This window comes from Psammomys obesus, unplaced genomic scaffold (assembly GCF_907164565.1).
Source record: "Psammomys obesus unplaced genomic scaffold, mPsaObe1.curated_primary_1811, whole genome shotgun sequence".
In the NCBI taxonomy this organism is placed as follows: Eukaryota; Metazoa; Chordata; class Mammalia; order Rodentia; family Muridae; genus Psammomys; species Psammomys obesus.
In genome coordinates this window covers 34,965,705-35,018,236 of record NW_026596051.1, presented here as the reverse complement: position 1 = coordinate 35,018,236, position 52,532 = coordinate 34,965,705, and the positions used below count along the sequence as shown (strand labels likewise).

The following is a 52,532-nucleotide window of genomic DNA, read 5'->3' as shown; positions in this document are numbered from 1 at the left end:
TTACACCTATCAGAATGGCTAAGATCAAAAACTCAAGTGACAGCACATACTGGCTAGGATTTAGTTAAAAGGGAACCCTCCTCCATTGCTGGTGGGAGTATAAACTTGTACAACCACTTCTGAAATCAATCTGGCACTTCCTCAGAAAATTGGGAGTAGCATAGCACTACCTCAAGACCCAGCTATACTACTCCTGAGGATATATACAAAAGATGCTCCACCATACAAGGACATTTGCTCAACTATGTTCATAGCAGCTTTATTTGTAATAGCCAGAATCTGAAAACAACCTACATGTCCCTACACTGAAGAATGGATACAGAAATTGTGGCACATTTACAAAATGGAATTAGTACTCAGCTATTAAAAACAAGGAAATCATGAAATTTGCAGACAAGTGGATGGAACTAGAAAAGATCATCCTGAGTGAGGTAACCCAGAACCAGAATGACATGCATGACATATACTTATGATATTCACTTATAAGGGAATATTAGCCATATAATACATTTACATACTCTTGTAGGTCTGGATATGAGGTAAAGGGCACCTGGGTGTTGATATGTCATACGCACGCACACAAATGGTTTGTTATCTGGTTTATTGCATGTATCCTTTGTTGAAAAAGGCTCTTTCTCTGCTGAATTACCTTGGGATCTTTAAAATCAGTTTGCCACACGGGTAGGATGTCTTCCTGAATTCTCTACTGAGAAATCAGAATTCTCTTTCTATGGGTACCACACTGCCTAGCAACAGCTTTTGAAGCTTGAGACCCAGTAAAGAACCTCCCAACCACCATTCTTTTCCGGTTATTTTACCCATAACATTTTCATACGAGCTTCAGAACTACCTTTTCGATGTTAACCAAAGATTCACAGTAGTTTGTGTTCAAATGATGTATCTGAGAAGTAGTTGTTAAGCCCTCTGTTCATGTGAGAATATCTTATTTTGTGTGATACTGAGAATTGAATGTGAAGAGACTTGAGAATAGAGGGCAGAGCTCTAGCACTGGGCTGTACCCAACCCCTAAGTCATTATTTTCAGTGCTCTTTCATAGTCTGGTGTGGAAACCCACTGTCTCTTCAGTTGGACTTATTCCTAAGATTTCATATGTTTTGATACTATTGACAAATAGTGGTTTTTAAATTTTTATTTTTCTAATTTTGCTACTATATAAACCTTTTAAAATTAATTTAAAAAATTAGTTTTCAATCCTAATAGATGAGATGTCTGTGTAGATTTTTGACTTTTCTAAATGCGTAACTAAATCATTTGCAAATCGTCGTATTTCTTCTCTGATCGTTACTTTTCCAAAGGACATGGATTTGATAGCCAGTACTAACATGGTAGTTCAACATGTAACTCCAGTTCCAAAGGATCCAATGCCGAACTCTCTACCCCAGGATCTCCAACACAAGTGGGGCACATCGACTCACATAGCACACATCCGTAAAAATGGAAGAGAAATAAAATTTTAAATAGGAAAGGAACTAAGGTTGTAGCTCGGTGGCAAGGGTGCGTTAGCACGTGTAAGGACCTGGGTTCAATCAGCACTACAAAATGGCGTGGGGCTGAGACAGTGGCTCAGTAAGGTGCCTGCATGTGAAACGCTGGCCATGGTGGTATATGCTTACAATCCTAGCACACAAAGGCAGAGACAGGAGAACACCGGGAGTTAGCCAGTCAACTAGTTTTGGCCAATTGGCTGGCTCCAGTTTCAGTGAGAGGTTCTGCCTCAAAAACAAAGGCACGGAGCAACTGAGGAAGACATCTGGTGCCAGCTTCTGGCCTCCGCGTGCATACAGGCGCACCTGCACACACACACGAACACACACAAGAACACCCATATCTAGGCAGGCCCCATGCAATCACGGGGTATTTGCAAGTGAATATCCTGTGCCGTCTGTAAGGCACACTCTTGCACTCCCAGCTACTCAGACTAAAACAAAAAAGATAATACATTTGAGGCGCACCTGGACAATGACAACATGGACAATTTAGAGAGATCCCGTCAATGAAATAAAACAAAAAGGGTACTGCAGACACAGCTCATGGAAAAGAACTTGCACAGTATGTATGAGGCCCTGGGTTCAAGTCCAAATGCCACAACAACAGTAATGGACAGTAACAGACTGCTGCTAAGACATGACTGGCCTAAAGGAAAAGAAAGCGGATTCTTTCAGCCTCTACAAAGGAACATGCGGGGCCACGGTTATCTCACTGACACCTGACAAGACTAACAGACTGGAGATGCACAGCTAATAATCTAGGTATTTCAACACTCTGCTTTTTGCTCTGATCTTTTGTGTTGTCTATTTGTTCATGTTCTATTTTACTTCAAAACAGGTTTTTATTGCTGTTCATGTTCTAGTTTATTTCTGACACTATTTTTATCTTTTGGCTTTTGTTTTGAGTTCTGTCAGCTTTCGTGTATTGAGAGCTTGCTTGCCTCTGTGGCTTACTCGCTTCCTTTAGATCCGATTTTAACGTGATGTTCTTTGCTTTGGATATTCCTCAGGCATGTTTTGAAACGTTAGGTTGAACTACATATGGTGGTATGCACACCTGTGGACCCAGCTACCGGGGAGGCTGAAGGGCTCACTGAGCGCACAAGGGTGAGCAAGACCGACCTGGGCAGCATGGTAACACTCCTAAAGGCCAGATTCCTGTTTGCTCTGCTTCACTGGTCCATCTCTGCGATGTTCTCATTCTGGGTATGTTAGCAGATTATTACATTGTACTTTTGAGACCATGTTACAAGCTGTAGTCACATTTAACTGATGTAAAGTTTCCCATTGTTCTGTTTTCCAAGCTCCTGTATACAGGGTGAGCGTGGGTGGGCCAAGACCACTTGTTAGCTTCGTGTTTTGGACTCTCTGTTACTTAGAGCAATGCTTCCTTTCTTGCCTCACTTGGGTGCCTCACTTTCTTGCTCCATGCCAACCCCACAGTAGTGATGGACTATATCCCCTTGAACAGTAAGTCAAAAACAAGCCCTATCACCATTAGTGACTTCTTGTTTATAAATGTAACTAGAAACATTCTAAACATTTAAGACACAGGAGCACAGTGACCTCAAGACAATGATTTTTATTCCTTTTGCTTATCATATTTGACAATATAAATATGCTCATTAAAAAGTCCCACAATATTTAAATAAGAATTAGGTTCATGAATGCTTACAAACACAGCCTAAGTACTGTCATTTGTAATCTTTAAATACCTCAACTATTCTAACATGGTCAGACATTTAAAAATAGTCTTCAACTATTTTAATTTTAGAGTATAAAACGTAGCAATATACTAGGTTCTTTGTTATAAAAATTAATATAGAAATTCTCAAAATACTGAAAAAAAAATTGTTTGTGAAAGCCATATCCACAGCAGAGGCAATTATGCCTGTTCCTGAAGAAGACATCTTTGAAAGGCACATTTCAATGACTAGTATTTAGCAACAGTGGAGGTTTAATTTGATATTCCAGTCAGGTTTCCATTATCTCAGGCCGAGCTAATGAAAGGTCAGAAGAGGTAGGAGGACACGGATTTCCAACTGACTCCTCAGGGTAGCAGTGTGCTTGTTCGTTACATCCACCAAGACAAAGGTAAAGGTATGAGAAACAGGCTGTGTCTGCCCACACCCTAATTTAACCACCTATATACTTTTCATTAAAAAAAAAAAAAAAAAAAAAAGCTCATTAAAAAATCCTAAGACAGCAAACTTAAACCCAAACAGCAAGGCCAACCACCAACTGTCCAGTGTGCCCGAGCATGGGCAATACTGGTTACTGGTTTTGAGCCTGAAGCAAGACATCAATGCTTTCTTCTCTAGAGTTACATTTTTCTCTTGGGGCTTATTTCCATTTCCATCAGCTGGTGACTAAACACTGCTACAAATTCCAAAGAATACACAGATGCTCAAGATGCACAAAAAACAAAAGTTTAAAATCAGTGTTGGATGGTTTCAGTGACATTTCCCTTCCGATTCAAAGTGGGTCTTCTGTTTCCAAGGCTCTATAACTCAGGACCCCAAACTGAAATTCAGGATACACTTCAGGGGATGGTTTACTCTGCAGTGCTGTCTAACACTAACTGCAGTACTAAATTGATTAGAATTAGTATTTGGAAGTACTACTTTTCAATTATTTGATCCCATATGAGAAACAAATGGTAAATTTTAGGGCAATGTGGTAATTTAAAAATACTGGATAGCTACCTTAATTAAATACTATTCTATTCAAATCTCAATTATTTCCTTAAAAAAAAAAAGCTGAGCAGTGGTGACACATGCCTTTAATTCTAGCACTTCGGAGGCACAGGCAGGTAGATCTCTGTGAGTGCAAGGCCAGCCTGGTCTACAGAGTGAGTTCCAGGACAGTCAAGGCTACACAGGAAAATCCTGCCTCAAAGAGGGGGGGGGGGCTTCTCCCTCACTAAAACAGAATAATCCATCAGCAAATACACCAAAGTAGAAAAATTAATATCGTCATCTGTCACTTAGGCAAAATTTAACTTTCAGGTTCCTGGTAATGACTACCATTGGGCACCTGATTCCAGTTTTAAAACAGCAGCTTTTAAAATGAAGGTAAAGTTGCTTTATCCTCCCTGTCTGCTCTATCTACTAACTACAACCAGATTCTACAAGAGCAGTTTCTCTCTTGGTCACCCTTGAAGGTTTTTTTTTTCTTTTTTTGGAATGAATGCAAGAAGATTCTTCTCATGTTTAAACAGTATAAAAAATGTTACTACTGTATTCAAAGTCAATCTTTGTCTTCTAGTTGGAATGCTATAGAATTATAGTCATGCTAGCATGTGTAAACCATGAAATTACTTTTTAAGGTAATAACAACATAAAATACATTTTTTCTATAAAAATACAATATAGGAGATATATCACCTATTCCCTGAAATAGAAATTTAATATTTGGACAAAAAATCGTAAACTTTTGATTACATTCAAAATATAGCATTATTTTCTATATATTTAAAGTCTTAAATTATTTTGAGGTTTTGGCAACTGGTGCTCTCAGCAGCAGATTTACATCATTGTAATATTTTATGGACACGGTAACAACCACACAGCTGTTCCCCTTACATCTGCTACCAGGAGGAAAAGAACGGCTTCCTGCAGTGGACTTTTTGGGTGAAGGAGCAGCTGAGGTTGACAACCCGGCCATGGCCGCCACTGCATTCCACGATCACACACGGCATCTGCACCAGCTGCACGGGACTCTTCCCATCTCTCAGTGCCTGAGTGAGGTTTAAGATCTGTGGAAACACAGAGACTCTCATCAATTTGGGGTAAATACTACAAATATATACCATATGCATATACACTTAAATACACATAGATACACAAGATTAGAATTAGATGGTTTTTACCAACTGGAATTTTAAACTACTCCAGACTGTGCCAATGTCCAGCAACAGTGAAGTCAGAGAGTAAAGCAATCAAAAGGTTGTATACATTCCATTAATAGGGAACTTAAACACTGTTTCCAATGTTTGTCTTACTACTCACTTATTCGTCAAATAAAGTTAAGACCGTTCTACCACTTCCAAGGCCTTTCTTCTGTGTGCTGGGACATGATGACTAAAATAAAGACAAAATTTCTGCCTTCATTTTAGCAGGGGCCAAGGGTCAGTAGTAACAGGTAAGCTGTGCATTAGAAGGGGAAAACATGAAGCAGGCCCAGAGTAGATGAGAGAAGTCAGGAAGTCATCCATTTAAAGTTTTTAAAACCCTACTTTCAAATAGGGAAAACAAAACGAGTAAAAGTAACATATAAATATATAGTATATCATTATATGTATATGTGTATATAACAGTTGTATGTATATAATATATATTACTTTTACTGATTTTGTTTACTGTGCTTGGGATTAAAGATATGTACCACCTTGTCCAGCATTACAGTCTATTTTCTTTTTTCCTGAATAGTAGAAAAATGTTCTTTATTCTGTACTTTAGGCATTTCATTACCTCCCCTTCAGGTATCTGAAAACATCTGATATACATGCTATGCATTTCTCTGGTTCTTATGAAAGAAGTGATAAACAGTAACTTTCAACAGAAAGACACATAGGTGAGCAAACTTCATAGTATTTTGAATAGTATAAATCAGATGTGTTTCTAGATCCAACCATGTTGCTATTTCATCAGGGAAATAAATCATTACTGGCAGTTGTAGTTATATTTTACAATGCCCATAAATGTTTCTAGGCTATTATGTAACAACAATTTACAAATCTCTGTTTCTAAGCACTGTCTGTACCCTGACCCTAAAAATGTGGACCACCATGACTACAGGATGGAGAGTTCTGACTAGTTTCTTCTAATTAACTTGGGTTTTAAAAACATTCTATTTCAAAGCCAATTGGTGTGCACTGCTACCTTAACCCCGGCCTTTAATCCCAGCACTCAGGAGGCATGGGCATCTGTGTCGAGTTCGAGGCCAGCCTGGTCTAGAGTAAGTTCCAGGACAGCCAAGGCTACAGAGAAAGCCTATCTTGAAAAATAACACAATAACAAAAATCTATTCCAAGCATGTTAATCCAAATATACCATTTTAAGTAACATAATATTGCTGGACTCTAAACAATACATGATTGTTTACAGAGCACCTGAAAGACAGAAGGGTACAAGAAAATGAAAATTACATGATACTAATTTTCAGATCATTATACAGCAGCAGAAAGAATTCAATCCTCATCTATTTTGTCTACTCGTCTTCCTTGGGAATTCAGAAGACACATGACAGTCCTTCATTATTACTAGAGAAGCCTTCACATAGCACCCCTGCCCCCATCTGGGGAGAGGAACCGAACAGAAGGAAAAACCATGTGCACCCTAGAAGAACTCAACCCAGAAACAAATGATGCGAGCAAATGACTGCAAAGCAGAACGGCATGCACAGCTCCTGGGGAACATCGCCCTCCCTACTTTCCACCCAATCTCACCTGACACACCACCTGCTCTTTTCTCTGCTCAAATGGTATGCAAATTTTTATTATATGGATAAGCCCAAGAGAACTGCTTAAAAAACATTCATTTATTTTCTGTGTGTGCGCATGTATGCTTGTGTGTATGGGTGGACATATGTGCTACGGCACACATGTGGAAACCAGAAGACAATTTGAGGGAGTTGGTTCTCTCCCATCACACAGAAACTAGAACTTGAACTCAGGTCATCAAGCTCGGAAGAAAGCATCTCTACTCACTGAGCCATCCGACTAGCCCAAGAGTTGTTGTTGTTATTATTTTAATAAATCAGTGCCACAGGCAAGAGGGAAAAAAACTAGACCTCTCCCCTGGCACCATACCTGAGTCTGGGAGATGGCTCACTGGCTAAAGCACTTGCCATGCAAGCATGAGGACTGGAGAGAATCTGGATTCCCAGAATCCACATAAAGCAGGGTAGGCTTGTTGCCCACCTGTATGTGTAAAAAAAAGTAGAAAGAGGAGATCCTCAAAGCAAGCTGGTCAGCCACACTAGGCAAAACAGCAGTCTCTGGGTTCAAGGAGAAACCCTGTCTCAATATGTAAACAGAAAAGCAACCAAGAAAGATGCCTGCCGTCTATCTCAGGGTCCGACATGCCTGCACACATCCATGTGTGCACAACACCAACATACATACATACATGCTAACCATGCATATGCAAAAAGGGAAACGGAATCAGACTATCAAATCAAATTACATCATCGAGATACACCATTTGTCCTTTTCTCTCTTCAGAGCTTGACCTGTCATGCACTTTTTCTCTTTTGGAGACAAGATCCTGCTACGCAGTCCAGGCTGATCTTGAACTGAGTGTCCGTCTGCCTCAGCCTCCAGAGTACTGGGACTGTGAATGTGCATTATCATGCCCAGCTCTACTGCACCTATTTGTGTAATACATAACTCCTTTGTGAATGCGAGGCTATGAATAATGAACTCAGAACAGCACAAACCAATGGCTTGTCCTACCTAACTTCAGAGCTCATCACCTTTCTCAGGCAGGTAGTGTGTTTTTTGGTTTTGTTTTTTTAATTTTTCATGTGTGAACTTCAATCCATAAATGAAGCTTACAAAATCGTTTATAACACTTTTTAAATTTAAAATGACATTCCTAAGATAAACACAAGAGTTCCTTCTTATCTATTGGTTTTAGGTACTCATCACAGCAAACATCAGTTGGAAAATTTTGAAGGAAAAAAAATAAGCAACTTATAAGTTTCAGTATATTGTTATAATTATTTCATTTTTAATTTTCATTGCTAATCAAATACTGTCATAGGTTAATTATCTACAGTGCTTGGTTTCAGGTGTCTGCTTGAGAACTTGGGATGGATCTCCAAAGGATAAAAGCAGATTGTTGTACACCCTCAGGGACAAAAATCTAGAAGACATCCATACTCATATGCCAAGTTAATTTGTTTCGAGCAAAAAGTCAAAGCAGGCCTTAACTCTTTCTACCTGAATATGCAGTTCAAGTCCGTTAGGAGACGGCAACACTCTGCTACATAAGTATAACCACTAAGCCCCACTCCTTGCTCCTGACATGGCAGCCTCCTAGCTGGGATCCCTGCCTGGGATCATCTGGGAAGCAGGCTGGCAAGAGTGTCCTGCTTGACCTCTTCACAACCTCTGTATCATTAGGAATCCTGTTGCTGAGACCAGGTCCTACCTGTCCCTCACTGAACTCACACACAGTTTCACAGCGCACACTAAAGCAGCCCCGGATAAGAGTGCCTCTTCAATAACTTCCATAATCCCTTCCATGTGGAATTCATACTGTAGCCCTTAGGGAGTTTTGCACTCTATCTCTACCTTACTAGTTACATCTGTAAATACTTGATGAATTAATGAGTATCTAATTTCATTATATTCACCATTATCCCACTGTGTATAATACAACAGTCAGTGCAAAAACTAGACTTATCTTTGACACAATACAGTATAAGATAGCTATATTATATTAAATATATGCTTTTAGGATGAGGACATTAGTTTGGAGTCACTAAAAACCAGTTTTCATATCAAATCTTCCTTCTGGAACATAGTGAAGCAAATAATATTGCTTGTGAGTGAGCATGACCTTCAGGCTCATGCAACCAGACCCAGGGCCTTTATCTCAGGTCCAGGTGCTAAAGGGGAAGGAGTAAAGAGACTGCACTGAAATGTCGTTTTTTCAGTCAGCACTCAACCTTGCTGATATAACTGCTCTAGAAAAGCCAAGTGTGTTCCAGATGGAAAATTACCTACTGGCAAAAGAATTTAGTATGGAAATGTTTGTGCAAGTGTATCAGACAAAGTAAAAGGTAGGAACACACAGAAAATCATCATCAGAATGGGGACAAATGGGACTGAGGATATAGTTTAGTGGGAGAATGTTTGCCTTCATGCAATGTGCAACCCGGATTCCACGCAGAATAGTTAAAGGGGCAGAGGCAAGCAATTACGCTGAGTAAACAACTGGCTAAACAAACAACATTAAAGGGAAAAAGGGATAATTTATAGGGCAAGAGAGGCAAAAGAGTACTTAAATCAACTTCACATATCATCACCTGAGGTGTCTAGGTTCCGCATCACACATTACAGGTAGTATTAGGAGTCACAGTGCTGGTAACTGTCTCAAGGAGACATTCTTCACAAATAGTATCAAACAGTGACCTACCTGGCCTCTCATCACAGACATCTGACTTTCAAAGGTTGCTCTGTCAAATCCTTTGTCAATCTGTTACAGAAAGGGGGAGGAGGTTAATACAGCTCCCAACATCAACAACTTTAAAACAAGTATCAAATTTTAATACAAACAAACCCTTCTAGGCAGCAAGAAAGACCATTAAGAAAACTTTCCAACTGAAAACATAACCAGAAAAAACTATTTTAATCTGATACATTTTGGGAAGGACCCAGAATAACAAGAGTTTTATTTGCTTATACCTTCAACTTGTTCCAGAAAAGATTTAATATGAGCCAATGGGTTTGGACTTTTTAATAAGAATTAAATCCTTTCAGGTCACAAAACATACATTATAATTCAAAGAGTAATTTTGCAAAAACATACAACTTGAAAAAAGTCTTGAATTAATACTCAGTAAATGTAACTTTACAAATGTATGTATTATAAAAACAAAACTGCTAATTCCTCTCTGCCCTTCCAGGCTGTGCTATAAGCATAAGTAGTATCTACAAATGAGGCTTAATGTAGCCTATTTTTAAAGAATACATTTTCTTTGACAATCAAAAGTAAATATTTAAAAAATTAGCATATGGACAAATGTTTGCTTAGTCTATCCTCCCCAAGAACCATGCATACATCTGTCCATCGGCAGCCAAGAGCAAGCTATTGGTACTAAATGAAAATCACCCTAGGCTGGAGAGGTGACTTGGCAGTTAAGAGCACTGGCTGTGCTTCCTACACCAACACGGTTGTTCACAATCATCTATTAACCCCAGTCCCAGGGGATCCCAGGGGATCTTCTGGTCTGCATGAGCAACACACACATACCCCACAGATTTACATGCAGACCAAACACCCATACGTTGAAAGGATAAAGAATATTTTTTAAAATACTGACGTTAGACAGATCTATGCTCACATTCCAAATTTGGGCAATGAACTTGACTTTTCTCAACATTAATTTCACCAATAGTTAAATGATAAAAATAGTGCTACATGGATAAATTTAAAGTTATATATAAATAAGAAATCATGGTGTTTATTATGGAAAAAAGGCTCATGTGTCCTTAGTGTGATGAACTCTCATCTCAGATCTTACAGCATTTGGACATAAGGCCTCTGAGTGGTAACCAAGTCAGGAAGGTGGACCTCCCCAAAACAGAACTATTCCCTTAGGAACAGTGGCCCCAGAGCTACCCTGCTCTCTTACAGCATGTGAGGATGTCATGAATGAGAACGAATGTTAACGAATGCAAGCTGGAAGAAAGCTACCCTGAAACTGACCGTGCCCCCACCCTAATCTCACACTTCTAAGCCCCCAAATTGTGAGGAAGACATGGGCATTGCATGAGTGGGCCAGCTTGTGGCCCCTTCTTACAGCAGCCTGACTTGCAAAACAGCCATTCAAAACAATGTAGCTCAGTGGTCAAATCCTTGCACAGCAAGCTGAAGGCCCTCAGTTCAATCCTTAGCACCAGAGAAATAAAAATGAAAGGTAAAATCTAACATGGAAAACAATAAATGTATACCATCTAAATTAAACATCCATTTACCTTAAAAAGTTCATAAAGATCTTCACACAAATCTTGTACAAAGTTCATGTCAGAAATATAGGGTAGAATCAAGTTTCGGGTCTCTTCAGAAAAAGGAACTTTTGCTTGAGGAAGCCAAGCCCAGTGAAATGGATCTAGTGGGAAAACAGATGTTAATGATCAGTGAGTAATGGCTTATCTAGACTCACATTTATCCAGTTCTTTCCTATAACTCTCAGCTTCTCCCAAATAAAGAAAAAAAGAAAAAGAAAAAGAAAATTTCTCAGAACAAATCATCCTTTACAATACAAGCTATTCAGACTCCAGGCTCAGATGGCTAGTCAGGATGCCAATAAATGGGAAGGTCTTGTCTAAGTTGTTCTGTTTCTTAGTTTTACACAGTAGAGAGGCGGGATGTGATAATGAATCTAATTCAAACAACTCTGTCTCAAAAAAAAAAAAATCAGAACACATACATTTGGGGTTAAGAAATTGGTGGGAACTTGTAATCTTTCACATATACAGATTCAGTCTCAAGGATTAGAGCTCCTATCTTCCACAGTTACACATGATCAGTAATTGCAGAATCTGTAGAGTAAGCTCTACAACTTTAAATAATTAGGAAGTGAATAAATGGCTTTAAAGGATTAAAAAAAAATCATTCATGAGCCTAAAACAGGAAGCAGCTTAGCAACAGACTAGGAAGATTAGTAAACCAGTGAAATCTTCTAGAAAGGGATGAGACATAGGTAGATTCCAGGATTACCAACCAGATAACTCTACTCGTTATAGTTTGAATATGAAATGACCTTCACAAAGTCATGAGTTTGAACACCTGGTATGTGGTGATATTTGGGAAGCTGTGGAACCTTCTAAACATAGGGCTTGAACAGCAAATGTAGGACTACAGGAGTGGAGCTAGGAAATTAGTATAGTCTCAGTTAAATGTTTAAAATATGAAGCATCTGCTTCATGCTTCTGCTCCCCTCCCCCGACAACAGTTTCTTCCTATAGTCCTACCCAGCCTAGAACGTTAGATAGACGGGCTGGTCTTGACCTCGGAGACCTGCTTGCTTCTGCTCTAGAACGCTAGATTACGGGAGCACCACTGTGTAGACATAGTAGACCTGCCTCATGCTCTTCATGTTCCGCTCTCCATCCCTATTACGGATGGACTGTATCTCCTTGACCATGAGACAGAATAAACAACTCCTTCCCTAACAGGCTTCCAGCAGGCATCTGGTCACAGCAATGAGCAAAGTCAACTGCCCTTATTTGATCCATCTCTTTGCACAGTGTGAGACTTACACTTGGGTTTTACATGTACGGCCCACATTCCTCTAACATGTTTTTGCTCTCCATTCTCTTAACAATTTCATTTAAAACACTCTTATTCTTTGCTATTTTGGTTTCTAATCCCTGTCCTTCCACTTTTACTCTCACTATTCACCAGCTCCCACACCCTGCGCCTGCCCGAGTACTTCTCACAGCCCAAGTGCAGCTACTTAACCTCAGGGCTGTGCCATGTCTCACCCTTTAGGAAGCTCTTCCACTGTGGCTTGGTGGATACCAGCTCTCAAAGTTCTCTCTGCCCTGTCTGCTGGCTTTCTCTCCTCTCTTTTAATTTTACTGTTCCCCAAGACTCCATTAGTCCTTTTCCCCTTCATTCACTGGGCACATATCAAACTTTTATTGAGTATTTATGCTCCTGGCACTGTATTAGGCAATGGTGTTTGTTCTCCATGATTTCCCTGGATGACAGTAAATAAAGCCACGGCTTTCACTATGTGGACGACAGCTAAAGCATCCCTACACTCTTAATACCAACTGTTTTGTAAGCTCCAAACCCTTGATCACCACATGTTTAGCAAAATTTACCAGATGTTTTATAGGAAGTTGACAAAACTACCACTTTAAAAAAGCAATCTGCATATAAGTTTCAAATGATTAGTGAGAAAAATAAAATGCAACCACAAGACATTTCAAATCAGTTCCACAAAACACAGGAAAAGAAAACAAATAAGAATTTATGGTAAATAAAAAAAAAAAAAAAGATAAGCCCCAATCTACTGACACTTTAAGATACATATTAAAAGACTCAGTCTGGGTTAAAAGAAATCAGTTGGTGAGTTAGAAGCCAGCCTCATCTACAAAGTAAGTTTAAGACAGCCAAGACTACACAGAGAAACCCTGTCTCAAAGAAGCAGAAGTATAGAGTAACACTAACAACTAACAAAACGCTAACAAAATGAAAAGCAATGTAGCAATGTAGAAAAAAATACACGCAAAGACCACCGAGACAATAAAGTATATTACATTTCACACAAATGAACCCGGGAGTATTGACACTGGCGTTTTTGCATGTGAAACACAAAGCTAAAAGTCAGAAGAAATTCATTTAAAAAGTCAGTTATGGCTCTCAAAAGTTAACAGATTAAGTTAAAGACAAGTTGAGGGCATTCTAGTACTAAAAACTAACAAGTTTTAATGAACAAAGAGGAAACTTTGTCCCCAAATCTATTCTTTCAAATAGTCCTTTATATTGATCATATTTACAATCAAAAAGAAGTTACTAACAACATGAAAAATATCCACATAGCTCATATTCAAACATGATAGCACAGTACACTGGAAAACAGTACTAACAGATGCTTTCAAAGTGCCAAGAATGGCTGGCATGTAAGCACACTCCTTTAATCCCAGCACTCTGGAGGCAGAGGCTGGTGGATCTCTGAGTGAGGCTAGCCTGATCTATAGAATGAGTTCTAGAGCAGTCGGGGCTACACAGAGAAATTCTGTCTCAAAAAAACAAGCAATCAATCAAACAAATGAACAAAAAGAAAATGCCAAGAATGGGCACATTTTAAAAATCAAGACTACACAGCCAGCCTTATGTTTGGCCAAATGAAAACACGTAGCTTAACAAATACTTAAGAGTTCTTCAGCTTGGATCCTAAACCTCGCTTCCCAAAGGACCACGCGTTAAAGGAGCAGACCTACGGTGCAACTGGAGCTGGTGGAACTTTCAGAAGATGGGTCATACATGGAAGGAAACTAGGCTACTAGAGCACATCTCTGGGAACATGAAGACCCTGCTGCCTTCCTGTGTTTCACTCCCCAGAACCATTTTCTTTAACATGCAACCTGCCATGTGCTATGCTGCCTAAGACCCAAAGCAAGAGTGCCAAGTAACCATTCACTGACGTCTCTGGAACTGTGAGCCAAAAGAAACCTCTTACTGACTTTTTCCAAGTTTTTGCCACAGTGATATAAAACTAGCCAACACGGGGCTGGAGAGATGGCTCAGAGGTTAAGAGCACTGGCTGTTTTTCCAAAGGTCCTGAGTTCAATTCCCAGCAACCACATGGTGGCTGATGACCATCTACAGTGAGATTTGATACCCTCTTCTGGCATGCAGGCAGAATACTGTGTAAATAATAAATCTTAAAAAACAAAACAAATAAACAAAAAAACCTAGCCAACACACACAGAAAAAATACAGAGCTACATAAAGAGAAAATAATGGTGAAAAACATAGAGGAAAAAACAAGCAAACTGAAAATCTGATCAATAATATATCAATATTATATATTATTGATATGTTATATCAATAATAATATAATCTAAGCAAGCAAGATAAAAGAGTGAAAATATAAACATGCCAGTGTTTAACAAGAAAAAAATTTGGCAAGCTTAAATAGAAAACAAGCACATCAATAAGCTAAAGAGGTACAATCACAAATGCTGAGATTTTTAAAATTTGTTAAAAATATTTCAAAGTCTGAAAATACAAGCTCTCATATTCCAAATAATCTATCATATATATAAAGACTGCACATAAATGACATATTATGCTTTGTAGACCCTCTCTGATCTCCACCTCTACCAGCATTTTAAGGCAAACCCTAAATATCACTTCATTTACCTTCTAAAATAGATTATGATTATGTAACAAAGAAAATTTTAATTATAGGAGAATCTACATCAAATATTAAAATCATAAATTACAAATTCAAGACATGAGCTGGGCAATGGTGGTACACACCTTTAATTCCAGCACTTAGGAGACAGAGGAAGGTGGAGGATCTCTTTGAGTTTGAGGCTAGCCTGGTCTACAGAGTTCTAGGCTAGCCAGGGTTACACAGAGAAACCTTGTCTCAGAAAGAGAGAGGGGCAGGGAGGGAGGGAGGAAGAGGAAAAGGAGAAGAAATACTTCAAGACATAGAAAATTTTAAATACAACAAAAATGTCCCATAGCTGGGCAGTGGTTACCCACACCTTTAATCCCAGCACTCAGGAGGCAGAGGAAGGTGGATCTCTGACTTTGAGGCCAGCCTGGTCCACAGAGCAAGTTCTGGGACAGCTGGGGCTACAAAAAAGAAATCCTCTTTTAAAAAACAAAGCAAGCAAACAAAAAAGTCCCCAAACTGGCTCCAAATGCATCATAAACAATCATCTGAAGCAGGAGAGACAGGAAGAGTAACTAAAGCATCATGAAGAGGCATGGGAGGTCTGAATCCTGCTAAAGGAATAAAGCCCAAAATATCAGCATTCATCTCTACCAAGACATTCTGATCTATCATTCCTATGTTAATACCTTAGAAACTCGTTACCAAACCTACTTCCAAGACTAAAACCAAACAAGGTCATCCAAAAGTATACAAACAACACATAGCAAGACCCAAGTCACTTGTACCTGCAAAGCCTCAGGGGACAGACCTGAGCTCTAGTGAGTGATCACACTTTATCCAGTTTCCTTTCCTACTTCAAGCTCTGTCAATTTTGTACCCTGCCCATCTGAGAGAACTCTAAATACTTACATGCTCTCCATTCATCAGGATGTTTAAAGGGAAACGCTAGCCCATTATCAATTGCAGCTATTTTAATAAGCATTTCTTTACCATCAATCCAGTTTGATTCCTAAAAGGGAGAAAAATGATCTACTGATAAAAGTCTATAAAAATATTGCAAACGGATCAATTACAATAATTATTGAGGCTTACGTGCATGCTCTCTTGGAAATCTATAAAATTAAAATTAGATTTCCAGAAAAAAACCCACAAAGTCATATAAGAGACAATCTTTATAAACAATAAACATTTCATAGATGTTATTTTAAAAATTGGAATATATATTTAGTTAATAAATTATTTAACATTTTTCATCTCTAGAGAAGAAAGTTTGAAAATACTAACTTTAGACAAAGAGTCTAGATAATCCATTGCTTAAATGTGTGCTATTTGCCTACTGTTACTTTTCTTAAAAAAAAAATTATCTGATTTCATGTATATGGGTGTTTTGCCTCCATGTTCGCATAGCACATGTAAGGGCTGGAAGAGGGTGACATATTTCCTAGAACTGGAGTTACAGAGAGGGCTGTGAGGCACCATGTGGGTGCTGGGAGTTGAACCCAGGTTATTTGAAAAAGCAGCTGGTGATCTTAACCATTGAGCCATCTCTCCAGCACTTATCGGTTTCTTTTGTTGAGCATACTTTTAAGTTACTTAGTGACTAAAGTTTGTTTTTTGATATGGCTAAGTACTATGCATACCAATTTTCAAATTTCCTGGATAACTACTTAAAAATACAAACATCTCAAAGTGAGGCAACAGCTTAAGCAGTAACTTGGGAACACAAAGATTAAATACGGAAGAAATTATTTTAAATATTCTACAAAGCATATATTGTTCTAAACTTAAGAAAAAAAAAATAAAAAGAAACGATCCTAAAAGGGTATCTTATCTAACTATATAAATTTGAATTTGTGAATAAGAATGGCCCAGTAGGCTCATATGTTTGAATACTTGGTACCCAGTTGGTGGAACTATTTGGAAAATATTAGATGAGGCCTTGTTGGAGGAGCTGTGCCACTGGGGTTGGCTTTGACATTTCAAAAGTCCATGCCATTCGCAGGTGGTGCTCTCAGCCTTGTGCCTGTGGACCAAGATGTGAGCTCTCGGCTACTGCTCCGACCTTGCGCCTGCTGCTGTGCTCCTTGCCATGACAGCCATGGACTCTAATCCTCTGCAAGCTCCCAATAACTCCTTTTTCTCTAGAAGTTGTTTTGGTCATGGTGTCTCTTCACAGCAACAGAAACAGGTACCCAAAGTTGATAGTACCAAAATTGATAGCAATTAATCTGAAATCTGTAATTCTGCTAATGTGAACCATCCATACAGTCTGTTATGTAAGTTTAAGCCAGTTTATTATAAGTAGAAGTACTTTTTTTTAAAAGTTCAGGGAATATGATTCACAAGTAAAACAGTATTTAATTTTATTATGTAATGTTATTATTACCTAACACTAAATCAAAACACTCAGAAGAAATTTAATTAGCAAATACAAACATGTCCCTAGATATCAGAAGCCTTTATTGCATAAAAATTGTATTGTATTTCTAAAAATGTCAAAAGCTTTTACTTGGTCTCCAATATACATAAGAAAAAGATAGGAAAGGAAAGGGGAAGAGGTGCATTGTTCTAGAAGTATAGTACAGACCTAGGGATATGGCTGTTGGTAAAACACTTGCAGCACAAGCTTGAGACCCTAAGTTTTTATACCCAGGACCTATGTAAAAAGCCAGGTATGGCAGTGCACCTCTGTAATGCTACTGCCAAGGAGGCAGAGACAGACAGATGCCAGCCAGCCTAGCTTACTTGGCAAGCTCTCAAAAACAAGGCAGATGGCTTCTGAGGAATCACACTGAAAATTGACCCTTAGCCTTCACATATATTTACACACAAGCATCCAACTCCAAACACACATATGAAATGCAATGTGAACAAAGTGATAGAAGATGAAAACAGACAAAAGGGATTAGAAACCAAAAATGTAGTTGGGCGGGCAGCGTACACATGTACTGTAGCACATGGGAAGTAGAGTTCAGGGTCAACTATAGCTACAGAGCAAGTCTGAGGCCAGCCTGGGCTTTCGTTTTTACCTCGGTTAAAAACAAAACCAACCAACCAACAACAGAAATAATCCCCTCACCAGCAGAAACAAGGTAAAGAACTTGAAGAAATCTGTTTATGAACTGAATACATAATTTTATTCATTAAATTTTCCTTACCTCATTTTCAATTTTCTTTGCATATTTCTCCTTTTCATATTTGACTAACCAATTATCATTGCCCCTGTCTTTCAAAAGGAATAAAAATCTGTTAGTCGATATTCACAAATACTGTGGCTTCACACTAAGAGGCAAAATCTCATCTCCCAGTTTTTGAGATTTTCATTGGTTCTCTATAGCACTGACTCACCATATATATGTGACTAGTCTTATGTCAACTTGACACACAAAGTAGAGTTATTTGAAAGAAGGGAACCTCAATTGAGAAAAAAAAAAATGCCTCCATAAGATCCGGCTGTACAGCATTTTATAACCTAGTGGTTGTTGGGGAGGGCCAGTCCACTGTGGGTGGTTCATCACTGGGCTGTGGTCCTGGGTTCTATAAGAGCGCAGGCTGAACAAGCCAGGACTCCGCCATGGCCTCTGCATCAGCTCCTGCCTCCAAGTTCCTGCCGTTTGAGTTCCTGTCTTGACCTCATTAGATGACAAAACAGCAATATGAAGGAAGTATAAGACAAATAAACCTTTTCCACCTCTACATGCTTTTTGGTCATGGTGTTTCACCCCAGCAATAAAAACTCTAAGACAACAGAAAAGTTATGATTTAACACAGGTTTAAAAACATGGTCAGCGTTAAGTTGACTCTTACTGAACTTTTCTCTATGCTAGATTACTCTCCTAAGTGCTTCACCTGTATTAACTGATTTGGCCTTCAGAACCATCCTGTAAGGTAAGAGCAATGGCTAGAAGGAGGTTAGTTAAAATCAAAGACAACGTCTTCTCACTTAACAAGAAGGCACATTCACCCTGGCTGGTGGCACATTCAAAGCAGCCTCACCCAGTGTCAACAACTGAGCAGTCTGCACCAGTTAATATTGACTTATGATCATTTAATTAAAAAAGTCAAATTGAGAAAATTATATGATGCTTTTCAGAAGCTAATATTAAGTGATGAAAACAAACTTGAAAGCAGTAGTTTCCAAGTAGAATATCTAAGAATCACCAGGAGGCCCTGTGAAGCACAGCCCTGGCCCCAACTAGTAATTTCTGAAGAGGGTGGTATTTGAGAAGATATACATTGAGTAAGTTCTCATGAGTCTGGGAATCAAAGCTTTGACCGCTCTACATCACTGTTCCCTCACAGTACAGCACAAACAAAAAGCTTAATGTTTCAAAAATGAAAGTAATAGTTACACAATATCAAAATAAGAATTTTTTCATATATGCAGATAGCATTTCTAGTCTCTGGCTTTGTCCTGCTTTTAGGCAACTGAGGGGACAGGAAATGTTCTCTGTGGCCCAATATGAAACAGGACCTCAGCACAGGACTACCTGCCCAAGAGGGTCAGTGCTTCCTGTTTTCCAAGATGGAAGAGGACTGGATTCTCTTGAACCAACATTTATGGCTTTGATTTCAGTAATGAGAACCTGATTTACAACTTAAGAAATTGAACAAATGAGAGAAGTCAATACCTGTGTTTCTGATGATGTAATCCAAAACCACTAATCTTTCAAACTGTGTCTGAAACTGTTTTCTAATATTTTCAGGCAGAGGCTCAGCTTCAAACTTCCTAAGCCAATACTCAGCCTCCTTGTAATCTTTCATAAACAGCTGAAAGGAACCAACCTATAATTACAAGAACTATAGTTAGGAAGGAAAATACAAACACAAAGGCATTACTCTTCAAATTTCTCACCAGTACTAGCACAAAATGTTACATACATAAGCACAGTGAGAAAAATGGCACTTAACACTACTCCAGATAAGCCACATTTATTAAGATCACTTAACATATTAGTTTAAATAATCACAAGAATACAGAGCAACTAAAAGAGGTTCAACCCAAGACTTTTAGAAAGCTCTTTTAGGAAATTAAAAAAAAAAAAATACACATATGTCCGGAAGGTGATATTCTTAAGAATGTTACTTCCTAAAAATAGGCATCAAAGTGATTTTAATTGAGAGGCCAAACTGAACAATGTCTTGGTTATTTCATGGCAACAAAATTTTCCAATGGAAGCAGCATTTCTGTATTCTTTTCATAACATCAAGGTTGTAAAAGTTTTGGTTTATGATATGTAAACATGTTTTTGTTTTAACCCCAGGTGTGGAATATGGGACTGATTCAGATTGTCCATAGCAGCAAACTATTTGCCTCCTGCAGGCTCTGAGAGGGGCTCTTTGTCAGCTGTAGTCAGTATAAATCAGAGGACCCTGAAGAGGGAATAAATGCCAGAGCTCAGAGAGTGTTGGGGGAGGGGAGGCTCCAAGGAAAAAGAAGGCTGCTGGTGCCTGCCTCTGCTGCTCCTGGTTGCTGTTGATGTAGTGTAAAGAGAAGTAGGAGATATCCTAAAATGAGGATTGGACTTGCCCCATGGAACTTGACAACATTAACCAGGAAGTAGCTGAGGAAAACCACAACTCCTCTCTCCACTAACCTCCTTTCTCTCCTACCTGGTACTGGGGTGTTGGAGAGGATGGGGATAGAGAAGAGAAGAAAAGGTATTAGAAACATAAGTAAAATCAATTTAAAAAGTAATACCTACAATCAAGTAATAGAATAAAAAAAATTTAAAAAATGGATTCTTTAGGCAGATCAACAATCATGTCATAAATTTTAAAGATTTAATCAACTGATTGTAGTTTTTTTTTAGTGTAGCCTTTCTAATGGATTTTAATTCTTTTCCTTGAAGATATGCTCATTTGAAAATGCACTTTTATTATTAAAACTGCGAGTTAAAAAAGTTGCTGCCGGGATACAAATTTCATTAGCAGATGATGTATGGTAACACGTGACCTATTCTGCTTCACAAATGCAAGCCAACAAATCGCCATGAAGAAGCTTGCTTCACAGCTTAACATTTTATAAGTGAGTGAGACATTTTAGCATCCTAAAGGTTTTCTTTTAGTCACAGTTATTTTAGCACATCCAAGAAAATAGTAAAAATGTTCAAATCTGACTGCCTGGAATATAATTAAATAAAAAAATAAATTGTGAGTTTTTACTCAAATTCTTTAGACACTTGTACAACAACAATAAAATTACAAGTAAAATATAGAAGTTGCTTTAAGATGGCCTTTCCATTAGTTCTCTGCATCCTTGCTTAGCGAGGTGCCAAAGGCCCTTGGGTTTACTTAAAAATGGTAAATAATAAATCTGACTCGTAGTGAATGCACACAGAACTTCCACTAAGTCTCTGCTATCTGCCAACTACTTGAGATGATATCTTCAGTTATCCTAGCAACTTAAAAAGTAGTCGTGGTTTTCATCTCATTTTATAAAAACTGGGACTGTTTTCAGAAAGGCTGAGACTGGAACCTAGCTCTAAGTCTAGACCTGTGCTTTTCACAGTAACTTTACAAAGCCTTTCAAATCACATCTTCTTGACTCCTAATTCAGTAAGCTCCTCTCCAGAAAACGACTGGACATAGAACCTTGCAGATACACACCAGGCAAGCACTCTATCACTGAACTGGAACTCTAGTCCAGGCATCCTTTTTTTTTTTTTTTTTTTTTATCCGCTCAGAGCTCCTTCTAAGCAGCTTTCTCAAACTGCATTGAAACTCCTTGTTATCATGAACTCAAGAGGAGGAAGTGTTTTCTTTTTTTTATTATCTCCACAGCCTACAGCAGGATGCCCAATATCTAGCTACATTCCTCGTCCCAGGACCCTAGAAAGGGCATGTCCAACTGCCCTGAAAGCAAAGCTTACAGTAACTTACCTTAGGAGGAAGTCCTATCCGATGGAACTTTCTACCTACTTTTGGCACTTTCTCTAAGGCATACTTTTTGCCTCTTGATTTTGCACGGTCAATAGCACTATAGTTAAACGTCTCACTGACAAACCAAACCACCTAGAAAAATGAATAAAGTTCATATCAAGGTAATTCTGTTCACACATACCATCAAATTCACTCTAATGCTGTAAATGAGCAAGGTCTAATCCTGTAACAAGACTCCTAGAGAACCTAAAATATAAAGGTCAGAGAATTTTAAATGACATACATTTCTTTCAAAAAAGGTATAAAAAGCAGTCTAAAGTTTCCAGTGGAAAAAATATGAGCCTTGAAATATAGAACTAGGAACAAACATTTTAAAGAAGGCATCAAATAAAATTACATAAAGGCCCCAAAGAATACAAGGACAGTATTGTGGCCATATTAGCATGTTATCTTCAGCAGGATCAAAAGAGATCTCAAGATCTACCCCTCTCTTCCGCTTTCTAGATACTAGCCCTTTCCCCTTTTTGTTAGCATCCTGTGTCTTCAAAGGAATAAGGGACAAGTCCCTTGGCTACTTTATGGGTCTATACCAGCGTGCATGCAACCAGCTGCTCCAGACTCCTGAATTAACACAAAAGCCATTTCAGTTTAGGCTCTATCACTGAGAATTTTCACTCGTGTCCACAAATAAGTGAGCTCTAAGAACAGGTACAGCCGGAAAGCAAACTCTCCTTTACCTTCGTTTTAGGTACAATGCCCAGTTGAAGCTTGGCATCCACCAGGTAGGCACCAGCTTCAGAAAGGTACCCCTGGTTAGGAAGCAGGCAGCCTCGGCCAAAGCAGCAGGGACAGCAAACCTTATGAACATACTTGGTCCACTTTGGGTTCAGCTGGCTATAAGGCTCTTCTGATTTGGGTTTAAACACACCAATAATATTCTATGGGGGAAAAAAGCAGAAATCCTATTAGACTTTTAGGAACAGGTGAATAACAATCTACAAAATGCATGGCAAAAAATAAGATTTAGGCTTTATCCCAAAGTACTAAGATGACTGATTCCAAAGCACTGTAAGAATGAACTGCGATTTAAAAGCAATAATCCCCTGTATCGGTGTTTTTCAAACTTTGATCTGACAAACCTTAGAGGCTTCACGCCATTTAACTAGGTTAACTGCATGTGTTTTGTATTGCTGCAGTTACAAAGTAACACTGGGTTATGACCCCCTTTCTTCAGTCCCCCAACACCCCTTTATGGCTAGGTTGTCCAGGCTGGTTTCAGACTCACAAGCTTAAGAGTTTCTCCTGCCTCAGACTGCTTCATGTAAGCAAACAGAACTGTGTTACTTATAATCTACCAAATACCCAAGTATACACTCAGTCACTATCTCCTTTCCCTGCTGTGCTAAACATTCTAAAAACACGAGGAGTTCATTACAGTTCATCTCCAGTACTCAGAACAGTGCCTGACAAACAGCAGGTACTCAAGTAACTCTTTCAAACACTAACAAACTGAACATCTATGTTGTCAGCAGCTCTCACCTAAGATTTTCCCCATTACGTTTTGCATGAACCTATCTTAACTCTCCCATCAAGAAAAAATTTTGGCCACAGGTATTGGCACATACCCAGAATCTCAGCACTTAGTGGGTTAGCTAAGGCAGGAGGATCTGGAATGGCCTGAGATATGTAACAAAATTAAAATAATATGTAAAATTAAAATAATAAATAAATAAAGAAAAATGTTTATGTCTAAAAGTTTATAATTTTTAGCACTAATCTAACAAAATATATTTATTAAATTCAATTATCTCAGACAAAAATAATAAAATTTTAAACATAATTTCTTTGTAATGCAATAAATTCTAAAAATTAACTTAAAAAAACACCACAAATTAAGAACTCAAACCTGAAAATCAGGCTTGTGGCTCTATACCTATGATCCCTAGCACCTGAGAGGCTGAGACAGGAGGCCTGCTGCTAACAATGAGCCATCATGAGCAAAGAGGAGACTGTCTCAAAACTAAAAATCATCAACAAAAACAGCAAACCTGAAACAAAGACAGTGTCTACAAATAGCAAATTTTATATGTATATATGTATATATATATATATATATATATATATATATATATATATTTTTTTTTTTTTTAAAGAAATGGTATAATTGTTTCTTAAAATGGTTTGGGTATAACCCAGCTGGTAGAGGGCTTGCCTAGCATGCATGAAGCCTTGAGTTCTATCCCCAGAACCACATAAAACAAGGCAATACACACCTGTAAGCCCAGCACTCATAAAGAAGGCAAAGCAGGTGCTCACCAGTCCAGGGCATACAAGATCCTGTCCCCAAAATTCCTAATCCCCTACAAAAGAAATGTGGGTCTGACTACGGCATACACACCCATGTATTTTTGTTGTTCTTGTTAACAAATAGGATTATGCTTTAAAAATCATTTTAAAAATATACCTTCAAGCCTTGCATGATGACACACACCTTTAATCCCAGCGCTCAGGGAGGCAGAGGCAGGAGATCTCTGTGCGTTCAAGACCAGCCAGGTCTACAAAGTGAGTCCAGGAGAGCCAGGACTACACAGAGAAACCCTGTCTCGAAACAAACACAGACACACACATGAATTATTGGAAGTGGGACTGAAATGATAAACTTTCTCCCTCATGAAGAAAGGGCAGTGAGTTATATACCATACAGAAATCTTTTAGAAAAGACAGAACCATTTCTGAATAACTCTGGACTCAGTGGGATAAAGTTCTATTGATGTCTCTTTTCCACTCCGGAATCAGAGTTCACTTCAAGTTGCTGCACTCCAAAGCCTTCAAGCTTTGCCAAGCCTCTTTTATGTGGCATAATGCCAGGAAAATATTCCTGGGGCATTAAACTGTACCTAAAGAAATGAATCAAGCATTGGGATATGGCATTATACAGGATTTGAAGGTTCCAAGTACCACTGTACTTGGTTAATATGGTAACAGGGCTTAAAGGGGGGCTATGAATATGCATTTAACAAATCCATAGATAAATATGGGTATAAAATAAATGCTTGAAACCAAACAGAAAATTTCAGAACAGCAAGCAACAACTGCAAATTATCAGCTCCATTTCTATATTATTGAGTGCTTAGCAAACCAACAGAAACCACTGACCTTTATTTTGGAAAAGAGCAAACAAACAGATGTAATAGAAAAATCATTTCAGAAACTCAGACATTTCACATTTAAAGCAGTGACATCCAAAATTTGTTTAATACGTGTGAGGTTCTCACCCTTTTACAATCCTTCACAAAGTAACTTCCACTTGACCCCTGAGTGATTCTTTCCGGGAGAACTCCAATTTCCATTGCTTGCTCAGCTCTTAATACAAGATTAGCAAATTCTGGATCTTCCAAGAACGAGTTTAGTTCTGAAATAACAGCAATCACTGCATTAGACCAGCGCTGTGCTTGCACATCCTATGGACTTGTGTGAGTGGCTCCAGGACAGTAAGGTACAGAAAAAGGAAATCAAACATCAAACAGTCAGCTTTGATCCTCACAGCTGACCTCACTCTTCTGTGTGTGTGTGTGTGTGTTCCTGTAGGGGTGCATGTGTGTACATTCGGGTGTACACACATGGACGTCAAAGGTCAACCTTGGATGTTTCTCAGGACAGGTGTACTTGCCCTCCTTTTAAAAATATTTAGATGTTCTCTTTCTCTCTCTCTCTCTCTCATATGTATATGGGTATTTTGCCTGCACCTATGTCCGTGCCTGGTATCCTGGGAGGCTAGAAGAGCACATCAGACCACCTGCAGCAAGAGTTACACAACTCAGGTTTCCTGGAAGGTCAGTCAGTGCTCCTAACTGCCAAGCCATCTCTCTGGCTCCCTCCCCTTAAACATTCATTCATTCATTCACTCACTCACTGGTACATCTGCATGTTCTCATGCATGGAACCCAGAGGACAACCTTGGGAATCTTCTACTTCCATCATATGGGTCCTGGGGATCGGACTCTGGTGGTCAGGTTGGCAGCAAAGCATCCTTACCTCGCAGAATCACCTCTCGGAGCCCAGCTGTTTTTGGGAGAATGGACAGGGTCTCTCATTGGGAACTGGGGCCTGCCAATTAGCCTCAGCTGGCTAGCTAGTGAGCCCAGGGGTCTGCTGCATCTGCCTCTCCACAGCACAGGGATTACAAGTGCATGTCTATCAAGCTGCCCCCTAATGGTCTACAGCCTTTCTCCCATGCTCCTTGAGCAGAGCTTGCTCCTTCCCATCTACTGACTTAACAATGTATCATCCAGGTCTAGTTCATGCTCCCCTGTTCTCCTTTCTCAACACTCCCCACTCCCAGGCTCCACCCGGAAGTCCCACTACTGCACCCAACATCTTTTCTTGGCTGCTAAAAGACAGCTCAAGACTTACTACCCTCAAAACTCAATTCCTTATCGCTAACATCTCTCTCAATCTCGATGGCCTATTCCAGGTGTTGCCAATTCTGTATCTTCCAGTTTCTTGGGCCAAAAACCTTGGATTCAACAATGACCTAATACTCTCAAAAATCTCCTCATCTGACCAACCAATGAGCCGTAAGTATCCAAAACACAAACTCTTATAACTTTTACTCCTATAATGAAATCAGCCTTATCAACTCCTTCCTGAATTATATCACGCCAATTCACAATCAATCATTCCTTTGTATTAACCAGCCTAAGGGCTTCTCATTTCACTCTAAGCAAAAGGTCAAGTCCTTATGGTCTCTACTTTCCCTTACCCAACTACTGCTAATCTCCACTTTATTTGCGCATATCTCCTGATTGTTTTGTGAGCTCTGAGCAGACAAGGATTTCTTTTACAGTTGTGTCCCTAGAACTAACAGTTTTCAGAACATAATAAGCAGTCAATAATCACCTGCTGATGGATTAATAATGAATCATTTAGAATGCACAGACAAGCCAAAAAAGCCACTTCCATTTTAATTTGGAAGGTACTTCAATTCTCTATGTACATTATTATGAAAATCCAAAAATCAACCTTCTTTAATTCAAGCTGAAATAAAAATGTTATTTACTATTTTTTTAAGTCTTTACTGACAAAAATATTACAAAAAGGACTATTTGGACATATTTTATCTACTTAAAAGAATGGCAAAGCATTCTACACCACCAAGATGCCCATTCCAAACAATCCTTGTTTGTCCCTTGAAAATCCTTAAGAATAAAGGGAGGAACTTTGACCTTGGTGACACTGGATAGGGATCAATATGGAGCGGTCATTTATATTTGTTTGAATAAAGATTTACAGGTTTCTTAAAAAATAATTTATGTGCATAAGTGTATGACTGTGTGTATGTATGCCTGGCACCCGAGGGGGCAGAAGACAGTGCTGGATCCCCCTGACTTGGAACTGGAATTATAGATGGTTGTGAACAGCCAAGTGGGTGCTAGGAACTGAACTCAGTTCTTCTTGTAAGAGCAGAGCCATCTCTCCAGCCCCAATATATGAGTTCTTAACAAAAGAACGATCTTGAAAAGTTTTTTACTTCAACCTTATTCCTAGTGCTGGGTACCTTCCAAAATACATCACCAGCAAGTGATCTTTGGAGGGAATGTACACAAAATGATCTCAAAGAGATATCATTTCTTTTCCTTACTGATTTTTGTATGCATGAAAACAAACACAAACCTCTTTTTGCAGAAATGAAGTCTCCTACAGTTTTACTCTCTATCCCAGATGCCATGTGGAGCAAATCCAAAGTCAATTTAACCCTTTCTGTGACAGCTCTTCACACTTCATGGTGCCCCAAGTCTCTCACTCTCCACTTCCTTCCACATCAAAGTGTTCAGGCTTTCCATACCCTAGTTTCCTGCCTATTTAATGCCTCCATTTTTACTTGAGATTTTAAAAATGTTGTATTTTACATGTATTGCTTGCATGTATATATGTACACCAAGTACCTTGTGCCTGCAGAGGCCAAAACAGGGCTTGGAGTCCCTGGAACAGAAGCTACAGATGGCCGCGAGTTTGACAAGTATGTACTGGCAACCAAACCCAAGTTCTTCAGAAGAGCAGAAAATGTTCTTAAACATCCCCATGCTTCAGCTATCCAGTTTCTCCATAAAACAGGGCTTCCAGAATCAAGAAGCCCATTGCAGAATAGAGATGCTCTAGTTTGATACCAACTCAAAAGAAGAGGCCTTATAATGCTGCATTAGTTACTTAGGATCCTGCCATATACTCCTCATTTATCTTAGAATGACTCAACTCTGAGACTACTGCGGCCTCTCCCACTTCAACAGTTCCTTTGGATACTACATGCATGCTATTACTATTAAATGTTACTGAACTGACATGTGGGTTACACTTTGGAGCTTAGCACACATATTTTCCTCCTTTCTGTCATGGAACCCAAAACCACTCTCTAAATATTTAGTAATCTGGCTTCAACCAAAATAAGATCAATTAAGAGGTATTTCTGTACAATACAGAATGTTCTCAGCCTCTTAATAAAACACTATCCTCCCCACTGGAAACAGCCATTCTCTTATTTGAAGATGCCCTGGATTTACCAACACAATCTACAAAGATACTTACATGTAAAATAAAATAAAGATAAAAATAACTGGTTTTAATTATGAGAGAAAAGGCTACTTCAACTATTTTCAAATGAAAGCAATTCATTTTCAGTAGCTAAATTTTCACTAACTGTGTCCCTGGCAATTGCATTCTACAATTCCCCAAGTTCTGGGGATTTAAATACACACTGGTAATGGGTTTAACTTGAAGAACACCCACAGACATTACACTGCTTTGTGCCTAATGTGCTTCGGATAATCTGGTTTGAGTTTCAGTAGCTAGAAGATAGAGTCAATTGTATTTTCTTTTGGAAAGGGGAACGTAAGGGACGGAACTTGGTGCTGGAGGGACTCTACACTCCTGGCCCTAGTTGACCTTTTTAAATTTTTAATTGAAGTTATATCCATGGTTTTAAGGAATAAACTGTTACTTTGATTTCTGTCCATGTCATAAAATTCTCAATTTTTCTTTCTTTTAAAAAAGATTTTTCATTAAGTGTGTATGTGCGTGATGGGGGTTATGTGCATGTGTGAGTGGAGGAGCCTCTGGAGTCCACAGAGGGCACCAGACCCTAGTGCTGTGAACTGCCCTATCGGAGTAACAGGAACTGAACTTGGGTCCACTATAAGACCAGCCTTCCTAACCTCTTAGTCACCGCATCAGCCCTCAAAAATATGTTCTAAGGAGACTCTCAATTTTATCTTTGCCACGCCAGTGGCCTTTAGTTAAGCTCCAACCTTACTGAGGTCTCTGATTTTCAAAGATGTCCATCCAGCTCCCCCTCTGCATTGTCTTTACTGTCCCCACAGAAAACCAAGCTTCTTCCCCACAGCTCCACTCACTGTCCACATGTACAACCTTAATAAAATGACCTAAATTCTGGGAATGCACAGAACTTTGTTTGGCTCTCTGATGTATCACATGGACTGGCCTCCACAAATCTGTCTAAAAAGGTAATAAAGTATCCATCTGACCATACCAAAGGCTATTACGGATGCTCTGGAAAGCACAGACTCTAAAAAGCTATTTTACCTTTTACAGTTAGATGGCTATAAGCAGGCATGCTAACAGCATGGTTTCATTTAAATAAACCAACAAGAACTCATCCTCCCTTGAAGATTAGAACTAATCTGACTCATCTTTCCTATACCTTACTCACTAACTAGAATTCCTTCTAATAAAAGTGCTAATTAGTTTGGTGAGTAAACATGCCTCAAGGGTTCCAGCTGATCTCACTGGCCCTCTCATCTATTTACTTTTTAGATTCATCTTATTATATGGTGAGAATGTGTTTGCCTGCATGTATGTATGTGTATCATGTGCATGCCTGGTAGTGTGGAGGTCAGAAGAATGCATCGGATGCCCAGGAACTGGAGTTACAAAAAGCTGTGAACCACTGTGTGGATGCTGGGTCCTCTGCTAACTGCTGGGTCATCTCTCTAACCCTGCTTCTTTCTAAAACCCCTTATTTTGACTTTTTTTTTTTTTTTTTTTTTAAGCGAGAGAGTCTTGCTATGCAACCCTGGCCACTATGGTCTTTACAGCAGACAGCCCAGGCTAGCCTTGAACTCATGAGTCCTGCTTTACCCACCTAAATGCTGAGATTACAGGTATGTATCACAAAGCCACACTCGCTTTCTTATGTGGGAATCCAAAGCAGTACTCATTTCATGCGGCTAGCTATGATCTACTACATGTGAAGTGCAGAGAACTATGCCCAGCGTGTACAATTATTTGTTTTATAACACAGACTTCTATAGAAAAATGGGCAAAGTTCAGAACCTGATTAAAAAAAAAAATAGGTAGTCTCCGTTTTAGCTTTACCACTTCCTGGCTATTTGACTTTGTGCAAACTTACTCACTCCTAAATTTCTAGGAGCTACCCAGTCATTACGGTTTTATTAATTTTCAGCTCTCACCACAAAGAAGAGGGTTAGTGACAATTAACTTACTGTGCTGCTGTGAGAACTAATGAGATGACAAAAACCATCTTAAACTGTAAACTGGCATATAAATATCACCACTGAGAAGGTAGGGATTCTGATTATCCATTTGCATTCTAATGACCATTCTTATTCTCTTTTGACTTTTTTCTAGCCTTACTAGTGTTTACACCAAACAGGAGTAAAAAACAAACCAATCCAACCCTGTCAAACCATAAAGGCTTTACTTCTCCAACACACAAGGCAACTCTGCGGCAAGAAAAGGCAAGCAGCAGCCATGTGGGTTTCAGCTACCTCACAGACTGGATTCTACATCATAGGTGGTCAAGTGTCCACTGCAGCTGGTTGAACAGAGGTTCATTTGTGAACGTGGAAAACTTCATACCCCTTTGCTCTATTCGTGTGGTATTTGCAAACCCTCAGCTAATGTCATGGTAATGGCAGACATGGACCCAGTGCATTTCAGAGACCACTGCCTTTAGGGCTCTTATTTAGAGTATTTGTATTTGAATAAAAGTTCAGTTAGAACTCCTGACTTGCTCTGTCCAAAATCCTTTCAAGTCACATTAGCACATTAGCAGGTCAAGTAAAACAGCTAATATCTGAGAAAATGAGCAATATTAATAACAGCTACTTTTCCTGTTACATGGAATGATAATCCTCAACAGCGCATATACCACTTCTTTGGATGCATCCTAGCATCAAAAAGTAGGATTTTTTTTGGGTTTGCTTTTTTGTTTTGCTTTTTAAACAAGCCTGTCTAGAGGCCAGGCTTTGTTTAATCCCAGCACTTGGGAGGCAGAGGCTGGCGGATCCCTACAAGTTTGAGACCAGCCTGGTCCATTGTTGGTTGCAGGACAGCTAGGGCTACACAGAAAAACCTTGTCTCAAAATAAAACAAAACAAAAACCAAAACAACAACAACAAAAAAAACCCAAACCAATGGAAACAAAAACCAAACCAACCAACCAAACAAAAACCCTGTCTAGACTCCAGATGGATCTCGTACAAATCTACTCCATTTCAGTCGAACTAGCCAAACTCCTCTCCACGGGCCAAAACTCATCACACAGCTATCCAGACTTGCAATAGCAAGCCTTAATTTTAGTTTAAATACTGTCTGTTAGCCTCTCTTTCAAAGGCGACCAGCTTAAATCGGCCCACATGATAATGAAAAGGTGTTTTCCTTCTGCAGAGAGCTGGCTGCAGGATTTCACCCGCCTCTGCCCCCTCTGGCTAACGTCATAATGGCAACATTTAATAGAAAGTTTTGAAACTTGTCCTGGAGGCAAATAAATGGGCTTTCTTTCCTTACATCTCTCGGCTGCAATCGACCCCGTAAACTCACGACTCCGAGGCGAACTTTCCGGAGCCTTCGGAGTTCTTAATTCAGAACTTAAGTCCAAGCTTAGACAAACAACTTACGTCACGGTCCTGGGTGAAGTTTCCCCTCAGTGTTTGGTTCCCAGCTTGGACCGACTCTTTGGGGGAGCCTAAAGAGCGAGTGAGACTTCAGCAGTCCCTGTCCGCCTGCCACAGAGCTTTGGAAAGGGGAGAGGAAACTGAGGCAGGGAGGGGCGGGCTGGACGCGGGCTGCGCGCGCGCGGGTCGCACCTGAGCACAAGCCGCGGGTCCGGTCCAGCTCGGTGGAGGAGCTCGCGGAGATCGTCGCGTCTCCGGACGCCAGCGGCAGCTCGACCGGGGTGGGCTTGCGGGGGACGGCCGCGCCCTCGTCCGCCCGCAGCCTCACCGCCGTCCCGGGCGCGCCCCTCCGCGGCTGGGCCCAGGCGACGCGGGGCAGCAGCGGTTCCCGCTCCTCGTCGTCGTCTTCCGAGGGGCGGGTGGGCTCGCGGGCCTCCGCCATGGTCTCTGCAGGCGGCTCGGGCGCTCAGAGCTGCGGGAGTCCGGGCCGGGGCCTCCGCATCGCGCCAAACCGCGGCGCACCGCCCGAACCGACGCCACCTCACCAGTCCACCAGCCCGCGCCCGCCACGCCCAGCCGCCGGCCACGCCCAGCCGCCGGCCACGCCCAGCCGCCGGCCACGCCCCGCCCCTCGAGCCCCAGGACGCTGGCCTCACGCCTGCGCAGAAGTACCAGGGGCGGGGCGAGCGAGGGCGAGGCGGCCACCTGAGGGTGTGCTCCGGAGGTGGCCGGGCAGCTGCTGCCGGCCCGGCAGACGGCAAGGGTCGGCGCGGTGTCGCGGAGGTCATCCCCCTCCAACCTAAATAGCCCTCCCTTACTACTCTGTGTACATTATATACATTTATCTCACTTTTCGCTAAACGTCCATGAAGGCTGGGAGCTTCCGTTACTCTAGTCCATATGTTGTGTCTATTTATTTGACTAATAGCTTGCAATGGAAGTCCAAGAGAACAGGGAGCATCTCTCAACACATAACCTAAGTCTTGTTATAATCTGTACATTAAATACATTTATTTGGTACGAGTACAGGGAGTTTCTGTTTAGACATTCTTATAGTGTTAATATATAGTTTCTTTTTTGCTCTGACTAAACTGCTATGTATCGACACCTAGAAATTTTTTTCAAGGGCCGTATTTGGCTGTTAATTATTTCTTTTCTACTTCACTGTTTTGGTTTCTCCTTTTCTTTCTTTCTTTCTGCTTCTTAATTGTTTCGCTTTTCCTTTTCTAGCTCTTTAGTAAATATTAAAACATTATACTTTTTAAATATAATGTCTTTAGTGCTATGAGTTGCCCTCAGAGCTTTGCTTTAGCTGCATTTGGTGCTTTCATTTTTGGCTCAGCTGAAAGTAGTTTCTAATTACTCCTAGAAGTTTCTTTTTTGACCTACTTCTTTGAATATTTCAAATATTTAAGGGTTTTCCAGAAATTGTTATTTCTAGTTTAAGTATTGGGCTGGTTAATTTTTGTCAGCTTATCATAAAATATAGTCTCCTGGGAAGAGGGGCCCTCAGTTGAAGAATTGGCTCCATCGGGGTAGCCTGTGAGCATATCTTTGGAGCATTTCTTGACTAATGATTGATACACTCACTGTGTGTGATGTCATCCACTGGGCAGGTGCTCATGAGCAAGCAGTAGAGACTAAGCCCGTAAGCATGTTCCTCCAGGGTCTGGAGTTCCTGCCTTCAGATTTCTGTCTGAGCTCCTACCCTGACTTCTCTCAATGGTATGTTGAGATGTAGAAATGTAAGCTGGATAAACCCAGCTTTCTTTGGGTCATAGTATTTAACACTGCAACAGAGAGCAAACCAGGACAAGTCTGCTTGAGCAACAAAGATGCTAAAATATGACATTTATAGCCCAACGTGTTATATGACTTGGCAAACATTCTGTTTGCATTTTTATAAAAAGCATATATTCTATAGTAGAGTGGTTTTGTTTTGTCCATTCTTTTTCTTTCGTCTTTCCTTCCTTCCTTGCTTGCTTTCTTTTTCTTTTTCAAGGTAGGGTTTCTCTGAGTAGCCCTAACTGCCCTGGAATTCACTCTGTAGACCAGGCTGGCCTCGAACTCAGAGACCCACCTGCCTCTGCCTCTGCCATTGTCTCTCAGTGCTGAGATTAATGTGCCACCACAAGGCAGTTGGGTGGCTTTTATCTCCCAGTTGGTCCTATAAGTGAATAAGTGTTGACATTGTTGTTCAGGTAACCCATTTGGACATCGGCTTTCTCATCTATTACCGAGAGGACGTTATTACAATATTTATTACTATAGATTAGTTTTTGGTTTTTTTTTGGCTTGGTTGGCTTTTCTGACTTCCTAATAATTTTACTTTTTTTTAAATAAAAAATTACATGTATGTGTGCGAAGGTCAAAGAGCAATTTGCAAAAGTTAGTGCCCTCTTTCCAGCCTGTAGATCCTGGAGAATAAAATACAAGATCAGTGCCAAGCCCTGGCCAGTTCTGATTTGGCCTTCTTAATAATTATTATGAACTATTTTTTTCTCTAGTTTTACTCCTGCCTTGAAGTTCATCTTGTCTAATATTAATATAACCTCTCTACCTTTCTTAGGCTTACTGTTTATCTCAGATAAATATTTTTCCACTCTTCATGCTATTAATGTCTTTATATTAATTTTTTATATCTCTTACATATAGTTTACAAGTTAGCTCACAGTTTTTAAATTTAGTCTGATAGGTTCTCTACTTTTATTGGAGTTTTTAGTCCATTTACATATAATGTAATGATGACGTGGATGGATTTAAATCCACCATTTTGAGATTTTTATTTTGTTCGTTTCATCCTTTTCTGTTGAATGAATCCAGGACACCTAAGGCTACACAGAGAAACCCTGTCTCAAAAAAAAAAAAATTCTGGTATTTTATATTTATTATTGCTCGTGGTCTTCATTCCTTCTTATGGGTCTGGGTCTGATTTTCTCTCTAGTACCATTTTTCCTTCCCAGTGAAAAACTTAAACAAAATTGGTTTTAAAGCAGGTGGGATAATGTCTAAGGTTTTATTTATTTGGGGTGACTTCGCCATCATGTTCAAATGTTATTTCCTATAGACAGTGGATTGAAAGTTGATTTATTGCTCACCTTTTGCACCACTGTGACTCAAACACCTGACGGGAACAACATAAGAGAGGACATGATCATGTTGGATTATGGCTTCAGAACTTTCAAGCCGTCGTAGCAGGAAACGGCCTGGCCTACACGAGTCAGAGACTCCTCATAGGGAGACACAGGGAGCAAAAACCAGCAGCACCATCCCCTCAGAGACTCTCACTTCTGCCGGCCAGGCCCAGTCTCCTAAAGGCTCCATCGCCTCCCAAATCATTCCCACCAGCCTAGGAACAGAACGCGAGCCTGCAGAAAGTGTTCCGGATGCCAGGCACAACAGCTGATCCCGCTGTCCTTACCCAAGTTCAGTTCTAAAAATGGCACGGCACGACTCTGTCTCTGAGCCTGTCTACCTGTCTAGTTTGTACTATGTCACCATTTTTCTGGCTGATTTTAAGATTTTGTCTTTGTCTTTGGATTTAAATGACTATGTCGTGGTGTTGTTTCTCTTTAGCCATATCCTGCTTGGGTTTTGCTAAGGTCTTTCGGGAGCCAGAGTATGGATGTTGCAAATCAACCCCAGGTCCTTGGGAAGAGTAGCCAGTGCTCTTAACCACTGAGCCATCTCTCCAGCCTTGGCTGAAATTTGTTTTTAAGCTGTAGATTCTTGTTTTTAAAAAGGGGAGGGAGTGGCCAGTCTTGGTTGATTTTCAAACTTTTTTCTGTCTCGTTTTCTCCTTTCTTTCTGTTGCATATATGTCAGAATTCTCCATATTTTCCCAAGGTTCTGGCTACCTGTTGCCTTTTAAGATAGTTTTCATCACTTTTCTTTATGTTGGAAACTTCTCTTAATCTGTTTCACATTCACTGACCTTTTAGTTATACAATAAAATAACTCGCTCAGTAAATAAAAAGAATTCCAAACCTTATTCTTAGTTCTAGAATGTCCACATATTTTTCTTCTGAGATTTCCACATGTTATTGATTCATCACAACCATGTCTTTTTTTTTTTTAAGTCCTTGAAAACATAATGACCATTTAAATGAAGCCTAGGATAGAGTGGAGTCAGTTTCTTCTACTCCTGGACTACAAACCAAAATTGTATATTTCATTTCTTTTTTTATGTCTGTTAAATATATATATATATATATAGAAGCTACTGAGCTTCAAAATTTTGTCATCTTTCTTAATGGGTGTTGTTCCAGCAAATAATTGACTTGTCTGGAGTCAAACTCCTGGTAATGTGTTTCAACAATCCAACTGTTGTTTTCTTGGAATCCTTGCATCATCTCTCCTGTGCAGCAAGGATTTGGGTAGAGTATATGTGCAGATTTGGGAGCTCTGTACCTCAGCAGGCCTTTTCAGAACTCCCCTCTTGTACTTCCAGCTGCTTTGAGAATGTTAGCTGCATCTTGTAAGTCCTTAACCCAGTAAGACAGTAGCTTTTTGACTGAATGCCAGCTGTCTTGCACAGTACATAGTAGGAAGTGCCCTCAAGCAAAATGTTTGAACATAAATCTCACTCATTATGTTAACATCCTTTGAAGAGTAGCCATCTCTTCAATTTCTGCCTGCCTGCTTTTGGCTGGCTGCCAGCATCTTCAAATAATTGCTTTTAGATTTTTGTCCAAAGTTTATAATTTTGATCCATAAGAGGGTTAGTCTGATATAATCTTCTATGACATATTTTATTACAAATACATCTTTTAGTGAAATGAATAGTGTAATACTTTTCTCAGTTCCTGGGTTAGTAAAGAAATATTACTTCTTATATGAGACAAGATTCAGTATCAATTTTGCTCATTTTATTTTTTAGAGAGTTATATACTGAGGGAAAAGTCTTTCCAAGTAAATAGATGAGTTATAGAAAATATTTTTACTAGCAAAATCACAGCACTCAGCTGAGCAGTAGTGGTGCATGCCTTTAATCCCATCACTTGAGAGGCAGGCAGATCTCTGAGTTTGAGGCCAGCCTTGTCTATAGAGTGAGTTTCAGGACAGCTAGGACTACACAGAGAAACCCTGTTTCAAAAAAAAAAAAAAAAAAAACAAACCAAAAACCCGAAACCAGATAGAGAGATAGAGAGATAGATAGACTAATAAATAAAGTAATAATCCTGCAATCCTTGTAAAAACCCCAAAATAAATGCTAAAAATTGCAGTGATTTTTTTTCTATCAAAAAAAAATTTATGATCTATTATGAGGCCCTTCATCTATATCCTCTTTGTTTCATTTATTTACTCGCTCAGTTTCTGGGATGTATACCAAGAGGCTTTAAAACTACTTACCAAGCAACAAAACTTAACAAATTATTAATAATTATGTGATAACTTTTCTCAAGGTACCTTAACTTTAATTCAGTTGAGAAAATGGAAATTTTAATATTTCTATGGGATTCATATTCATTATTTTAAAAAAGATTTATTTATTTAATTTACATATATCTGCATATACATCTGCACACCAGCAGAGGGCATCAGATCACACTCTATATGGTTGTGAGCCATCATGTGTTTGCTGGGAATTGAACTCAGGACCTCTAGTAAGAACAGGCAGTGCTCTTAACTGCTGAGCCATCTCTCCAGCCCCTCATTCAGCATTTTTAAAATAATGTCTATGCTGTTTTGTCTGCATGTGTGCCTAGTGCCCAGGGAGCCTAGAAGAGCTGTGAGCTGCCATGTGGGTGGTGCTGGAAATCACACTCAGGTCTTCTGGAAGAGCAGCCAGTGCTAAGGACGAGTGCTGGCAAGCAGGCCCAAGTCCTCGGGAGGGGCAGCCAGTACTGTTAACTGCTGAGCCATCCCCCAGCCCCTCATTCTAGCTTACAGTTTTTGCAGAAGTGCTTTTACAGTATAGTGAGCTTTCCACACATTTTCGTCAAAGACTTTGGAATTGCAGATTTGTCTCTTTCTCTGTAAGTAAAACATCCAACTTGTGAGTAAATTAGCAGTGCCAGTCTGCTGTCAAGCCAGTCAGCCAGGACAGGCTTGCTTTCTGTTCAAGTGAACGTGTTAAATATATCCCAGTGTGAGGCTAAGGATATAATCTGGTGATAGGGGACTTGCTTAGGTTGTATGAGGGCCCAGTTGCAATCTCTAGCAACACGCACACACATGCACATGCACACACATGCACACGTGTCCATCTCACTGTGCCACCATCTCATGTTTGAACTCTGTAAATCCTAACACCTCCCATTGCTTTGTTCCCATGGAATCCCACCTAGAAAGGAATGCATTCTTTATCATCGTCAAGTTTAGGGGTGGCGCAACCTATAACTGAGCAGTCCGTTACTCCAACCTCATTCTGCAGTGCCTTTTGGTGTGTATTGGTTCCTTCTGCATTGCTATTGCCAAAATACCTGACAGAAACAACCTATGAAACAACAACAAGACAATGAGGGCTTGTGGTTTCAGGGGAACAATAGCAGCAAAAATTTCAGCTCTTGATTGCTTAGTCCCATGAGCTTGCACAGAGCATGGTGGTGGTGAGACCCCATGGCAGAGGAGAGCTGTTCTCGTGGCAGCGGATAAGGGATGGCGAGCGACAGGAGCAGCCAGGGTAATAGACCCCTCAAGGATCTGCCCCCATTTACTTCACTCCTTCCAGTTAGGCCACACCTCTGAAGGGCTTCAGAGCCTTCTGAAATAATGCTACCATCTGGGAAACCAAGTGTCCAAAGCATAAGCTTGTGTGGGACATTTTAGATGAAAACCAAAACACCAGGTAGGTTGTGGTGGTGCACGCCTGTAATCCCAGCACTCAGGGAGGCAGAGGCAAGGCGGATCTCTGTGAGTTCGAGGCCAGCCTGGTTACAAAGGGAGTCCAGGACAGGCAAGGCTACACAGAGAAACCCTGTCTCAAAAAACCAACCAAAGAAGATCAAAAAACATCATAGCAACGAAGACAGTCAACTTAAACATCGCAGTGTCCTTAGGGAGAAAGGGCAAGGTTAGAATTTATTCAGATTGGGAGGTGGTTTAGGTGATATAGGGCAGAGATGAGGGCTGAGTTAGGAATGGCAGGAAGGGCAGGTGAGGATTTTGAGACAAGAGATTCAGAAACTTCAGGTGTGTTCTGTTGAAGAGTCAGAGGATCTGTACTTTCCTAAGTGGCCTGAAGTTATTTGTCTAGACAAGAGTTTGTTAAAATAGTGAAATTAAACTAATGGTGACAATGGAATAGAAAAGTTAATAAGTCAGATATGGGGGACTAGGCTATTTATTTTCTTTGTAAGCGATTCACATTTAAAAATGTAGAGTATTTTAGTCTGAAAGCACAAATTTCAGTGGTGAAGACCTTGTTTTTAAGGAAAATGAGTGCAATTAGTTCTTTTCTCCACATTTAAGATTTCCCCTGTACACACACACACACACACACACACACAGAGTAACCTAACCTCTGACCTACCATACTATGTGAAAGGCTATCTACCTGTCACTGTGACAAAATACCCTGACAAAAGGCAACTTGAGGGAGGAAGGGTTTATTCAGCTCACAGCTCTAGGTTACAGGAAGTCAGGTGACAGGAGCGTGAAGGAGTTGCCATATCACACCCAGGATTAGGAAAAGCGAATGAGGGGATCTGCAGGCCTGTGCTCAGCCTGCCTCTTCCACTCTGACCAACCCAGATCTTGTGTCTAGGGACCGGCGCCACCTACGTTCAGGGTGAGTCTTCCTACCTAAATTAATCAGACTGAGAAAATACCGTCTTCTGGACTTGACAGTACAACTTTACTCACAAATCACAGTGGTGGTAGTTCACAGCACAAGATCTTCACAGGATGACTACTCTAATCAACATCAAAACATGTGAACCCCAAATCCTAGCTGAGGAACTATGGACAGTTGATAGCTTCTGGGGAGGGAGGGTGAGTTAGGTCTGCTATGAATGGACGGCCCTATTCCCATAAGTATACGGGCAGCACAAATTGGACTCAATGAGCTATGAGAAAAAAGAAGAAAAAAAAGAGGACTTGAATTTGGGGAGGTGGGAAGAGGTGTGGGTCTCAGAAGAGTTAGGGAGAGAAGTGGGGATGTGAATGTGATCAAAATATACTGTATGCATATATAAAGTTCTCAAAGAGTTAATGCAATTATTTAAAAATATTTTTATAGGGCCTGGAGTGAAGGCTCAGTGGTTAAGAGCAGTGGTTAAGGGCCCTAGGTTCGATTCCCAGACCCACAAAGGTGTTTCATATCCATCCCTAACACACCAGTTTGAGGGGGAATCTGTGCTCAAACACCCAAGCAGGCAAAACACTCACACATAATATAGAATGAATAGATCTAATAAACATTTTTTAAAGGTAACAATTGTATAACTTTTTAAAAATCTCTCCCTGACATGCCCACAGGCCAAGCTAAGCTAGACAATTCCTTAAGACTCCCTTCCCACATGGCTCTACATTGTGTCAAGTTAAGAGTCAACAGTAACCATCACAGTGGCAAAATGCTGAAAAGGAGGGTCAGTGCTGCGTGGAACTAACTGTACTGTCAGCTAATACTGCAGGGTAGGGACTTGGCCAGGCAGAATTCTGATCTGACTGGTCATGGATTAAAAAGGCAGTGGGTGAAAGTTTATACTCTGAAGTCCGCTAGCGGTGACCATTAAGATGAGAAGCTACTTGCCATGATGTCTGACTGATGTACGGCAGTAGGAGTTCTCAACACACACACACACACACACACACACACACACCCCTAATTAAAACATATTGGCACTTTAAGACCATACAATTTGTATTACATTTATTACTCTATTTATTTCTCTGTGTGTGTTTGTGTGTGTCAGGGGCTGCCACAGCATGTGTGTAGAGGTAAGAGAACTGCCTGTGAGAGTTGGCTTTCTCCTTGCACCATAAGAGAGTCTCAGGGATTGAACTCAGGTCACCAGGCTTGGCGCCAGGCTCCTTTACCCCTCTGAGCCATCTTGCAGGCCCTCTCTGCAATATTTTTAAGAAAAAGGCCTTTAAAGTCAATAACTACAGAAAGAAGCTAAAACACCAGCCAGGTGTGGTGGCACCCGTTTGTAGTCCTAGCATTCAGGAAGCAGAAGAGGAAGATTACTAGTTCTTGTTACAAAACAAGACCTTGTTTCCAAGCCAAAAACAAACAAACAAAAAACCCAAACACAAAACCCCCCAAACACAAACAAAACAACAAAAACCCACCAAATATACCTTGGTGTCAATGTAATTCTAGATGCCAATAATCTATTTTTAAACATTTGTAAATTCGTATTTGTATGACTGCCAATTTATCTATAATAAATAGAAAAATTAAGCAAGTCAGCCCGCAGAGAGGTTTGGAGCTCAGTTCTTCAAGACTTTCCTAGTCTGCTGGGGTTCCTGTAAGAAATCACAGACATCTGTCCCTTCCCAGAGCTGGAGTCTAGCAGGTCAGAATGAAGGTGTTGGGAGGTGCCTCCTTTACTTTCTTTCCACAACCAGGGCTACCTGCATCCGTGTCCTCAAGTTCCCTGAGGAGGCTGATTTTGTTATTACCCCTGCAGGCTGCCTGATCTGGATGACCTAGAACACAGTAGTTGTGTAGAAGTGAAATAATTGAGCTTTGCTTCGTCACTTTAATAGCCAGTCACCATAACTTTTGTATCTAATGTATCATGCTATGATTAATAACATTTTTAGACTATAGCACTAATCTTAGCAGGCCCTAGCCTCCACCAACCCTAAACCTCAGAAACAGTGTAAACTGTGGAGGAAGTTATCCTGCTTTCCTGTAGCCTGCCTACCTGGCACTCCCACCAGCGTAACTGGGAGACATCTTGATTTGTGACTCTCTTTTGCTCTGTGACTGCATAGGTCCCCTCTTCCAAAGTGGAACATGTTATCAAGGGAAACGAAACCAAATTTCTAGGCAATGATTACCCATAGTTGCTCAGAATAAGCTATTTCCTCACTTACTTTAAAGCAGAATTACTTTTGAGTGATGTCCTTGGCTGGTAGGTGGTCGTCTCTGTTCTTCCTGTCAGTCACTTGGCTTCTCCTAGATTCCTATGTGTCCTCTCCTACTCTTTTTGTTTGTTTGCTTGGAAACAGAGTATCTCTATGTAGCTCTGTTTGTCCTGGAACCTGCCATGTAGACCAGGCCGGTGCTGAATTCTAAGAGATCCATCTGCTTCTGCCTCCTAAGTGCTGGGACTAAAGGTGTATGCCTCCATGCCCTGTCTCTCCTATCCTTATCCGGACACCAGACACTGGATTCACCTTAACATCTTCAAAGATCCTATTTTCAAATAAGGTGGCATGAGTTGGGGAGAAGGAAGCTTCCCAACCCATTATGAAGGGATGGAAGGTTTCCCCACCAAGCACCAGTGTGTCTAGTGGCATAACTTCCTGGGATCTGTGACTACCATGAAGAAGGAATCCCTGGAGGTGGAGAGATGGCTCAGCGATCAAGAGTGCACGCTGCTCTTCCAGAGGAGCAGAGTTCAGTTCCCTGCATTTGAGTCAGGCTGCTCACAACTGCCTGCAAATCTAGCTGTAGGGGAATCTTACATGTTAGGGGAATCTTCTGGTCTCCGCAGGCACTTAAACACACAGACAAATACTCATACACATGATTTAAAAAAAAAATCTTTAAAAAGGAGCCACTTAGTAAATCTAAGAAGTGGCTACAAAAAGATAAAGCACAAGGGAAGCCCCTTCCTATGTGTAAGCAAATGGATGAAAAGACCAAGACTCCTTTTTTCCCCTTGTCATGTATACACTTGTGTTTTATGTGTGAGCATGTAGACGTGTTTGTGCTGGGGTGACTGTGTGCATGTATATAGATGCCTGAGATGTCTGGGTGCTGGGTGTCTTTCTCAATCTCCGCTTTCATTGAGGTAGGGTCTCTAATTCAGAGCTCACAGATTTGCTAGATGGTTGCCAATTTATCTAAAATAACTAGAAAAAATATATCTAGCCAGATTGCCCAGAGGCCTCCACTCTGTTTCCCAAGCTCTGGAATTACAAGTAGGTGGCCATACTCCCCCAGGCTTTATGCCGGTTCTGGGGGTATGACCTCTAGTCCTCGTATCTGTACCCACTGATGGGTACCATTGTATGCATCCCACCTAACCCCAAGTCTCTAACAGCCAAAGAGCTCTGTTTAAAAACCTGCCCATGGGACAACACATACTGAATATATTGAATTTACTCTTTAGGTTATCTTGACTGTCCTGGGCCTTGTTAGAGGGTCCCTTCCTCACAGAGTGAGTCCATCCAGACTAGGGGCAGGAGGCACTGTACAGATATCCAGATTCTCTGAACCACCCAGGGAGCTCTTCCCCAGCTACAGTGACATGCCCTGCTGACACTCTCTTGGAGTTGCTTCTTTGTCAGGTTTCTTCAAGCTGCCCTCAATTTAAAGGTAACCTCATTGGTCCAAGGAAGTTCTGCCAATTGGAAGGTATCAGTTCTGACTCTGGAAACACTTGCACGTGAGTGAATAGAAGTGTCTAGTCGCTGAGTTTGACTTTGGGATTCCAGTATATGATAGTAACTTTTGAAAGCCCTCACATGCTGATGCTATTTTTAACTTCTAATCTCACAGTTGGGATTGTTGGGCAATAAATGAGATGCAAAAGAGCACCAGAAGTACAACCACAGCCCTTCCTGCTTGAAGAGAAAATTGCAAATGTCATGTTAGGCTATTAAGTAATTGTCAATGTGTACTCGACTCTGCTAATGATTTAGCCTACACATCCTTCCATTACTCCATCGTTCACCTCATTAGTTCTACTTCTGAAGTGGCTCTTAAATCATCCACTTTTCTTCCTTTGTACCACTCCCACCATAATCTACATCATGTTCCCTGAGAAGCATTTGTTATCATTATAAAAGTACGTACTCCCATCCACTCTCGCCTCCCTTGTGTGTGTGTGTGTGTGTGAGAGAGAGAGAGAGAGAGAGAGAGAGAGAGAGAGAGAGAAGAAAGACTCATGTAGCTCAGAGCTCAGTTGGTCTGGAGCTTGACATATAACTGAAGATGGCCTTGAAATTCTGATCTTCCTGCTTTCACCTCCCAAGTGCTGGGGTCATATACATGTGCCACAGTGCTGGCTCCCTTTAATTATGAAAAGAGTATTTAAGCCTCAACCATCTGCCTCTTCCATGTGAGTTTTGGCTTCCATGTGAGCATGGCTTTCAGAATGCTTTTCCCAAATTGTCAGAAGGAGTCTGAACTTCCTACACTTATTTAGACATCCAAGGCCCCGTGGCCTTTGCCCCTCCCTGGTGAAGGCAGTCCCTCTGGCCTCCTCTTCATCTTAGGACTTGGATGTACTTCTGCACCTAGATTGCATCAGTCAAATTCTTCAAAGAAGCAGAACGATAATATAGGCAAGAATAATTTTAACACTTGGCTATTTAGGTGGTGGGGCCTGGGAAGTTTAGAATATCTACAAAGGCCTTCTGGATGGACATTCAGGGAGGAGCAGATGCCTCAGCTAGCCGTAGAATTGTTTCCTTTGGAAAGCTCAATTGCTCTTTTTACCTTTCAACTAGTGGCATGAGCAACATTTGCATTGTTGAGAGCAATTTCCATTAGTTAAAGTTAACTGATTGCTGATGGTAACCATATTTTTACACAGTCGCTTCATAGTAACAACTGTACTGTCTCTTTATCAAGTGAAAACTGTAGCCAAGTAGGCTTGTAAACTAACTGTTACATGGGCCACCTTTCTCTGGCGGTAACACACCTCAGTGTGATGGGCCAACCTGTGTGTGAACTGGAGCCCTTTCCACTCAGCGCCTCTTTTTTATAGAGCCACCAAATGTGGTGAGGTTCATAGATGTGGGTACTCAGGGCCAGGTCACAGGATATTTTCTTATTTGTTGTAACAAAGTTTCCCTGTTGTCTTGGTTAGGGTTTCTATTGTTGCAGCCAAAAACCATGACCAAAAAGCAAGCTGAGTTGAGTAGGAAAGATTTTTTTTTTTTTAGTTGACATATCCATATTGCTGCTCATTACCAAAGGATGTGAGGACAGGAACTCAGGCAGGACAGGAACCTGGATTCAGGAGCTGATGGATAAGCCAGGCTGCTTCCTGGCTTGTTTCTCATGGCTTGCCTTCTTATAGAGCCCGGGATCACCAGCCCTATGATGGCACCGCCCACAATGGCCTGGGCCCTTCCCCATTACTCACTAATTAAGAAAATGCCTTACAGCTGAATCTCATGAAAGTATTTTCTCAACTGGGGCTTCTTCCTCTCTGACGACTCTAGCTAGTGTCAGGTTGACATAAAACCAGCCAGTATACCTATGCAGTATAGAATGCCCTAGAATTTATAATCTTCATGCTTCTGCCTGCCATGGGCTGGGATTTCAAGAGTGCCACAGTCAGTTTGTGGGATCTTATTATTGCTGTGTTTGTTCCTTCTTTTTAATTTATTTTTGAAACTTTTATTCATATATACAGTGGATCTTGATCATAAACATTCCTTACTGTTCCCTTTAACTCTACCCAGGATCCCCACCATATCCCTTTCTAGGTTCATGACCTCTTTTTATAATTATTTACTAACTTATTTAACCCACTGTCTTAGTTTGAGTTTTCATTGCTGTGAAGAGAGACCTCATGACCAAGGCAACTCTTATGAAGGCAAGCATTTAATTGAGGCTGGCTTATATTTAGTTCACTGTCATCATGGCAGGAAACATGGCAGCGTTCAGGAAGACATGGTACTGGAGAAGGAGTTTAGAGTTCTACACCTTGATCCAAAGTCAGCCAGGAGGAGGCTCTCACCCTGAGTAGCTTGAGCTTAGGAGACCTCAAAGCCTGGCTCACTTCCTCCAACAAAGCCACACCCCCTAATAATGCCACTCCCTAAGGGCCAAACATTCAAAAACAAGAGTGGATGGTGGGAGCAAACCTATTTAAACCACCACACCCACTGAGTCCAGTGAGTGTTGCCCATAAGCACTTGGCTATGGAGTCATCCACTGCGATACCAGTTGGCCACACTCACAAAGAAAAGGTACTCTTCTCTCCCCCAGCAACCATCAGCTGTTTTTATGAGACAGGCTCTCATGTAGACCAGTCTGGTCTGTAACTCACTCTGTAGCTGAAGATGACATTAAACTTCTGATCTTCTTGCTACCACCTCCCAAGTGCTAGGACTAGTCATACACCCCCCCCCCGCCCCCCCCCCCCCCGGTTTATGAGTGCTGAGAACCAAATCCAAGACTTCATGGATGCTAGGCAAGCACTCTTACACACCCAGCTGTTCGCTTGTTTTGATGTAGGACCACCATAACAAGAATAACAGCAGGTCACGTGGCCCACGTGTCCTCTCTCCAGGGCTGCTCCGGCTGTGTCCCCCAGTGAGCTACCCTCTGTACATGACTGCTTGAGCTGTGGTAGTTGCCTAACTGTAAATGGTCATCATGTCTTCTCTTTGCCAGTTTCAGCCTGTCTTCCTACTACACAGCTGATTCTTCCTTCATACTTTCTAGGTCTAGTTTCTGTCCAGGCTGAGCTGGCCTCTTTCATCACTATCCTTTCTTTTTGGGTAAAACTTGTCATGCCTGGTTACTGGCTACTTTATAAAGTAGCTCATAGATGTTCTCTCTTTCTCTGTATGTGTGTGTGCATATGCATTTTTATGTGCAGGTACATGTACATATGTATGTGTGGGCATGTGGAGACCCAAGAACAATCTTCTTCACTCCTCCCTCCTTTTTGAGACAAGGTCTCTCACTAAACCTGGAGTTTGACCATCTGGCTAGACTGGCTTGCCAGCCCGTCTGTCTCCCTGCAATAGATTCCTTGCATTTGTTTCTGCATCGGGCTTTTTAATCAGGTCCTAGGGTTTTGACTAAGTCCCCATGCTTGACAAGCAAGTACTTTCCAACGGGGCCATCTCCCTATCCCCAAGCTGGCTGTCTATACTGTTAATTGCTAATAATAGGAGGGGGCTGGAGACAGGCAGATCACACGGAATAGAGTGTGTTTTTGGCAGAGAAAGCGTAGAGGGGCATTTTTTCCCCTTTTTTTGTTCCAGAGTGTGAGGTACATCATAGCACTGGCCTACCCAGTATAGTAGGTTTTTTTTCTCCTCAATTGTCACTCTTAGGCTGTGCTCCATTTCTCCAACAGAACACCATAGACCTATTAATGCATGAAGAGTAGGGTTTATCTATATACGGTTCTAGAATTTGGGAAGTTAAAGAACATTTGGCGATGGCTTTCTTTCTATGTCATAGCATGTTAGAGGACATGGTATATGACAGTAAAGTTAGAGTTTCTCTTTCTCCTCTTATCAAACCACTAGTATGTCATAGGAGCTCCATCCTTGTGACTTCAGAAAAGACCTGAAAATGGCAGGGAATAAAATAACACCAAGATCTCAGTTTAATCTGATTTGGACAATGACAAGCAAATGAACAAGAGACTGGCTTTCGAGTGATTTCTATGAAAACAGACAAGTAAGTTTTACTTTCTTCTCTTGTTCCTAAAAAGATTTTAATCTACTCTCATAGAGTAGAAGAAAATAACTCAATGTTCTGAAAATAAATTTCCCCAAGGAGGCCATTAAGGCAGCCCCTTTGTTTCCTGTCATACTCTGAATCAGTTACAAGGACAAACTCTATTTGTTTGGGTACATTAATTTTGCTCAATGGCCTTTCTATAAAATGAGCATCAAATTGATGGGACCGGACCTCAGTAAAGAAGAAGTTCCAATTTTCTCTGGATGGATTGTTCTGGAAGTGCAGTGGAAAATTATTATTAATGGCGATTCATGTTTACTATCCAGTGAGCATGAGAGAAAGATGGAACTTAGAAATGCATCTGTGTCACAGTCAGCCTGAAGTACCATGAACAAATTAGACCAACACCCAACCTTTGACTCTTGCTCAGACAGTCCCCTTGGGTCTTATTTGGTGATTGTATCTAGTTTTTCTCAGACTGTATAGGGTTAGAGACTTCAGGGAAACAAAGTTTTCATTATGAGCCCGTCAGAGCTGTGTTCATGCAAGTAGCTTGTGTTTATGAGCTAGCAAGATGCATCATTGTGTTTATTTCAGCCCTTCTGTTGGATCCATAGTGAGCAGTTCAACATATCTCTTCCCTGGTGGAGGCCTGGAGAATCTGGCCACTACAAGTTCCTGATACATATTGAGATTTGAAGGCCAAACAAAACAGATGTATGCATGCAGAGTATCCTCTTCAGGTTAAAGGGTTGAGCGAAGTATACTGGAAGAGGGAATGATGAGGGAAACAAAGTGGCAAAATAGCCTCATTTTTTCCTGTTGCTCCTCTAGAATCCTAAGATAGGTGGGCAGTCGGCTTTGCTAGGCTGCCTTCATCAGCAGTCCTCATAAATGAAACGACCTTAACATTCCTGTCCTTTGTGTTAATCTCATCCCTTAGTCCTTTCTCTTCCCCTTCTGTGGGAATAAAAGACCAACCAATGAAACTAAAACAGGGCTGTCTATTAACGGCTGCCACAGCAAGGGAGGGTGACACAGTCACTAGGCTTGGTGCAGACTGGATGGCACCCTAACGCTGGAAAGCTTCATGGTGGTAAAAGGGCAGCAGAAGAAGCCAGGCTGGAAGGTGCTGGCCAGTGGAAGCTGCCAGTAGCTGGCTCGAAGCAGGGCATCCTGTGTAATTGGTTTAGGGAACATAATTGTTGCTCTCTGATTGGGGACAAAAATCAAGGACGATGCCCATTATTGATAAGAATCCTGGCTGTTTATCTGCAAGGGTTGTTTGGCGTTAAAGGCTGTTTTCTATGGACTGTGGGCCAGAGTGCATTATTTCCTGTGGTCTGGCCATTGTCTGATTGTATATTTAGTTTGTCACTTGTTGTTTTCCCTAAGTGGTTCTAAATGTGTTTATTCTGAAGTCCTCTATCTTATGCACTTCCACTAATATTAGCTGTTAATTTGCAACCTTCATGACACATTGTCACAAACTTTTCATCAAAAATGTTGTGCGTGCATTAATGAAAAGTTGTTGTGTTGGATGTATGAGTGTGGTGTATGTGCATAAATACGCGTTCACATGTGTGTGGGTGCATGAATATATGTGTGTGCATGCATTTGTATGAAGTCCAGTGGTTGATTTCTATGTTTTCCTTCCACGTTATATATCAAGGCAGAATTATCTCCTGATGAACCCAAAGCTCACCAGTTTGGCTAGTCTATCTAACCAGCTTGCTCCATAGGGATCCTTTTCTGTAACTCTCCCATGTTGGGCAATTACATGGGTGCCGGGGATCTGAACTCTGATCTTTTCATTTGCATAGCAAGACCTTTACTTATGAAGCCATCTTCCTAGCCGTTGTTAAAGAAAATGTATAAAATAGGGTTAAGCAAGAGGAAGTAGACTCATGAGCTCCCACCAGCCATAGCTCTGCTGACAAGTTGCTCTTTCCTATGCAGAGATGACAGTGTGTTCCCAGAGCGCTTTGTACATTCAGAACACTGATAAACAGTGTCAGTATGTGGTTTTCCCATCAAGGGTTTGTAGGAAAAGAAAGCATTTTTCATCCAACCCTTACTGCCCAAAGCTCACATAGTGTATTTAGCATATCAGTTTGATTAATCATTAATTGAATATTTTATATTGAATCACAGAAAGCTACCTTTTATGAAGGTCAAAAATGATCAAATAATGGGCAGTTTGTAAGGTTAAACCTAATGGGGATATGTGAGGGGCGGAGGGGGGGGACAGAATGCCTTTAACGTGTCAGTTTTGTTTCTTGTAACTATATAATGATTTAAGCATCAAGGCTCTGAGTAAATGTGTGTGGCCTTTTCACTACAAGGGAAGAGGATTCTGGCTTTCTCTCTCATCTTAGTTATGGCTTCCATTCCCTCACGACTTATTTAGCCACGTGCCACATGGCATTGTGGGTTCTTTTCACTGGTGTGAAAAGTGTGAAAAATAGCTGTTCGTCAGCTATTTTTTATAAAACAATGATATCTGCCAATGACAATATCTGTGGATCAGTGTCATTTTTCAATTATGTGAGCTTTAGGACTTTGTTTAGTGGTTTTGCAGGACAGAAACTATAGATGTCTTTTTCTTTCCTGATTAAAATCATGCATGGTATCTTCTCTCCAGCTATTTTGCATTTGTAGCTAGTAATTTTTGATCCTAATATGTGACCATGGCAATCTGTCATTCACTGAATGATGTGGATTTTTTTCAAGAAGAAAAACAGCTTTAAAAATTATCTCGGAAGGTATTAGTTAGACTAAGCACTTTTTCAAGTGAATCTTATTAAAATGTTTTCAATAAACTACACAATAGTAAATCCCTTGTGCCAAGTCCTACATCATGCCTTCTATGATAATTTGTATGTGTGACACCGAGAGAAGAGTTGCCTCATAATTAATTTCACATGAGTGACCTCATGTCCTCATCTTTAAAAGCTGTAGCTGGCAGTGCAGGATGCAGGATAGGAATCCGGTCAACTGCTCTGGCTTCCTCAGCTCCCGGGTCTGTCTGTGTAAGTTGTGGGAACTCAGATGTGTTATCTCCCCTTCTGTTACCTCAGTTAACTGCTCAGGAAAATGGAATGGAGTTATTCTGCATAGTCGCTCATTGTTTCATTCAGCATGTTGTCATTCACTCAACCTTTACAGGTGTCCATAGACTCCATTATAGGTAGCACTTGCTGCTGGGTGATACTGTCCATGCAGAGGAGGTTGCTTTGCCTTTGAGGCCCCGTGGTTGCAGTGAGAAAGCCAGCAGACAAGGCTTTGCTGAGTCTTCTTGTGACAACATGGGGGGCCCTAAGATATAGGCTGGTTCATAATAGTGATGCCGTTTGGTTGAAAAAAGAAGCACCTGGGTTTAAGGTGGCGGTAATCTGCTTTGGGGAAACTCTGAGCTCTTCCTTCTCTACTACCTCTTGAAGTGAACATGAATGCAGTCATGAATCAATTAAGGATGTGGCTATGTTCTGAGGAATGTGCTCTCGGTGACGTCACCATTGTACAGGTATTGTAGGCCTTGATGGTAAGATTCCTGCACAAACAGGCTTTACGGCTTGCTGCTCTTAGGCCTCTGTGACAGTTTTCATTGCCATTGTGACTGGATGGAAAGAAGCCTAGGTCATGTTAGTAGTGGAGACCTGTGGTTGTGTCTGTGAGGACATCTCCAGAGATGACTGGATCTAGAGGGTTCTGACTTGATAAAGGGTTGACAGATTCGTAACATGATAGTGTTATTGGGAGGCACCCTGAGTAGGAATGGGCCTACTCAGAAGAGATGTCACTGAGGGCATGTCCCTGGAGCCTGTTTCCCACCTTGACCCCCTCCTAATTTCCCTTTTTCTCTCTCTGCTTCTTGGCTGCCACGAGACAGATACCTTGGTTCCTTCACTCGCTCCCCTCCATGAAAAATAACCATCTCTGAAACCACAAATCAACTTTTTCCTCCCCTAAGTTGTTTCTGTGAGATGTTTGGCCATACTCCCAAGGATATAGCCACTGATTAGCACAGGAAAAATTATGCAATGAAAAGATATAAGAGATAATGGCACACACCTTTAATCCCTCAGCAAGCAAAGGTAGGCCTGACCTACATAATGAGTTTCAGTCTATGGCTACATAGTGAGACGCTGCTGCCAGTATACCATGACATGCTATTTTATAGTCATTTTTAATAAGCGGGAAAATACCTGAAATTACTATTGAAACAAATAGCAAACATATAAACTACTGTTGTCGTAAATGAGCATCTGCGGTGTTATGTATGTGCTACACTTTGACACGATTGGCAGTACACTAGGTTTGTTTACTCCAGCGTCAGCACAGAGACAGGGGGCATCGTTATAACTGCCACATCACTAGGCAGGGCATTTCCAGCTTCATTTTTAATTTTCTGGGGCATCCATGGTACACTGGGCCCTCGTGCTAAAATGTCACAACGTGGCCCATGACTGAAATACTTTCTGTCTGGTTTACTATGCAGAACTTCTAGGCCAATAGTCCTCAACCTGTGGGTTGTGACTCATTTGGGAGTTGAACAACGCTTTCTCAGGTGTCCCCTATGACCATCGGAAAACACAGATATTTACATTACATTTCATAACAGTAGCAAAATTACAGTTAAGAAGCAGCAACAAAAAAAATTTGTGGTTGGGGGTCACCACAAAGGTTGAGAAGGTTGAGAACCACTAATTTAGGCAGTTCATCTGTTCACAGTTTATATCCATTATCTCAATTAAATGAAATAATCGAAAGACATTATCTCCTGAGTTCCTTTTTTAACCTGTAGATATATCATAGGACATTAAGATCCCCTTCTTTTGGTTTTGTTTTGGAGGACAGGGTCTCTGGCTCTGGCTGTCTTTACCGGGCTGGCCTGGAACTCACAGATATTTACCTACCCCTGCCGCCCAAGCACTGAGATCAAAGGTGTTCACCACCATGCTCTGTGAAATTATTTTATTTAAAAGGAGGAGAAAGAAGGAAGAAGGGGGAGGAGGAGGAGGAGGAGGAGGAGGAGGAGGAGGAGGAGGAGGAGGAGAAGAAGAAGAAGAAGAAGAAGAAGAAGAAGAAGAAGAAGAAGAAGAAGAAGAA

General features: G+C 40.7%; 1 protein-coding gene across 1 annotated transcript; it reads right to left on the bottom strand.

Annotated features, from left to right (window-relative positions):
• Nucleotides 1-3,075: 3,075 nt before the first annotated feature.
• On the bottom strand, nt 3,076-32,475 carry Pi4k2b (phosphatidylinositol 4-kinase type 2 beta). The gene is made up of 10 exons (XM_055624307.1): nt 32,111-32,475; nt 25,265-25,401; nt 22,727-22,927; nt 21,990-22,121; nt 19,739-19,892; nt 18,266-18,333; nt 16,017-16,116; nt 11,218-11,351; nt 9,656-9,715; nt 3,076-5,265 (listed from the first exon to the last, which is right to left on the bottom strand). The coding sequence occupies exons 1-10, from the start codon at nt 32,358-32,360 to the stop codon at nt 5,098-5,100; spliced, it is 1,404 nt and encodes a 467-aa protein (XP_055480282.1). The 5' UTR covers nt 32,361-32,475; the 3' UTR covers nt 3,076-5,097.
• Nucleotides 32,476-52,532: the final 20,057 nt, after the last annotated feature.

Excerpts from the sequence above, each read along its gene's own strand:
- Pi4k2b (XM_055624307.1), bottom strand. The coding sequence starts at position 32,360 with ATGGCGGAGGCCCGCGAGCCCACCCGCCCCTCGGAAGACGACGACGAG. Across the intron at positions 25,402-32,110 it reads GACCCGCGGCTTGTGCTCAG|AACTAAACTCGTTCTTGGAA; the intron begins GTGCGACCCGCG and ends CTGTTATTTCAG. Across the intron at positions 19,893-21,989 it reads GGATAGGACTTCCTCCTAAG|GTTGGTTCCTTTCAGCTGTT; the intron begins GTAAGTTACTGT and ends TTGTAATTATAG.